General features: G+C 38.6%; 5 protein-coding genes, 2 long non-coding RNA genes and 2 pseudogenes across 10 annotated transcripts; 6 read left to right on the top strand and 3 right to left on the bottom strand.

Annotated features, from left to right (window-relative positions):
* Positions 1-3,137: 3,137 nt before the first annotated feature.
* Positions 3,138-9,014, bottom strand: LOC149109406 (uncharacterized). The gene is made up of 3 exons (XR_016208670.1): positions 8,881-9,014; positions 5,658-5,722; positions 3,138-3,411 (listed from the first exon to the last, which is right to left on the bottom strand). It is a non-coding gene; the product is annotated as an uncharacterized LOC149109406 (long non-coding RNA).
* Positions 3,380-8,885, top strand: LOC149109407 (uncharacterized; annotated as a pseudogene). Its single transcript, XR_016208649.1, has 5 exons — positions 3,380-3,447; positions 3,754-3,978; positions 4,309-5,317; positions 5,640-5,843; positions 6,530-8,885. The product of XR_016208649.1 is annotated as an uncharacterized LOC149109407 (transcript).
* Positions 9,015-15,634: 6,620 nt separating the features above from the next.
* Positions 15,635-17,896, bottom strand: LOC149109405 (uncharacterized). The gene is made up of 2 exons (XM_089294424.1): positions 16,442-17,896; positions 15,635-16,030 (listed from the first exon to the last, which is right to left on the bottom strand). Exons 1-2 carry the CDS (start codon positions 16,583-16,585, stop codon positions 15,698-15,700), a joined length of 477 nt encoding a protein of 158 aa, XP_089150550.1. The 5' UTR covers positions 16,586-17,896; the 3' UTR covers positions 15,635-15,697.
* Positions 17,890-21,340, top strand: LOC149109404 (protein BANP-like). 3 transcript variants are annotated; one of them, XM_089294385.1, is made up of 4 exons: positions 17,898-18,136; positions 18,319-18,571; positions 18,948-19,129; positions 19,733-19,863. In XM_089294385.1, the coding sequence occupies exons 1-3, from the start codon at positions 18,124-18,126 to the stop codon at positions 19,111-19,113; spliced, it is 432 nt and encodes a 143-aa protein (XP_089150511.1). In that variant the 5' UTR covers positions 17,898-18,123; the 3' UTR covers positions 19,114-19,129; positions 19,733-19,863. The 3 variants fall into 3 exon arrangements, with proteins under 3 accessions (XP_089150510.1, XP_089150511.1, XP_089150512.1); XM_089294384.1 differs by having other exon boundaries at positions 17,890-18,571; XM_089294386.1 differs by lacking the exons at positions 17,898-18,136; positions 18,319-18,571 and adding an exon at positions 20,868-21,340 and having other exon boundaries at positions 18,786-19,129; positions 19,733-19,940.
* Positions 21,341-32,664: 11,324 nt separating this feature from the next.
* On the top strand, positions 32,665-33,195 carry LOC149109403 (uncharacterized). The gene is made up of 2 exons (XR_016208677.1): positions 32,665-32,740; positions 33,130-33,195. It is a non-coding gene; the product is annotated as an uncharacterized LOC149109403 (long non-coding RNA).
* Positions 33,196-33,252: 57 nt separating this feature from the next.
* On the top strand, positions 33,253-35,274 carry LOC149109402 (uncharacterized). The gene is given in 4 exon segments (XM_089294623.1): positions 33,253-33,337; positions 33,545-33,749; positions 34,091-34,625; positions 35,107-35,274. Coding segments are annotated over 4 exon segments (993 nt in total).
* Positions 35,275-35,937: 663 nt separating this feature from the next.
* On the top strand, positions 35,938-42,566 carry LOC149109401 (uncharacterized). Its single transcript, XM_089294417.1, has 4 exons — positions 35,938-36,064; positions 36,277-36,383; positions 37,202-37,622; positions 39,589-42,566. Exons 1-3 carry the CDS (start codon positions 36,030-36,032, stop codon positions 37,585-37,587), a joined length of 528 nt encoding a protein of 175 aa, XP_089150543.1. The 5' UTR covers positions 35,938-36,029; the 3' UTR covers positions 37,588-37,622; positions 39,589-42,566.
* A 10,131-nt stretch (positions 42,567-52,697) lies between these two features.
* LOC149109400 (uncharacterized) lies at positions 52,698-53,216 on the bottom strand. The gene has a single exon (XM_089294622.1). The coding sequence runs from the start codon at positions 53,214-53,216 to the stop codon at positions 52,698-52,700; it is 519 nt and encodes a 172-aa protein (XP_089150748.1).
* A 5,782-nt stretch (positions 53,217-58,998) lies between these two features.
* On the top strand, positions 58,999-59,405 carry LOC110059612 (uncharacterized; annotated as a pseudogene).
* The last annotated feature ends 12,328 nt before the right edge of the window (positions 59,406-71,733 follow it).

Below are 71,733 nucleotides of genomic sequence, written 5' to 3'. Positions count from 1 at the left end.
AGAATTATACTATTACACACTTTGGCGAGTTTTTTTTTTTGCCAGATTTCAGCGTGCCGCCATGAAGAAGCAATTGAAAGAAGTGGCCAGCCATTACTAGGGCCTACTCTGAGGAATCCACATCAAAACAACCTATTCAGATCAGACCCGCGTCATCTGAGGTCGATGTGGTGGCTGCAGCTCTGCAACAAGACAGCAGGGTATCGGCCCAAGCGACATCTGAATTGCAGGAAATAATCTTACATCCTGATGTGCTCAGCAAGTTGTCCGACTCAATCTCCACTGCAATTATCTATGGCCTAAATGCCAGTACCAGTGTGGTGGAAACTGCGCAGGTTGTGTCAGTATTAACGCCTCACTCGCTAAATGAGAGTAATTGTGAAATAGAACCTGCAGTCCAGGGGTCGGTGACTGGAGCTCTAACTGTGTTATCAGGTGAGGCTTGCATAAATACTCACCTGGACAAGCCGGAAGTGCTATTCAATTCAGTCTCAGTCCCAATAGGGGCCAAAGTTTCAGCCAACCAAATTTTGGTGCATAAATACATCGATTTTCGCCTTCTGCTTAATAGTAAACCAGATGATCAAAGTTATCAACCACCTTTAAGCAATAACTTAGGCAATAACATTTCCACATTGAGCCCTGAGCCCAAGAATAAGCCAAGGCACATAAATTCACTTAAGCAATGGACCTCTGTATTCCAGGTCTTTGTTGGGGTTTATACAAGTAAATTTCAAACATCTGCACCAGCTTTAATGAAATATGGGGAAATAGTGCAAGATCTGCCTTTGAGAGGAGGGGGCTGTCGTTATTATGACGAGAATTTAAGATACCTGATGCAAAAGCATCATAGCACCCTTGCCTGGGATGCAGTACACTGGGAGTTGTGGCTGCGTGAGCAGATACAGGATAATTCGACCAGTGTTGGGTGCAATCCAACAGCTGCTCAGTCATATCCTAAAGGATTTTGCTGGCGCTATCACAAAGGTCAATTCTGTGGCGGTTGTGCCTTTAAGCATGAATGCTTTAAGTGCGGTGCAAAACAGGTAGCAAGCAGGTGTTCCTTTCGGTCGCATGCAGCCAAGCCAGCCCCCTTAACTTCTCCTTCAGGTTCTCAATCTACCAACCCTGGTACGGTAAATAAGATGATTCTTTATTTTAAGGGGTATAATATTCCAGTTGCACAATTTTTGTTGGAAGGTTTTTCCCAAGGTTTTCCTTTGAATTATCAAGGTCCCAGGCAATCTTTGTTTGCTGCTAACTTAAAGTCACCTATAGATAATCCTACAGCAGTTGATGTGAAGATACCTCAGGAAATTAATTTGGATTGAATTGCAGGTACTTTTGATCAACCACCTTTTGAGAGTTTTTGGGTTTCACCTTTAGGCTTGGTGCCAAAGAAAGTACCAAGGGAATAGAGAATGATTCATCATCTATAATTTCCAAAAGGGCAGTCAGTTAGTGATGAGATTTCAGTAGAATACTCACATGTACAATATGCCAGGATAGATGATGCCATTAAATTGATTAAGGACATTGGCCAAGGTTTTTATCTTGCTAAAACAGATATCAAAAGTGCCTTTTGCATCATTTCAATCAGACCTGAGGATTATCCTTCTCAGGTAAATTAAGGCATGGGCCCAGACTGAAAAATGCATTTTTTAAACATAAATTAGTGTTGTTCAAAGAGGTTTTAATAAAATCGAACGAAATTTGGTCCACTTAACATAATTAACATTGCGACTTCCCTGGTAAAATATCACGTGATTTAGTCACGTGATCGACGTTCAAGGAAAGCCGATAAGAGCTGAAAAATAGACCATTTTCAACAAGAAATGGCAACACTTTTTCTGTAATTCTTGAAAAATGCAGTGGTACCTTTTAAATGTCGGATACTTAAACTGTTAAACTGTGCTTGGCCTTAGACGAAATTGTGGTTTGTGTAGAAGTAGTTTCTAGCCAATATAAAAACATACTATAAAACCATCGTTTCTTGTGAATTTAAATGACAAATAAAGTGATTTTCTAAAAAGGCCAAGCACAGAGATATGGAAGACATCATGATACACAAGTATTTGGAAGTAAAAACAGGATATCGAAGTTTAAAAGTGTTGCCATTTATTAAAATACCCTCCCCACGAGACTGTTGTTCGCCATCTTGAATTTGCCATATTGGCCGAGCAGATCACCGAAAAGATAACCTGGGAACGACAATTTTCGTTGTCCTAGAGACGAAATGGCCAATAAGATCAATGATTTGATATCAGGCCTGGCTCCAAGATTCAAAATGGCGGAAGAAGAAGCATTGATGTGGTCGTGGTTTGACTAATTTTTCCAATGTTTTTACCCGTTTTAATACGAAACATTTAACTGCAGAAGCTGAAAAATCAAAAATGATGCTTCTGCTAATAGGAAGGCAGCCTAAATAATGTATATTTTCGTGTTTCTAGGTGAAAAGGTGAGAATAAATGACCAAATTGTAACGAAATGCTTATTATTGTAGATTGATGTTGTGGTTCGTGAGAAAAAAATTAAGCTTATTGCTCACAGCTTACATGAGCCTTCGTTGACATTTATAATTGACATGCGCGAGATTTTGGCGGAAAATTCAACCGAGCTAATCAGTGAGCAACGATCCGTTTCTGATTTATGTAGATGTTATGCTCTTTCTACAAAGATTGCAATTATATGTCTTAAGGTTTTCTATAGCAAAAATACGGGAGTGACTTGGTCTAAAGGTAATTTTCGACAGAAAAGCCGTGTTCTTTGTATAATTCTGTGAGCAGAAACTGTTAGATTTGGCGCCATAAATGGCCTCTTTCTTTGGATGTGGATTTGCTCGAGTTGCGGTCAAACACAGTTTCGTAAAACCAACTGGCAAAGTTGAGTATGACCACGACAACCGCTTGAGAAACTACCTAGCAGTATTTCAAGGACACCAAGAGCGATATGAGGTAGACAAACATTCTTTTGTCAAACGCTCCAAGAGCCTAGTAAACCATTTTGGAAAATGGAAGCTAAAAACTAACAAGGATGAATACACAGAACATTTCAGCCCCAACAACTGGGAAAAGCTGACCGAATATGAAAAGAAGCAACACACTCGTACAAATTGCGAGGCTTGTGATGTTCATCACTTTCCTTTTCAATCTTTATTTCCTATGTGGAATCAGAAAGAAAACTGTATTACACAACAAGGTTTTCACAAGAACATTAAGAGCTGCATTCTTAAACCATCATGCTGTGGAAATATGAAGGTCACAAAAAAGGCTATAAAAACAGCTACTTCACAGTCCAGAAGATGCAGAACAAAGGGCCAATAAAAGGAAGCGACAGGAAGAAGAAGGCCAACGTAAGAAGAAAAGGCACTCTCCACGGCCAGATGATCTTGACTTTGACAAAGACGGGCTCCTGGAAAAAGTTAATGCAATGAGGGATGGAGATAAGGTTAGTAAAACATACATTGTGTAACCAGACAAAGTAAAAAGGGCAAAAAAGGTAAAGCCACCCTCTAGCCTGTGCATGTATTACAAAATAGTAATAAACTGCAATAAAAATAAGATATTTAATCATTATAATTATAATAGACTTACTAGGGCAGTACTACTAACAACTGAATCTGGGTGAAACTAATGATAAAGTGGTAATAACTGTAATTACCCTGAAGCCAGAATCAATTACACAAAAATCTCAGGCCAGAGAGAAATTTACTTGGCAAAAAAAAAAGTTGAAAGGTGTACCCTTCTTTTCCAGATCAATTACTCAGAACTTGCCCGTCAATATGGTGTGATGGAAAAGACAAAACTGGGAAATATGGTTCTCAAGGAGTTCCTGGAAAGTAAAGGAGTACAGTTATCCAGATTCCAGCAATTCAGACAGGAAAAACCAGCAGCCAGACGAAAAATAATCCGAATGCAAGGTGGAGAGATCTCAGTACCAGTTCCAAGAACAAACAAAGAAATAAGGGAAACTTTAATGGTTAGTACAGTGCAGTAAACTAAATATAAATGAATTCAAAAAGAACTTTTCTTTACTTTTTCAGCCAGGATCCATAAATCTGCATATACTGAATTGTAGACGATGCATGTAATGTATTTTCAAGACTTCTCATGATACATCTATATCTCATAAAGATGTACATGTAGAGCTCTTTGAATTATGGCCAATTGCCAAGAGAGCTCAGCTAATTATTAAATGAGAATATGCAAAGTTTGCTAGGTATTGCATTACAATGTCACATGAGTACACAAAATACTTCAACATGCATAACTCTGGATTCATTAATTTGTGTTGTGTTTCCTTTTTCAGAGCAAAATTGAAAGTGGAGAGTTCATTCTCGGCGAAATGATTGTCCCCCAAACATTCAAAAAGGTGTTGCTGACAAAGGAAGGTACCCTCAAGACTGAAAGATTTACCGTATCTGGCCGTAAGATCCCTCTCCTAGAAATAAGGACACGCATGCTAAAAGAGCAGGAATCCCTGGGTTTACTACAAATTCACAATGATGACTACTACACTGCCATGACAGATACTGAAGTCAGATCCAGACTTATTCAGCTTGGTGAGGATGCCAACACAGGGGATGAAAGTGAAATCGAGTCTAAAGAGAGATTAAAAGCAATGGAAAGAAAACGGCACATCATGGTTTGGGGTGACAACTCAACCCTTCTCAACCATGGTCACCTTCTACTGACAGTTAATTCAGTATATGATGAGGCCCTGTATTACACCAATGAAGAAATGAAAGCAAAAGGCAAAGGAGACATTGATGTACAGTCTGTAGTTGAAAGACCCCAAGTCTACACTCTGGGGAGATGTGGTTCCTCTGAAGTTGATCAGCTAGCCTACATTAACACCAGAAAGGCCTGTTTACAGAGTATGAACATTAAAATCACCACTTCAAATGGAGTTGAGATTACTGATGTAATGCACTTTTTTCATGGAGATGGCCCCGAGCAACAATTTGAGGCTGGAGAACAGAAAGGGGGAAATGCTGGATGTGCAAGTTGCAGTGGTGATGCAAGAAAGTACAAAGACCTCGCAGTTTCTCTTTGCAAACCTCACCTTACTCTCTCAGAATGGTTGAGGAAAGTTCTACAGGGGCCTGCTGGGAAAAATAAAAGGAATGCTGGTTTGAAGCCATTTAAAGATCTTCGCTTAGAAGAGTTCAGAAGTGAATGCAGAGCCCGAGGCCTCGAAACTGATGGACAAAAGAAGGACCTTCAGGAAATTCTCAAAGAAGAGATTGGTGGAATTCAACGGGTGCCAGCAATGATGTTCTTTGACCAAGAGAAAACACTAGCAGACCTTGGTTTAGGTAGGCATTGCATACTGTCTATTACCAATATTGTGAACATCAAGAGACAGATCTAAAAAAAATTTGTACACAGTACAGTATGATTTTTTTCCTTGGCCTGTGTTCTGGGTAGGATGATATATTTGTTGGGAAGTTTACAGCAATGATACATGCACTAGTCAATGTACAGTGTACATGTAACATCTATTTACAAATGTATAAATGTTTACAAATGCATGGTACTTGTTACAAGTTCGGGTATATACAGTAGAATTTTACATAAAAATAATGACAAGTGGGCCATTCATAAGCATAAAAATCTTGAAAATCTTATTTCAAACAGGAAACTATGAAGTCTTACCTACAGAGCCTCTTCATGATGTTAAGGAACACATTGCCAATGTTCTCACTGAGTTACCTTCACACCTTGAAAAAGATGAAAAAATTGCATTTCAGGACATCATTGAGTGTTCATTTGCTGGAAAGGAAAAGCTACATGGCTGTGATTATCAACTTGCAGCTGTCATAGTGGCTTAATACTTAAGAGGTAATGATCAAAACATTTTACAGACTAAAGCAGATCTCACAATAATGATAAACAATTTTTGAGTTCTTTTTTTCTATTTGGTGATGGCCATCCTTTTTGATATTTAGCAGCATATGGTGAGGACACAGAGGCTGTTCATACTATTATGTTGTTTAAGGATATTTGAGAATTTCATTTATATGTTTCTGTTTAGAACTTTCACAGCTATTAATAAAACAAAATAATACAAATGTCAGTTGAGGAACAATATGAAACAATGGAAGTAGAATTATTTTGTTACGATAACTCTTACAGTAGTGAGTGCTAGCCAGACAATTGACTACAGTACAATGTACACGAGCACGTAGTCAGGAAATTATAGTCTGACTAGTCATACAATAATAACTTACAGCACAGATTGTGCTCCAAGATAGAGTCATGTATTTGTTGTAGTTTAAAATGAAGTCCAGGTCAATATTATTTGAAACTAGTTTGATTTGTATTTTCCTTTGCTCCAGAATTTATTACCATAACCCTTAAACAAATGAAAAACAATTCAAACTAGTTTGAAATCATTTTGACCTGAAATTCATTTTAACATGTGCTACAGAACTCTTAAGAATGGACTTGAACTAGGCTACATGTAGCTATTGACAGCACTATTGCCTGACATATTATTATAATTGTGTTTTATCTCTTGTCAACAGGCAAAGTAAGACCTAAAATACAGACACTGCTGGATTCCCTCACAGAGCTCAGTAAACTACTCTACTTGCCAGCCCAATCACGCTCTCCAAAGTTAGTGTTACGTCTTCACAACCAAGCATTCATCCATGCCATGATATGCAAAGACATCATTGGGCAACCAAAGTCCCTAACAAGCAGAAAGTTCTATGGTCGTTACTGGCATTCTCTGACAGCTCATGCTGGAAAGCAGAGTAGGATTATCTCAGCAAAATCCACCAACACCGAGGAGGAAGAAAGGCACTTTAACACTCTACAAGGTGTCACCAGATTGACTAGCAGGAGACCTGGTGATATCATCACTCCAAGCCTGATCCGCCTTCAAGCTGAACAGAAGCTTGCAGAAAGTAAGCAAGGCAATGCTGTTAAAATGCAGGAATCACAGATTTCAAAATACTACAGCACTTTACCACCACTCCCCAACACAAATATACCTAATCGTTACATCGTCAACAATCCCAAGGAGTACCAAGCCCATTTACAAGCCATCAGTGACTTCATTGCCTGTGGTGAAGGTGTCTGGTGGCGTCAGATCTTGTCTGGGGTGGAATTTTTTGATGGCCCTGATGAACCAAGTACCAGACCCCAGGGACCAAACCTTCACCATTTCAGATCAAGTGATCTCAAAAAAGAAGAACAACACCTTCAGCAAAGCTGGGAGAGATGCCTGAATAATGATGCTGTTGTAATCCCCCACAGGATCATCAGATTGTATGACCAGAAAGGTGACTGCACCAGAATCATACACACAAATTTTTTACACAGAGAGAATGATGAAAGTGATGCAGACAGTACACCACTTCAGGAAAGTACGTATGCAGATGATGCAGCAGATATGGAATGCCAGGAATATCCTGACTTGGCTTGTCAAGGTGAATGTGGAGAAGAGGATGAAAATAGAGAAGAGATAAATGTAACAGGACTGGAAGAGGTAGTCACATCTGTAGTGAAAGATCTGTCCATTGACTACACTGACGATGAGGATGAGGATAATTATGAAGTTTCAGAGCTACAACCTCTTGCAGCAGCGAAAAGAAACCAGCAAAATAAGAGCTCTCATTCTCTTGCCAAGTCCAGCAGTCCACAAGTGAAACAAATCAAAACCAAACTCTGTGCAAATATAGTGAAAATAGTTGGGGAGACAGATCGCCTGTACAAACTGGACACTGCAAGACAAAACCTTAAAGAACATCCCACAAATGACTTTTACAAAAGAAATTATGAAAGCCTTCTTGCACCTGTTCAGACTCAAATACTGGCCCATCACACTGCTCTTAAGAAACAACACAAAGAATGGGAAAAACAATACTACCTCAGCCACGATTGTTCTGAACCAAGCTTACAAGTCATAAGAAGAAACAAGGAGCAGTATTCGATTTATAAAAATATGCTCTTGTGTGAAGAACTTTTAAAGTATTGGAAAATAACTGTTCACTTATGAACAAGCATAGCATTATAAGATATGAATCGCCTTCGTCTAGGCAATATACATGTAAGCTCAAGTTGTATGAGCATCGACAATATAAATTATACATTGTAATTATATAACACTTAATTTAAATCAAAATTGTTGATGAAAAACCAAATCATAATAACATTATGCTACGAATATAACAAGGTAATTAAAAAGATTTTGGGACAAGGTTTTTCATTGCACACATACAGCTGTAATAATTTGGGACAAAGGTTTTCCATGGCACACATACAGCTGTAGTAACTTTAAAAGATATATATTTTAGCACACATTTTCAACATAATGATATAGAACTATTTCTTCCATGTGTCAAAAAAAACTCACATAACCTTAACTAAGTGACTGTTAAGTTATAGAGAGCACATGTACAATTAATAGAAAAAAACATGAAAACTCCTATTTATCCACTTTCCACAGTCGTCGTATTTTTTATGAATAAATTCATTAACCAAACAATTTTATTTCCATGTATTAAAAACTAAATTCCTTTCAGATGCGAGCTCCAATACATTATCCGGAGTTTTGGTGTGTTTCTGTTGACCCAAAATAAAATTCTCCCAACCAAACTTCAAATGAACACACATTGCTACTAAGGAGAAGTAACAACCGAATCATATTCAGTCAGCGGTCCAAAACGGGCAAATTTGCCATCTTAAGTTTCGGAAACGAGTAATCTGAATAAAAAAAACGGCCACTTAAACGAATTAAACTAAACGTTAATCATCTGGATTACTGTGGAAGCAAGACTTCGTGTAGCTCGCGGTCGTACATGGTAATAAAGGTTATTTGTGTACGTTTGAAAGCTTATTCGAAAACTTCAAGAAATAAAACAATGCTTACCTTTATTGACTCAAGCCATCTTTGTTTTTCCACTCGATGATCTCAACAAAAACAGGATATAAGAAGTAGAGAGTTCATCTTCCCAAAAAAATACACGAACATGGCTACTTTGTAGATATCGTTCGGCAAACCAGTCGGAGCCTTCGGCCGCCATTTTGTTTCATATTGGTTCGGTTCGCTGCTAGTTCCCAGGACTCTTTGTGTTTCAGAACCCGGCCAAAACAGAACTTGGCCCTTGCCTTAATTTTCCTGAGTTTGTTGGGAATGACATGGGAAGGAAAATTTTACTTTGATAAGTGTATGCCAATGGGTTGCTCAAGTTCTTGAGATGCACCAAAGACAAAACAACTTAAATCTGCTTCAGCACTGCTCAAATTGGTGTGAGGCTTTTAGTATAGCAAAGATATTCTTGTACTAAAGGCACGGAAGACTGAGTTGTTCTGCCATTATTATTTGCAGAGTAATTTAAACAAACATCATTTGTAGGCTAAGTGTTGACTGTCAATTTGACAGAACAATTTGAACTACCTGTAACTCTTCAAAATACCTTCAAGAAATGCAGTTGTAGACTAGAAATAAGATGTGCCACTCTCCTTGACATTTAAGTCAAACTACTGATTTGTTTGTTTAACCAGCATGCCCTCTTATCTTGTCAAAACAGGCTGGTGCCTGTCTGACAAGTGCTCGGCTCCCTTACTATACAAAAATTATTTGCAGGCTAGGTGTTGTCTGTCAAACTAATGTTTAAAAAAATTATGAATAGAGAAAAAATAAATGTATGAATTAAATATTGTTTAAGTAGCTCTGAAATAAGCAAGAATTTTAAATTCCATATATACATATACCAGTAATGCTGACATTCTGATTGACACGGACCTTACTGAATTGGATCAACATGGCCTAAAGTGCAAATGTTCCTTGCCCTTTAACAACATTGATTTTGTGATTATAACATAACCCCAGACCCTGGCCAAGATGCGATATGTTTAATCAGTAAGTTTAGGTAACCTTGTCTATGTGACTGACCCCATGGGATGACTTGTCACTAAAATTTACTATCTCCGCCCCTTACGTCATAAGCACATGCTATCCACCAAATCAAAACAAGATGTAAATGCACCAAGAAATATTGAGTCCGGTGATCTCAGTTCATTTTATAAAAGTCATTTGGAAGAAATTCTTCTTGAAGGACAGGAAAATGTAGTGAAAATAATTAGCCCTTTAAGAACGTTCTGCCAGCCATTTAAGTATAAAAATCGTTTCTTGTGACATATGCCTAACACTCTTCTTGCTTGCAAAGGCTATTGTATTCAATACTTTAGTGGATTAAGCCTAAAACGTGGGCATCAATATTTTAAAAAAATAAATAAAAAAGGGATGAGACCACATCATATACAGTAAATCCTTGAGTTAGTGCCTCCCCTCAAATAAGCACCCCCTTTGAATAAGTGCCCCTCCTATTGGCCAAAATTTAAAAGAGTGCTGAGACAACAAAGGATGTATAGCTTTGATCATAATCAATCACAAGCAAGTGATTATCGACGCATTCAACTACTGCACATTGACCGTCACAACGGATGGTAGTGAAGATCTGCTGATCTTCATTGCCTGAAGCTAAACCAACCTTGTTCAACAGGCCTAGACCGGCTAAAGAGGTTATATTAAGGGGTTAGTTCTTCAAGAGAGACAGGGTTTTTCTGAGAGTTCTGAGGGACTGACACATATTACACCAAAAAAACACCCAATCATATATGACCACGATTTGGAAAAATTCAATAAGCATCCCCCTTGATTGAGCACCTCCCTTGAATAAGCGCCCTGTGTTTTCTTTTAAATTTGAAGCGCCCAGGGAGCTAATTTGAGGATTTACAGCAAATGTACACTAGTTGTTGGCCCCTTTGCTTCTATTATTATTGCTTTGGGTTTTTGCTGTATGCCATGTTGCGTGTTACATTGAAACTACGTAGAGAGTTCCAGCCAGAAATATTTTTCAAAGTTCCTACTGCGCAAGTGACAATACCATAATTCTATCAGTTTAAAGGGAATTTGATGTATTAACGTCTTTCATGTTGTTGGTCCTTAGCAGAGAGAAAGAGCCTTTAATCTCAGATGGAAATCGACCAGAGCCCAGGCAGCAATCTACTATGGGTTTGAAGCGTCTGATAGTGATAATGAAGATCACGACAAACATGGTTTTTGCAGCATCCAAGACAAGAACAAAGAGCAAATAGAAGATAATGAAGATCATCTCCAGTTACACACCCTGACACCATATGTTATGATGTTTGGTCAACCCAATCACGCTGGTTACTGGTCCAGCGATTTCCTCCCATTAGCACAGGCTCATAAATGGACAGTGGATTTGTTTCTTAGAACTGCACGGGTTCATAAATTGGCAGCAGATTCATGTCTCAGAAAAAAAAATGGTGGGAAAAAAGAAGCTTGATCTGGAAGAGACCAAAGGGCAAAACTGAGTGTGATGATAGTTTTTGGAACCGGTTCATTGTTTTATTAAAGTCGACAGTCCAGCCGCAATGGCTAGAAATGGTCCACAACGTAAAACGGAAGCCAAATTATGGAATGTGTGGCTTAAATGGCGATATGGAGGAACAAATGCTCAATAAAATCGAACTAGTTAGTCGCGTTGTCGATTCCCAGGTCGAGTGCGTGGGGAATCTCATTTACAACAAATTAGCACGGTCTGATAGGCTAACACTGGGGTGGGGTAACACTGGGTTGATGTTGCCAATAACGCTATTCATTCTGTGGCCCATTTTTCATCATATCTGCGTTTAAGTGGTTGGGTATGGCAGTGACATGAAGATGACCACCTGTACAATCAAATTAACATTATCCTCTAACAATACCACTAAAAACGTGTTTTTGCAGTTAGGATGAAAGGCACAAACTGTCTTAAGAAATGAGTCTACAAGTCTGTCATGCATAAAGGGAAAAGAGTAAGCCCGTTGAATGGGAGAGCTGCCGTTGTGGTAACAGATAAGTCCCTAATCTTGTGTTGTTATGACAGAAAGAAGGAATGCGCAGTCGTTTCATTTTACGTCCAACAATCCGACGTCAATGATTTTGCCATTGACTTGTCTTTACAGAAACTAATCAGTTGAGCTATGTTATGAACAGAAAGTTTCATTCAGTGGACTTAACAATTTTTTAGAAAAGTTTAGGGCAATTGCATTTTAACCCTCACTCATTTCATATCCCTCCAATTGATGAAGTAAGTCACCACCCTCCCCAAAATAAAAGGCAACTTACCAGTATTTCCTAACCCTTTAGGAGATGCTGCCAGAAAACCCCTCAGAAAATCTTATCCATAGGGTGTGTCTATTTAATTGAATAGCCTTGAAACATATATTTTTGGCAGACAGCTGTTTATTGAAATTGCACATATCAGCTCCTAACGTTTGTTAATTAATAACTCAGATATTTTAATGACCAGAATTAAAACCCTGATGAGGGTTATTGTTTCGATTGTAGCGAAAAACAACTGGTTCCCTTGTTTTGTAAAAACCAAACAAATGAAAAGAATTGCATTTCACTCACTTGACATGTCCATACAACATATGGTTTTGTTTTAAAATGCAATGTCATGCACAAACATGTAAATTTAACGGATCATAAAAGTGTTAAACTACCATATGCAAATGACGTTTAAGAAATGGCCATGGATTTAATTTGTTTGGCAGCTCCCTTAAAGTGCACCTAACCCCCAAAATTTTTTTCACTAAAACGAATCCACTTGTTATTTGAAGCATTTGGGGGGAAAAATTTTTGAATTTGGTTGAATCCTTGATTTGCTATGGCCTTTCAAAGTCACACCTGAAGTGTTACATGACTGCGTTTCAGGGAGTCTGGGGTGGTGGTTGCTGATGACGTCTACCCAGGAACCAAACACAATGGCGCCTCAGTCAGCTCTCTGTATTTGCTCGAAAAAATGGAAAACAAAACTAATTGTTCCAATATATTTTGAGACTGAAACATCCAAGTTTTGTTTCAGAATCATTTGTTTTTCGTCACTGGAGTCAGAGTTAGGTGTCGATTCGGAAGACACCGAAATAAACTTTGATCGAGCACATTCTACAACTGTGAACTCACTGCTTAGCGCTTTGAGAACAATTTGCCATATTTCAAGCAACGATGGGGAAGACTTCTTTGCGGACGAGCTACTTGTATATTAGGAATGGAAAGCTAGATATGAAGGAGCAGGCAAACGAAAAGCAGGAAAGAAAACTCGAGGACTGCTTTGGATGGTAATTTTGTCACCTAAACACAAGATTCCCATGCGTGTTTAAAACCTGTTTACATTTGTCCGTAGCGAGAATGAATTTTTGTCAAGGTATGGTGGTTCAATTAAATCCAGTTTGTGTTTTACTATCTGGAATGCTTCATGTTTATAAGAGCAACATAGGTGTTGCAGTTTTTGAGACCTGATGATCTCCAAAACACTGGCTTCGATCGATTGAAAATCGTAGAATTGTTTGGACCTGTATTTTTGAAGCTACAGGAAGCAAGGCGGAAGGAAGCATTTCATACAATTACCGATTTCACATTGCCACACGTTTTAAGTCAACTCCAAATAGCCAGTGTAATTTTTTTTCAAAGTTTGCAGTGAAATTCATCGGATAAGCGAAAAGGATGTGTTCCCTAAGCGGTCCGCAGATGATGTTATGTGGTCATATTTTCGACACTAATGTATAGAATGTTTGTTGCACTACTGATTTCCAAACCTTCGAAAAACTCTGAGTGTCACAATTTTGTTATCATGTAATTCTAAAGGATTAATCTTCAACTTTAATCTAAATTGAAAGAGAAATAAGTGCTGGTTGGCGGCGTACAGTTGCAACCTATTTACACATCAGTATATTTGGTCATAACGCTTCTTGATTGATCACACAACTTTGCTGGCTATGTTATAAATACTGCGGGACTGGAAGATATAGGTTGTCGGTAGTATTTCAACAAATTGTTGGTTGGCTAAAAGCAGGAAATTTTGAAAATAGTGTTTGAAAGTCTGCGGAACAAATTCCAGTGAGAGTTCTTCAATGGTTTTCACAGACTCAGTTCGCTTGTTTCAGTTCGACAAAATCAACCATCGTTATGTCTTTATTGTACCATTGACCAATCATCGCTAGTAAATTGTATGGTATATCTTTTTTTAGATCTGGGATATTGCTGCAACAGCCGATAGCACTTCCAGAAGGCATTTGTAGGCACTTTTCGAATATGTATTGCACCATCCTGAAGGAAATGAGAGGACGTGAGATATTCGATCTTCCTGGGTAGACGTCACAACAGCCACTGGACCCATTGTCCTCAAACTCGGTCGTGAAGCAAAATGGCGGTGTTTTGGGGCTATTTGCAAAATTTTGTCAGAGCACAGAAAATTGAGGATTTAACTGAATCCAAAAATTTTTTCGCAGAAGTATTTCAAATAACATGTAGATTTGTTTTAGCGAAAAAAAATATTTTGGGGTTAGGTGCACTTTAAAGCAGGTGTTCAAGTCTGTTAACGGTTTTCACTTAAGTTATTTTTAACTTTCCAAGATTTTCATTGTCACATTTAGAATATAAAACAGAACTAAGGGTTTTGAACGGAAGTCAAATGTATAATGGAATTCAATGTTGTAATAAATCCCAACCCAGAGCTACTGTTTTACCTCTTCAATTTTTATGCAGTTATTTTTTGTGCATTTAAATCTTTCCCTTGGAGAGGGGCTATTACCTATAATGGACTAAGCAAGGAGGCTCCAACAGAAATTGGTACATTTAACAGGCTGGAGGTGTATTAAACAATTATTCCATGATTGCACATTGGATATGAGATGGTAGATAGCCAATGAGGTGTGTAGCGCCCAGTTGGCCAGAACTATCTCATATCCAATAAGCAGGATACCCAATGAAATACCTCAAAATTGGCCACAATCATTGAGAAAACAATGCGTACACCTAACATATTTGTGGTCCATGGTATTTGAGGCCATAATACCTTTGCCTGTTTACCAATCAAAAAACCGGGTAAATGAATTCACGAGGCCTAGTGTTCATCTGCTATTGCACCCTCTAGTCTTCTCACAAGAATATCTTTGTTGGCTGTTGTACAAAGTCTCCTTGCACAGAGTTCAGTCCTAAGTTCATCGACTTTCATGTCTTTTGGTGCCTTGTAGACTGCTCTTATCTGTGGTTGGGATCCATGGGAGGCCAAGTGTGATGCCAGTGTTACTTCATCTGCAAACTGGTTCTTGCATACACTACATCTTACAGGCTTCAGAATGTTGAGGATCTTTGGAGAGAGTTGTTTGTTCTGTACACACAGAACAACTTCCAAACTCTCAAGGCAATTGACACGACAATCAATGTTGTCTTCCTTCTTTCTGCCACAACTGCAATAGCACTCGAGGTTACAGTGGGGTGGAACACAGGATTTAAAATGTGAGCTGTAACAGCTGGGCATGGGCTGATGTTCAGGAAGGTAGAAACTATGTATGTAATTTGCTCACATGACCTGCCACCATTTCCCAGTTCCATCTGCTTTGTTAGATCTGTTACTTAAAGCTAGATCAGACTTAATCCCTGAGTGTTTGGCTTCTTTAGCCTGCAGGAAGATTATTCCATACCCTATTCTGTACTTGTCATATATCTTCAATGCTTGATAGGGGACTGCATAAGCTATTGTCCAGGTAGAAACATTGACATAACTGGGAAAAAACAGACAGTACAAATTAAAGTAGAGTTGACAGTATTCCTTGAGCTCTAGTACTTCAGCTTTATTTGTTGACACTTTGTTTAATAATGTACAGGTCTGTCATAGGTAAAGTACAATCCTGCCCAAGGCCAGAGTCCTCAAATGCTGGGCAGGTGACTCATCAGCGCATTCCAAACCATCAATCAACCAATACCCATAACGGCCCAGGGAAATAGCTTGATCACCAATTAGTAGTGTTGGCAGCTGATTGTACCTTTTGTTTTCATCAGCATAATGTTCCTTTATAAAAGGTACAAGGTACCCCAGACCACAGCCTGGCTTACCAGCTTCTGGTGTTTGGTGCCTGTCACAGGTATTTTCCATGTGAGTGACTAGCCTCTTGTTAGCATGTTCTGCAATTTCTAACCTTGAAACTCTTTCCCCAGCACCTAGCTAACAAATGATAACATTAAGAACTTTAGTGAATAGTGTATTTTTTATAGCTATGCAAAACAATCAGGGACATAAAGTTGTTAAGCTCGGATAAATTGAACACATGCAAGTTCAAATTACTGGTAATAACTATTTTACAAAACCAAAGTCTTTGAGAATCTTTACCTGTGGTTTTAGGGGTCAATACTTTAATATTAATAATGCATGACTGTATCTTGCAGTAATACTTAGTAGAGTCTTTTGAAGGTTGTTGTCAATAAGTTCACCATTAAAGACTTCATAAGATAATTAATAATTTTCACATTGAATTCAATATGCCATGTTTTCCATACAAAATTTGTCAAATACAGGAGACATGTTTCCAAAAATGCAAAGTATTTTATTTTTCATATGTAGATAAGCTTGCATTACCTCTGACTTTGAGCCTGCTTTCAAAGTAGATGCATCTTTGGTTTCCTCTTCACTTTGCACACCATGGTCAGTCTGGCTTCTTTTTTCACATGGTCCTTGTTTCTGTATTGTGTGGTGGATCATCTCCAGCCAGTGTGGCTTCATTTCCTGTGGACTACCCAGATTAGAGTAAACTATCAGTCAATTGAATAATAGTGACAGAATAACATAGTAAATGGTTTGAACTCAGGTGTATCAGTAGTTTGTATCGTGTGATCGTCCAGAATTTCAGTTTGGTGAGTTGTTGTGTGTTATCAATTTACCTCCATCCAGTTTTAGATTCTTGGGCCCCAGAAAACAAATTTTCTAAGAGAATGAAGACCATACTGAAACTCTGGCTTTACAAGTAAGCGTTCTCCTTCATGTTTGTTGAATAAAAGTGGTTATTTCTCCATCGTTTTTGCTCCATGATAAAACTTTTGAAAATAATTTTGTTGCTTGAGCTCCTGTCAAGGGAGGTCTAAGTCAAACTAGTAGATCCAGTACTACTTTACCCTCCCCTCCTAAATAAAAATACTTTTTGCTCATTGATGATTCGGCAGGAAATCATTTTTTCCCGAGACTTTGCCATTGAAAGGCAGCCATCCTGAATAACATGCACTCACTATTGAACTACAACTATAAATTTTATTATCTAGAATAGTTTATTCAACAACCTGTTAAAAAATGTTTGTTTAAACCATCCCAAACTTGTCCTAATTCAGCCATCAAATCATAGAATATTCTCAGGCAAATCGTCTCTAGGGCCACAATTGAGCATGGGTCATGTGACCATACCATAGCAATGGGAGGAAATGCCATGGTAACGAACCAACGTAAATCAGTTGCCAGAAAACAATCCTGATGCAATTGAAAGCAAGGATTTAAGGAAGCATGCAAGGTATCTCCCTTGCTGGAAGGATGTAATGTGGACCTGATGGTCCAAGGAGTACATAAGGAGCCTTTGAGAAAGGCATAACCTCAACCACCAGAAAGGAGAACCGCTGATTAAGACTGGAGACGTCATTCTGATTCAAGGTCACGAACAGAACAGAGGAAAGTAAAACCTCGCGATTGTAGTCAAGCTTATCCAGGGCAGAGACGGTGTTGTCAGGGCCGCAAGACTGAGGGCAGGGAAATCGTTCCTTAAAGTGCCCCTAAAACGGAAAATCATGTTTCTTTTCCAATAGTTTTCAACTCAATATGGCTATTTGGGTTCACTAGTGGATCGTAGGCTGGAAAAAACTTCAAACCAAGCATTCTATGGTACGGTATTTTTGCTATGAAATTGCTGGAAATCTGTCCGCCATTACTGAAATCATGTTCCAGTTGAGTCCGTGGAATGGCAGTGGAATGCATCAATCATGATGTCAGACTCTAAACCCTAGTTGTTGATTTCAGTGTTGTTTAGTAGGTTTTTGAGTAAAAGTTTCAGGAAATGTCCAACGTTTCTGACGAAGATTTCTCCAAAACTTCTTCAATCAGTGGATCAGAGTCTTCGGCTGAATCTTCTGAAAGTTTTTATTCGACAGCTGAGGATGTAGAACCATATGACAACAGTTTAGAGCCGATTGCAACCAAAGAGATAGCCAGCTACGCAGAGCAGCTTGCTATCGAAGAAGAGGAAGAGGAGATGCTCTGGAGCAGATTTTCTGGTGAAGTTGATGTTGGAACTTGGTCTGTACTACTTTTCTCTTTGCTTCTTTTGACTATTGCGAGCATTTATCTAAACTTACTCACTTTACAAGTCAGATCGCGAGAGGCTATTGCTGGATGTTCAGTCACTCTCTTACCTATGGTATTGCTATCTACAGTTGTGAAACTTATTTGCGGGCCATTGGAATGTTGCAATCTTTCAGGTGCAAATGCTCTAACTGTTCATTGGAGTTTGTTGTCAAGCCTGATGAGTGCAGATGCTGTTTGGAAGTTGATCGCTGTTCGGAAAAAAATGGAGGAAATAGATATGGAAGGTGCCTGTATTACAACACATTCAGGTTTTGATACTGTTTGCCTAAACATGTGGGTACTGCAGACTGCTGGAGTGGGACTTAAAACAAGACAGAACAAGTCTTATTCAACCACGATGACTCAACTAGGAGCAGCTGAAAATGAGTGAGTCTGTTTTCGTGTAGCTAAAATGATTCTTCAAAATGTGAAGTCCCAGTAACTTACTCTTTTTATGTTAGTTATGTTCTGTTGGCAACACTTGTGGCATTTCAGTTGTTCTTACTACTTACGAAAGTACTAGATGGATATTGTATATCAATTATCTAGAACTCACCAGTAGATTTTCATAACCCTGCCTCCATTTTATCATTTTAGTGATCTTTTGTAATTATTTTAATTTTCATAAATCAATATCACAATTTGCAGAAAATTATGCTATTTGGTCCATGTACATCTAAAGCATTTTCCTTGAAATTGGGATGATTCATTAGTTTGCATGTAAAAATTACTTACCATGGCATTGTTCTTTTTCAATATCTAGATTCCATAGATCTGTTGCCTACTGGCAATTTGTGCGATTTGTTTGGGAATGTGTTGGATCCTCCAACAGAGTTCCCCTCCCAAGTTGTGTCTACTCTGCTATAAGGAAAGCTTTCCCCAATAATGCAGAACAATATTGGGGCTATGAGGAGGAAATTGAAGACTGACTACATGTATTTGCAGGTATCAGTTGGGAAACATTTTACATACAGTACCTCAAAGGGAATGAACCAATGTGTACACATGCCAACTATTTCATTCACATTGACGTTTAACCTCTGAGACAATGAAGTTAGGTAAAAGCATGAAAACATGTATTTCAGTCTGAATTGGCAATAACCATGCATCAGCATTTTTATGACATCAAAATGTAATTTATAGTATCGGAATACAGAGAAATCATAAGTTAAGGTGTTGATGGCAAAAATCAATGTTCCTGTTTTTGGACTCAACTTGGATGTTTCCTTCAAACTGTTTATATCAACCAAGTATTAATTAGCCTTCTACTTTTGTCAATTATTTTAGAAGGATTTGATAATTGTCATATAAGACCCTGATTGGAAAACTGCTAATATGGATGCCTGTTTATACATACATGTACATGTGATACTAGCCTTTACTCCTTTTTGAAATTGATTAAGGCCATATTTGATTCCAGTTTAGTTAATTTCCAAGACTTTCATTTAGCTGATACTCATCAGACAGGGCTGTGCATTGGGTGAAATTATAAATATTCTTTAAAGTAATTTTAAATGTCTAACCGTCTGATTCTTTCAATCTCTTTAGATGATTGAAGTCTGTCCAGGAAGCAATGTCTACTGGTATCTGGGTAACCGGAACACAGCCCTGAACAACACCAAGACTGCTAGGGAGCTTACAGCCTTCTTGATGGATACCTTTTTCAGTAAAGAAGTCATGCCTGTCTCAAATATGAACGGGGGAGGGAAAAAGGGATACCAAAAGCTTAACCCAACTATATTAAATGCAATGAGAGGTAAATATATGCAATATTCCAGAAAATTACTTATTAATGTTCCAATAGAATGACAAACTGAAACATTTGTCTGACCTCTTCCTAGAAACTTTCATCTATTTTCATGTATGTTTATACCTGTATGAATATACATACAAATTTATTGTTTTGTAAAAGTGTTCACTTATTCTAGCTAGTGTCTCTCCAACGGTCGCATGTGTATTTCAAATCAGTGTAAACAATGTACAGTAAATTCACATTTGGCAATTTTATCAGAGTGCTGCACACAAGTTGTGCATGCAGTACAAAACAAAACAGTAATAAAATGCAAAGTCAAATCTAAAGTTGATCAGTTTGTCATCTATTACAATCATGCCATTATAATCACACTCTAGTTTACAATTGACATCACTATTGAGCACACCAAAAACAGTTCTGCAAATCAACTCCTGTATATACACACAGGTACATTACAAATCTTCTTGATTCACTGGACACACAGTTCCATGAATGATTACAAAATGAAACACTTGCAACATACACTGGCCACGTGTGAAGTCAAGATGGCTGAATACTAATTGACCAAGACCTTGTTTTTGCATGTCTACAACCGGATACATGTGTGGTTAAGGTCCCTAAATATGAAATATCCAACCATTGTGATGCAATTAGCATATTCAGTGAAGGATTTGTTATATGCCAAGGAACATCGTTCTCTTGTAGAACAAGGCAGTCAATCTCAAGTGGACAAGATAACCCCATCTTGCCCTCTCAGGTTGCTTATGGTGCTTTACAGACATTAAGAATAGTTAAAGGCAAGCAGCTGCACTACTATTAGCTGGAACCAATTCTGTATGTGTATGTATATTACTGGTAGTGAGAGACTTAATATGAGCTGTAAATCTGCTTTTTTAAAAGTCTTTACTGATAGAAATATTTGTCCTTCAGGGTTTGTCCAAGACGAAAACCAATATGGGAAACAGGCAGCCATAGCTTTCAGCAAGACTGTACAGGACAAGTGCTGTGGGGCCCGCAGAGGTGTATCAAATGGAATAACTGTTTAAATGGCAACGGTCGTCAAATGTACTTACATTTCATTTTTATTGCCAGTTTTGAAAATTTCATTTAGAGCACGCAGTTGCCACTAAGTTCTGTTTGGTGCATTTTTAGAAAAAGGTGTATTACTGTTGCAAAAAAGTTAATCTGACAATTTGAAACAATGACTGAACATGTTTTTGACATCTTATTGTTATTATTTCAAGCTGAGACCATGTGTAAAACCTTTGTGATAAATTAATATCAGGGAGAACAAGTTTTTCCACTTAGTTTATGTAGTGTATACTCAGACATGGTTTTTCTGTTATTTCATATCCTTATAAGAGTTTTTAAGAGTATATTTAAATAAATGATTGATTGTCAGACACATCAGACTGGTCTCTTTATAGATTATGAGTGCCCCTGTAGCATAATTATTAGCTCAAAAGGCAGGGTGAATAAAGGTGCCGAGCTCTACCCTGTTCAACCTGTGGAGGTAGTCATGCTAATTATTCAACCCACATATCTGTAGCAGACATTATTTTGACAGATCTGCATCATATGGCTTTATTCCATATCTGTTCCATATCTGCGACAGATATGGAAATGAGGCCAAATTCCTATCTGTTGCAGATACGTTGCAGATATTTTGTTACAGATATTTTACAGATATTCCACAGAACTGATATGTATATATGCAGCATATCTGTCAGTCTGGTAAGGGACACTGCAGAAGTGGAAAGACCGCTTCATTGTTTTGTTAATCAAAAAGTATGTTGAATATAAGCACCTATTCAGAAAACCCAAGAGCAGAAAAATGAGGTATTAAAAAAGATTGCAATTAAGCGCACTTAGCAAGGCTGCAGATGTTGTTGTATCCGGAGAGCAATGCATATGGAAATGGCTTATGTTACAAGCCAAATATAAAGAGGTGGAGGACAACAAACACACTGGGAGAGCTAACCAAACATGGAAATTTGACGAGCAAATAGCAGGGTGCATAGGTGTTAGCCAAAGAATCAACCCAGCTTACACATTTGATACTGAAATTGATTCTTCCTCATCAAGTACCAGTGCAAGCTGCAATGATGACGGTGGGAAAAGCAGTGAGGTGAATTGAGGTGATGATGGTTGGGATGTTGATGACAGTGATTGCAATGGAAAGCATTCAAAGACTCTTAAAAATAGGAGTTGGAAGCAAAAAAGCTATTCCTCTGCTGCTGAAATGTTAGGTTTTCTGCAGTCTTATACAGTGAGGGAGAAAAAGGCAGAGGAACAGAAAATCAAATTGTTAAGAGAAATGCAACAAAAAAGATGAATTTTTCAGTCAATTTCTGGATGTCGTAAAAAAAAGTAAATCATATTAAAAGGAGACTGTTAAAAATATTTCTATTGATATAGTTATCATTAATAAGACCCTTTTGGTCTACGTTATTGTATGTTCTGCCCCTTTGCCCTTTTGGTACTGGGCTTGTTGTGTAAAATGTACAAAGATTTATCAACACCTATAAAACAAAGGTACAGTATTGTGCTAAAGTAATAAGAGCAAAATGCACGAATTTCATTCTTTGTCTCTGGGAACTTTCGAAGAAAGTTCTCACAAAAATTCAAGTGTCTTTTTGCAATGTATTGAGCATTATTTCTTTCAAACAAAGGACAAAAATTCATGGCATTTTCAAGACCAGAACGACAATTCCTTACCAGAGGGATAATTCCGCTTGCAGTATGCAAAATATCGCAGTGCAGTGCGCTGACCAGTATCGAGTCAACGATGTATTGTCCTCTTGTGAACAATCGCAGTCAAGTTGACGCTTTACTCCTATAAAATTCACTGTTGTTAATGTGTTAATATGTCTTTCATGGCAAAGAACGTAGAGAATTTGAATCCTCTCATTGTTTTCAGTGACACAAACTCGCTAACTTAAGCTTTGTCACATCACCGTGCCAGCAAGGCAGGTACAAAAGTCAGACCATTAGTCCAGGTAAACTTGGACGAAAGTAAAATTCTTAACAAGGTCTTTTTGAAGGCCTACTTCACCTCAAAATTCATCCAAAGTGACATCAAATTCAGTGATCGATGGACAAGCAGACATGTTGATTATCTAGTGCCAGGTCTCCACGTGCTCAGTCCCATCAGCTGTTATCACATTCGCATGTTCCTGTCCGCCTGCCATGATGAATAGTATATTATTCGCGACAATCCCTTTTTATTTCACACTCGTAATAAGAGATGAGACATGCGACCCTGCTTGAGAATGTTGGAAGTGCAAAGAAACGGGATTAGGGAAGGAAAAGTGAAGAGATGTTCGGATCGCAAGTGCAAAAGGGAAAGACACGGTATCCGGTTGTTTCGCCAATGAGTTGTTTCACCAACATTTCATTTGCCAACGTCTTACGTGGATTTGCCAATGTCCTAAGTCGCTTCGCCAACATCCTACTGGTCAATTTGCCAACATCTAAATAAAAGCTTACCTTCACTTGTGTGTGTTGTTATTTATTTCAATACCTCACCTAGAATTATTTTCCATGCAAGAGCACCTCATTATTTACAATGACAGTTCTCTGCTACGTTACCCCTCCCGCTAAGATTTCTTTTTTGTAACGGGGGGAGGAAGCGTAACTGATTTATAACAATCAATACAGCTTGAATATTACTAAAACTACGAGTTGAAAAGTCTTAAGCCGAGTTAAACCGATCTGTAAGACTGGCCTGAATAGTTCAATAATAGCTTCGAACCTTCGACGGTAATATCACAAGGTCACACAGAGCCTGGGTTCATTGTGGCTGCACTGTGAGTACTTTCGCGAGTAGCATTTCTTGTTCAATGAAAGCAGGTTGGCAAACAGACCATTTGAGCTTGCGAGCTTTAAGACTGTAACAAACAAAGTTATATCAGCTTTCTCTGGACATAAGCAAGGTAAGTTTGTGAGAAAAGGCTTTGAGATATTACTATCAATCACGATGATATTAACATTTTTATCGAGCACATTCTTGTTTTGCTCTGGCTTAACTCATCTTACTACTGGGAATTGATGGGAAACTTAAGGAACAGAGCAAATTTCTGCTAGAAAGTTCAAAGGAAAATTCGAGGAGAGCGAATTTTCACTCAAAAAATTGGACCAAATTATCAGTAGACACGAATTACTGCTCGAAAATTTGTGTCGACTAAAACAATGGGCAGCGGGAAAATTCGTTGAATTTTCTTCAAACTTTCGAGGTGAACAAAACTTTGCCATTTTTCATCGAAAAGCCCCGAAATTCGCGAATTTCATCGAATTATGCTCTCGTTACTTTTGCACAATACTGTATTTATTGATATTTATTTACCGAAATATGAATGTTCAATGTTTTGAAACAAACACAGGTGATATTGCTATCTCTTGAATTGTACAATACTGCTTTTCCGTAGTTTCCTAGAAGATGCAAAGCTTTTTGAAAATGGGAAAAGTTAAACGTTTTAAAAGTAACAGAAAATGATTAAATCAGATATTGTAGTGTATTGAGCCAGCGGTTGACATTATGAGCATGCGCACTTATGCGCATTCTGTTTCATGTGCTTCGATTGCAATAAGCCAAATACATGACAGTGGCGACGAGGATGAAGTCGTAGGAAAACGTCAAAAATATGACTGCTGTCGGGAAGATAGAGAGTTTTGATGAGACACAAGAGAAATAAGAAACTTATGCGGAACGCGTAGAACAGTTTTTCTTAGCAAACAACATCGATGAGGACCGCCAAGTGCCAACCTTGTTAAGCTTGATCGGCAGCAAAACGTACACATTGTTGAGGGACCTTCTTTCACCGGATAAACCAGCCACGAAGAGCTTCCAAGAGATCGTCACGACCCTTCAGCAACACTTAAGTCCTAAACCATTGGAAATAGCAGAACGCTTTCGTTTTTACAAACGAAATCAGCAAGAAGGAGAAACCGTGTTGGCCTACGTAGCAGAACTGAAGAAACTAGCGACTCACTGCAATTTTGGCGCGAACCTTAACGAAGCTTTACGGGATAAATTGGTATGTGGCCTTCAAAATATGCAGATACAAAGGCGTTTGCTTTCAGAAGCAAAACTGAAATATTCCAAGGCTTTGGAGATAGCCGTAGCGATGGAAACTGCCGTTCGTGATGCTTCGGAATTGCACAGTGAGCTGCACGCAGAACCTCGAGTTGACAAGATCTCAGATAACAGCAAACCACCGCCAACGCCACCCCGCCGAACCTCACGCCTAAAGGTTGCTATCGATGCGGAGGAGACTCGCACGCATCACACAATTGCAGATTCAAGGACCAGACATGTTATCATTGTGGGAAGGTGGGCCATATTTCCAGAGTTTGTAACTCGAGACGACAAGGTAAGCCGAAGCAACCACCCAAAACACCACAAAACACTCAAGTCCATACTGTTCAGTACAGTGAAAGTGATGAATTTGAAGATGTGTTAGGAAGCATGAAGATACACAATGTGAGGAAACCGAGCAGTAATGTAATCTGGGTAGATCTGAAAGTAGAAGGGAAACCGTTGAAAATGGAACTGGACACAGGCTCGGCTGTGTCGATCATTCCACATGATTTGTACAAGGAGAAATTTAACGACAAACCCTTGCATAAAACGGAACTAATGTTGAAAACCTACACGGGGGAAAGCATTGTTCCACTGGGAGTGCTTAAGGCAAATGTTGAGTACAAAGGTCAGCAACCCTTACTGTTGGATCTGTATGTGGTTAAGAATAAGGGCCCGGTGTTGATGGGAAGGGATTGGCTCTACAAGATACGCCTGGATTGGTATGCTATTAAATCTCTGAAAGCTTCACAAACCCCACCAATTGCTAACGAGCATCTGCAGACCATGCTAGACAAATACTCTGATGTTTTTGAAGATAAACTTGGAACATTCAAATCAGCTAAGGCAAGGCTAACCCTCAAAGATAGCCAAGCTCATTTCTGCAAAGCTCGTGCCGTACCTTATGCCTTGAGGCCCAAGGTTGAAGAAGAACTGAGAAGACTTCAGAATGAAGGTATTCTCACGAAAGTTGAGTGGAGCGACTGGGCAACGCCCATTGTACCCGTTCCAAAGAAAGATGGGTCTGTCAGAATTTGTGGTGATTACAAGGGCACAGTGAACCCAGAACTACAAGCTGAGCAGTATCCTTTACCCCGCATTGAAGATATCTCTGCAAAGCTTAGTGGTGGGCAGAAATTCTCAAAGATTGACCTTCGTCAGGCATACCACCAACTAGAGATGGAAGAAGGTTCCAAGAAATACCTCACCATCAACACACACATGGGTCTGTTTCAGTACAACAGACTGGTGTTTGGCATCACATCAGCACCTGCAATCTGGCAGCGCACCATTGATCAAGTGCTGGAAGGAACATCTGGCACAAGCTGTATCCTTGATATGATCATTACTGGCAAGGATGATGCAGAACACCTGGCTAACTTAGAAGAAGTTCTACGACGGCTTCAGCTTCATGGGTTGAGAGCAAACAAGGCAAAATGTGAGTTTTTCAAGGAGAAGATAACTTATTGTGGACATGACATCGACAAAGATGGCCTACACAAGTCAGCAGAGAAGGTAGAAGCAGTATTGAATGCGCCACGTCCAAACGATGTAGTTGAAGTGAGATCTTTTCTCGGGCTAATCAATTACTATCACAGGTTGCTGCCTAACCTATCGACAGTAGTGCATCCCCTGACACAACTTTTGGAGAAGAATCATCAGTGGAAATGGACAGAACAGTGCGAGATAGCATTCCGCAAAGTGAAAGAAATGATCACGTCAGAGCAAGTTTTAACGCATTATGATCCCAGCCTACCACTAAGGCTTGCTTGTGATGCATCCCCTGTCGGTATTGGAGCGGTGCTGTCTCACGTGATGCACGACGGTACCGAGCGACCCATAGCTTTTGCTTCAAGGACACTCACCAAAACTGAGCAAAAGTATACACAGATTGACAAAGAAGCCCTGTCAATAATCTGGGGGGTAAAGAAGTTCCATATGTATTTGTTCGGCTGCTCTTTCACATTGTACACAGATCATCAGCCCTTAACGTCAATCTTTCATCCACGGAAAAGCATCCCTGTGGTCACTGCAACTCGACTGCAACGTTATGCCTTGTTCCTGGCAGGCTATGATTACACCATTGAATACAAGAACACTAAAGTTCACAGTAATGCCGATGGTCTTTCCCGCCTTCCACTCGTAAAGGAATCCAGAGATGAAGAAGTTGTCGACCCTGTGGGTGTATTTAATTTGATGCAGTTTGATCCACTGCCAGTCACAGTGGATAACGTTAGGCGAGAAACACAGAGAGATCCTGTTTTGGCTCAAGTGTATGAGATGACCAGTAAAGGTTGGCCACACAACACTGCTCCTGCACTCAACCCCTATTTTGTTCGCAAAGATGAGATCACATTATAATCAGGCTGTCTGATGTGGGGAATAAGAGTCGTAGTACCTCCAAAGTTGCGCCCTCAAGTTCTCGAAGAACTGCATCAGGGACATATGGGGGTCGTGAAGATGAAGGCCCTCGCCTGAAGTTACATCTGGTGGCCTGGAATCGACAAGGAAATTGAACTGACAGTTAAGTCCTGCTCAGGTTGCCAACTAACACAGAGAGAGCCCAGTACATTACCGGTACACGCATGGGAGTGGCCTTCATCCCCCTGGCAACGAATTCACATTGATTTTGCCGGTCCGTTCCTCAACAGCATGTTCTTGGTGGTAGTGGATGCACATTCAAGATGGCTAGAGATAGAGAGAATGACTAGTACAACCTCCGAGAAGACCATTGAAGTCCTTCAGAAGTTATTTGCCAGATATGGAATACCAGCCCAGTTGGTAAGCGACAACGGGTCGCAATTCACATCAGAAGAGTTTCAGCAATTCCTTAAGAGAAACGGAATCAAACACATCACGTCAGCACCTTACCACCCTGCCACCAACGGGCTGGCGGAACGCTGTGTGGGGAGCTTCAAAAGTGCGATGAAGAGTGAAACTGAAATGAAATCCTTGAATCTTAAGTTGGCAAGATTTTTGCTAGCTTATCGGAACACTCCCCACTCAACCACTGGAGAGCCACCATCCCGGTTGTTCTTGGGAAGAAGATTACGCACTCAACTGGACCTTTTGAAACCAGATCTCAGCGTCCAGATAAACAACCGTCAGATAGACCAGTCTGTCGCCAAGGGTGGCTCTGTAACGCGGCATTTTACCATTGGCCAGAGAGTAATAGCACGAAATTACAATGGAAAATCAAAGTGGGTACCAGGTACTGTGCGTGCACAACTAGGACCCCTGTCTTATGAAGTGGAGATTGGGCCTAACCTTGTTTGGCGTCGACACAGACCAAATCAAAGATTCCAATGTCCCTGTTGCAGACAACCGTACACCAGTTATCCAGCCGTTGCTGTTTCCGCCCCCCATTGAGTACCACGGTGACCAGGTAGCTGAGCCGCCTGAGCAGACAGAAGCCGTCCCATGGGAAACGGGCTTTCAGCCATCCAATCCAGCGGCTAAACCTTCAGTTAGCAGCCCGCCGAGCCAGATTGAACATGTTCCTGTTAGAAGATATCCTACCAGAGAGAGGAAGCCCCCAGCCCGACTGGACCTTTGAACATTGAACTGCCCATTTCTAGGGCTCTGACTTTATTTTTAAGCATGTTGTGTTGAACTTTTGGGGTATGAGACTGGCTTAAGGGGGAGGAGTTGTAGTGTATTGAGCCAGCGGTTGACATTATGAGCATGCGCACTTATGCGCATTCTGTTTCATGTGCTTTGATTGCAATAAACCAAATACATGACAGATACATTAAAGTTATTATGTTGATGGGAAAATTTGTTCTCCGTCATCTATATTTAAAGTTATGGGGCCAAACCACAGACAATGTTCATTAGATGGGCTCTTTTCTGTTCAGCTCTAGCATCTGGGTATTGCTGCTTGGTATCATTATCCTCATTGTCCCCATGAAGGAAGTAGCCATCATCAAAATCATCATTAAGTAGACAGAAATTGTGCAAACCACAAGCAACAATTATAATGTTAACATCCAGTTCAAGATCAAGATGATCCAGAAATAAAAGCTTTCTCCATTGCTTTTTGAGAAGGGATATTGCCCTCTCTATTTTCTGGCGACCAGAAGGACCGTGGTTGAACCTTAATTGATGCAGACAGTTAGATGGCCATTATATCTGTAGGGTGTTATGAGTCACCTGAAGGAGGATAATACCAAACATGTTAGCTCTATATAATGTCAAATCTAATATATAGATTTAGCCAAGCCTAAAAGCGGAGCTCCTGGGCCTGGTTTTTCAAAGCCCGATTAAGCTAGCCCAGGATAAGAGAGAATTTTGATTTGAGTTTTGTAACTTTACGCTGAGGTTTTCTGTTTATATTGTTTGGCCTTCCATTTTGAGTTTGAATAACCTCCATGTCCTCAAAATACACAAAACAAAAGCAGTGAAAACATTGCATACGGCTGGCACCCCTGAAATTTAAATCGGCCAATCAGGATAGGGCAATTGGAAAAAACTTTATTGTCCTGATGTCAATGTACTAAGTTAACAGGAAAGGCATAGAAATCAGGGACCCTTTCTCACTGGATATGGCATTAAATATTCACATAAAGGGATTCACAATTCTAAAAACCATATCAGATGGTAAAAGTGAAAAAGTGAAAAATGTAAAAAAATTTTTGTCTGCGAAGAAAACGGCTATAATATCATGTCGTCTCGGTAGAACAGCTCAGTTTTGACTGCCGCTCGTACTGGGCAAAGCGGCCGTATGCAAGGAAACATTTGCATGCAAAAACATTATACTTCAGTTAAATTTTATAATCCTGGGTCAGCTTTAACCACCTTCCAAACAATCTGGCCCTGATTACAAGTTAACCTGACAAAAGCCCGCAATTCAATCGAAAACCTGCATTTTGTCAGCGATCAATTTAAAAAAATAAAACCCATGACCTTGATGAGCTCAAAACTCTAGCCCACGATATGGTCACATGATACTTGTCAGCTGATACCATGTTTTGCCAGGTGTCAGTTGACTGTAACATGTCCAATATCAAAGTAGGACGCTATAAACCAAGGCTGCATGTCTCTCTCAACTTATTAGCTGGAGTATGGCCACCATTTTGCACAACTCTGTTATCGTCATTTTCATGCGTACAGGCCCACAAGCAATACTGCTAGCCATGGTAACCACGAGAAAATCAATTCTTGGGTTTTCTTTACTTTCCTATATGGGTATGGGGCTCCGCTTGACAGTCCGTCAGGCTGTCAGAACTCTGCTATAAAGATTACCATTATTGATCAATTGGTTCTTATTCTCTCTTTATCACATTAGTTGAGCCCTTGTATTTTATTCAATAATACCATTCTTGTTATGAGCGCTAACTAGTTCTCATTTAGCCTAATTTTGATGTGAGTTACCTCAAGAGGTATGTGAAATGTATTAATTGAGAACACCCACAAAATTGCAGTTAAGGCAATATATCCAAAATGTTTTTTTTTAACGTTTTCTAAAAACTTTTCGGTTGGAAGATAGAAGGAGGAAATGGGAAACAAAATATTTTATGGCAATGTTGACAGCTTTCAATAGCATACAATATTGACCATTGCTCAAACAGCGGTGATAAACATTGTATTCCAATGCATTTCAATACAGAACTTGACATTTCGTATGCTAGTCTGCAAACATTTTGAAAAGTGACCATTACAATTTTTTGAAAACTATGTATATCGTAAAAATGAGGGGTCTGGAACTGAAACTAAGAAAAATGATGTGCAGGAGTACGTTAACCTGTCTAGACATCAGGAGGAGTAACAGCTAACAAAGCAAAAACTTCTCACTACTGACATTGGCATTAAGGGAAGGCTTAAGCTCTTGAATGAGTCTCTAATTTTGCAATTAATGTCAGTTTTGCTGGATGCTAAAATGTCAAAATGAACCCATTTCATAGAAAAATCCATCCTGGACATCAAAACTCACTACAAGCCGACCGAAACCTTTCAATATAACCATTTTACCTCTTGCCACCCCCCGGGGATAAGAAGACGCTTTATCAAACGTGAAGCAATAAGACTGCTTAGAACAAACTCTTCAAAAACAACATTTGAAGAGTGCCTTGCAAACTTCAAATGACGCCTCGAAGCACGTGGGTATCCGAGAAAATATATAGAAAGGTCCCTGTCAGAGGTCATCTTTGACTCAAGACAATCGGCTCTTAAACCGCAAAAACAAAAAAAACAGCAGAGACCATTGCCTTTTGTCACTACATACCACCCTGCAGTAAAGAAAGTTAACGAAATCATGATGGAAAACTGAAATTCCATAGAAAATCAGCCTCTGCTGAAAACAATTTTCTCTGATCATATCTTACAAAAGAGGTAAATCTCTAAAAGACACGCTTGTAAGAGCAAAACTATAATCTGAAGGCTTTTGATAATACGACGCAACCACAAAATCACATTGGGAGTCCGTGCAGGCCTGTCTCTGTTTTATCCTGCCTTGTCAATGGTGTCTATTCCACTGAAGTTCTGAATACGTTTTGTCATGACTGCAAAGAAATGTCACGTTGAATAAGAATAATCAATTTGCATACAGAAGGTAGATTCTTTTGTTGACTGCCAGCTTTAAGATGATGCAAAGTGTTGTAAAATGTTACTGTAAATGCAGTAAAAACAATATAACAAAAGATATTGTCTATATAGTTTGCATGCTTCTTTTGATAAATGTAGATCCTTGTGATATTAAAAGTATACGTTGATGATAGACTAGTAGTTTGTATAATAATTTCTTGATAGAAGAGTGCATCCATGTTTGTTTCTGGATTCAATATTAACCTTCAAGTGGCTGTTAGCATACAGATGTATAAAGAGTTGCGTAATAGAGCTTCCAATGACTCGCGTGAAAAGTATACAGTACAGATTTATCAGCTGGAGTGCTGCTATTATTTTATTTCTTCACTGTGTTCAGGTTATATTCCCTGTGCACTAATTGCAACTTGTTTTAGCTAGGAAATCTTACAAATCTTAGTATACCTTTGTTTGCTTTGCCACAGGGCTAGATAATTGTGCGTCTTATAGTTCAGAGAGTTGCTCGCATCTTGCATTCCTTGGATTCTTGTCGCTTACGTGCGATTTCTGTGTTTTGCTGACCAATGCTATATATTTGATTTTGCAGATTTTGAAAGAAATTCGTGAAGAACACGATAGACATAGTGATCACAGCACTGCTTTGACCCTGGTACAATTGGAAACACTTGCATCCAGCACAGGTGTACAGACTGAGCCTGAATTAATGCAGGTAAAGTGTACATCTATGTTTTTTTCTTTTTTCACCTCAGTCACTCTGTACCCTTATTTTGTTCCTCAGGTGGACAAACTGCTTACTGATGAGTCGCTGTAACAACCTCATCTTCAGTTGACACTGCTGGAACAACAAGAGCTGGCATCACCAATGGTAAGAGGAAACGTATTCTTAGAAAAAAAGGCTTCGTAAGTTTCCTTGTTCTTTTATTTTCAATTTTCCCCTTTTTCAGGTTGACCAATTCCTCGCTGATGACGCTCCAGATCAAAATAAAAATGATGATCCATCAGTGCAAGATAGAGAACCGGAATTTGAACCAACTTACTCATCAATACTAATAAATTGTAATTGTAAACTAACTAGATTTTTGCAAAGTTTAATTTTTTTTATTTGCAGGCTGGTCCTTCGACTTCAACACCTCTAACAACCTTATCATCTGCAGAGCGTGAATCAACTCCATTGAACCAAACAGTAAGAATTTGTTTTTGTCCTACAAACATTATTTTTAGAAGAATAAATTGCCTGACAAAGATAAGGTTATCTCTATTAAGATTGTTAGTTTCTCCCCTGGCGCAATGTGTGGTTCTAGAAAATATCCACACTCCCCCAACAGAAGAGACTGGAGTTTCCTCAGGGGTGGGGGGTTCTATGAGACCAAAAAATTTAAAGAAATGTATGAAGCTTACCCGGAATTTCCAGAGGGGTGGGGAGGTGTTAGAGAAAATCCCGTTTGTGGGGGAGGTATGGATATTTTATGGAACTACACAATACCAAAATATGCAGGTATTAAGTAGCCATGAAAAAAAAAACTATAAGTACAAAGAGAAATAAATTAAACCTGTATCAATTTTTTTCATTAGACTGATCAGTGCGACCAAACTCCGGAAGACTGCAAGACGTGTGATAATTTGCAGAAAGAAAACAAAGATCTGAAGGCGGAAGTCAAATTACTAAAAGCCAAAGTTACCAGGCTAAAGAACAGGATGGCACATAACCAGAAACAGTGGGTTGAAACTTTTCAGAATCAAACTGAACAGGATCAACAGGACTTCACTCCCACACATTTTGGTAAGCTCCCATACTTTTTAAAATTTTATTACAAATTTTACCTAACTTGAGATTGATTTGCTCGTGTCATTTCCTTTATAACATTCTTTACATTTTTCACTTGTAGAGTAAGGTTGGTGTTATCTATGACCATTTTTTAACTTATTCCCACCTAAAATGTTACTTTGTATTTTTAAGGACTGACACTGCATGTATTCCTTGTTTAAGGTACTCCCACAGAGAGTGAAGTTGATGAAACCATGCCCATTAAAGAGGAATCTGATCCTTTGGATGATTACAAAGACACAGAGGAAAGTGATCAAGGTGCCCCAATCTATGATGAGGATCCTACCTGGACCCCTGAAGATGTTGATAAAGCCTACATAAAATTAGGAGATGATTGTGATGACAAGAAACAAACATCAAATCTTGGGTATTACTCTAGTCTGCTATCATACTGAAATTGATGTCAGGATTATCTACTGGGGAAGACCAAATGAGGGCAATCCTTAGGTTTTCTTGGTGTAGCTCATTACTAAGTATAATAGTAATACATAAGCACTGAGGAAAAAATCAACAGAGTAGTAATCCTGTATGAGGAACAATTGAAGATGTTAAACTTTAACAGACAAAACAAGGGTTTCCAATGCAATTAAGTTTAATAAAATCAACTCCAGTCTGTGGGCTACTCAAGGGCTTGAGTGTCATGATAGATATTGGAAATGTACCAGTAATAAATTTACTAGTACTTATTAATTCTTTTTTTTATAGTAGGGTGCGCATTGCAGAGAAGGATGAACGAGAGGAGCCTAAAGGATTTGTATTTCTTTCCAAACTCTTACTCCTTCTCCAAGGCTGTCATATATGCTTCACTCCCAACCCTGAAGTCATGTCCTCACAAACTGGAACCTCGCTGACAATTGAAACAAAATGTAGGAAATGTAAAGAGATCTTTACATGGAAAAGTGAGCCTTTCTTTCTTGGGAAATTCCTAGCTGGTAATCTCCTACTCAGTTTTGCAGTTCTTTGTGCGGGTGCCTCTATAAAGAAGGTACTATTGGTGTTTTGCCACATGGGAGTTCTGGTATATAATGAACCCACTTATTATTACCACCAGAGACACCTCATCCCAACGGTAATATAATTCTGGCGTAAATAGCAGAAAAAAAATTTAGACACTTTGAAAGGAAAAGAGGTTGTGTTAGCTGCAGATGGGCACCATGATAGCATGGACCATTCTGTGAAGTATGGAACTTATACAATCTTCCGCTGTACAGTGGGCCTTATCATTCAAATTGTTCTTGTAGAGGTAAGTGATATAACTTTGGTTAATCTTCATTAGAATGTAATTCAAATACTGTAGCTTAAAATATTATTAGTGACTACTTTTGATAAGCAATAGTAATTATAGCAAGGTGAGTATGATTCCCCAAGTAATCAAGTGGTCCAATTACTAATGAATAGTATCAAGGCTGAGAGGATCTCTTTTTTTTGTGAAAATCAAATTAAATATGTAATCACACATTAGAGTGGCAGATCCAGACTACCATAAAAGAAAGGGGCCTTGGATTGAATAAGGTGGTGGCCTGGATTAAAAACTACCTGAAAGGCATAAGTTTTGGAAATGCAGTTGAAGGTGGGGCACAGAACCCTCCCTGGATCTGCCACTGCCTTGCTTATCATGAACACATGTACACAGAAACCTGCTTAGTGGAAAATACAAGACACAAACATAGACACATATACGTTGAGGGTCAATAATGAAACCTGTACCTTACATTACTTTCTAGGCTAACCAGGCAGGAGGCAGTTCAGGAATTGAGTTCATGGCCTTCAAGGAACCATTTACCTATCTGTTGACCACTAGCATGATTGTCAAGTCCTTTATATCTGATAGACACATTTCTATTGCTAAATGGACAAGAGAGAGGGGTGTAGCAAGAAATGCAACAAACTAGGAAAGCCAGTTGTTAATCACTTCTTTCATCTCTGGCACTTTGGGAAAAGTATGTAAACAGTGACATATTCAAAAAGTATAATTGCTGGGATAAATAAACAACTAAATCAGTAAATGACTCTGATCACAAGAGTCAGTGGCTTCTCACATTGAATGGAATCAGCTTGGTTTAAACATGTAAGTTGCACTTTGAATAATCTGATTGCTATCAATGGTTTGTATCTTTCTGTAGAAATCCAAAAAATTCTGACCAAACTGAGCAAGGAGAAGAACTGTGAAATCATTGGACGGTAGAGAAAAGCATGTGTGGGACACTTTTACTGGGCAGTAACATCAACCCAAGAAAGCCTTGGGCTAGTTAAGCTCGCCAAATTTCAAGCCTTCCTTAGTCATGTTACTAACAAGCACAAGGACCTTCCAAATAGGTTGTTCAATGCCTGTGCCCATGGAAATATTATCACTCCGAAATTGTGGATGTCCAAAGGTGCATAAATTTAGCAAAAATGTTCAAGTAAATTGCATATGATACTGCAACAACTACACATATAACTGTATCTGTCTTTTGACACTGGTGTAACATAACTTTCTAATCAAGTTTCAATCCACTGTATTGCTTGAGTTTCATTAGCCTACGAAAAGTTGTGTTTAGTCGTTAATAAGAGCACTCTCACAAAAGCAATAGAGAAAGCATCGTCAGTGGAACAAACAAGTTGTCTTGAGGGTTACCACTCAGTGGTCAACCATTTTGCACCAAAAATGCTGGCCTTTTCCTACTTGGGTATGCTTTGCAGGTAAACAGTTTTTTTTTTTTTCATTTGCTCAGAACTTGGAGGTCAGCAGACGGTGTAACAGGGTCAATAATGCCTATTAAAGAATTGAAAATGCTAAGAACTTGGTTTCCGCATTGAGGGTGAACGTATATTGATGTGATGAACCATGGTTCCCACATCATTACATGCATGATATAATGTGTAAGTCAATGATCTCTACATTATATTTCAAGGTCAATATTAGCTGCACTACACTTCAATTACAACCTAAGACGGGAAGCAAAACAAGATAGTCAAGGACAACCACGGCTGTCTGTCACTTATCAGAAGTGTAAAGAAGGTGAGGCAACAGTAAGGGAAGCAAGGGTACCTGCAAGTTATGGTAACCATGTAACCATTTGTACATGCCAACTCCAGATATGAACATTGCAGACTATTAAAGTACCATGTCTAGTGAACGGCTATTATCCAATCCTTGATTTTACATTCCATTTGAAATCAGCTACTTCTTTGCTGGTTTACCAGGCATTTGACTATAAAACAGACTTGATTATTTTATTTCTGTAAAGTGGAGATTTGATCCTAGGGTATTGAATGACATAATTATGTTTAAAAAGTTTGTTTACCCGTTTTAGAATATGTCACTGAAATCTACCATCTACATAGCTTTTCGAACCACGTCTTTGGCAATTTTTTGTTCTTTTTAGGCAAGTTAAGGAAAGTCACTCCTCTTTCCCTATCCTTTTCGGTTCCGGTTTTAAAGCCCGGGCCGAATTTTTTAGCTCACAACTGAATTTAGAACAGAAAAGAAGAGCTTTAGCCTTTGAGTTTTGCACCAATTCAGACGGAATGATGTCACAGATATGTGGCCTGGCCTTCAAGATCCTTTCAAAATGGCGGCTCCCAGTGTCGAACTTTTCACTTCTTTTTCATTGGGATCACATCCACTTCAGAAGCTAAAACAGCGGTGAGTAACTCAACTCAATGTGAACTTTTTATTGGTGATAGAAAAAATACACGGTTTTTGGAGTGACCTACTCCTTTAAGATGAGTTTTTTCGCAATTCTTTATAGCCAAATGTTAAAAGAATCATTGAGAGAAGAATCTAGTTTTAGAGTGACTGGTGAGCTTTTGTCATTCACTTCCACTGATTTCCAGGTATCTCGCTGGCGATGCCGGTGACAGTGACTCAGGAGAAGAAGACGCTGCTTGTTGATGAGCCAGAAGAGAATTCAAATAGGAAATCTGAAAGTCAAGAGGACGAGAAGTTTGAGGAATCCAAGTACTGGAAAAAGGTTGATGTTCTCAATGCAAAGTTTACAGAGCACCTCCAAATTTTAAAGGAAATGAATCTAGAGATCCTTCCAGTGTACCCAAATCCAAAACAGAAACCAGTGCACAAAACAGGCGGAGTAGCCCAAGCATGCGGCAGAATTTACATGTCAAGAACCTTGATGTGGAAAGATCTGTTCATTATCAGGAAGTTAAAGAATCACGCCAGAAAACATCGTCGTGGTGGTCAGCAAACAACTGCAATCCATTAATTTCATACTGTTACTCAAGAACCCAATCTTTCTTTGTAAGTCCTTGTTAATAAAACTGCAAATATACTAATAAATTGGCTAAGCACAAAGCAGCAACTTGTGGTGACAAAGTTCAAACAACTGTTCAATGGGCTCCCTATTTCGCTCTTTTTAGCACTTTCAATCCCCACAGTAGGTCAGCGGTCAATGTTCTGCACAAGCATCCTTTAAAAAAGTCCTCAGCTAATCGGCGGTTATTAAGACATGTCGACATTGTTTGAATAATCAGGTGAGTGGCCGCAATGCTTTTTTCAGATTTTACACTACCTTTCTTTCTCATATAACCAGGCACAGCTTTCACTGAATGTGCCAAAGTATTTTTCTGGAAAAATCTTGCGGGATTTTGAGCAGTTTCCGACAGGTTTTGATTGGAAATACCATTGTTAAGTGCCTTGAAAGTGTCCATCAAGCAAATAAATGCACATTCTCAAATTGATATTTATATCATTTTCTCACACTACTCAGAATTAGATGTAAATGTTTGTTTCAATATTAATACTTGTTTCAATTAAAAAGGAAATTGAAATATTCACCTAAGTCAGGATTCCTTGACAGGATCATAAAAAGAGCTGCTGGCAAAAAGCCATCTGAAGTCTACAATTTTTTTTTGTACCATTGTGGTTATTCACATCCAGAAATCACATGTCCTGTCAGAGGGCTTTTGTTCTTTTCGTTTTCATTTTACTTCAGGATATGTGTGTGTGAGTATCCTTCCATGTGCTGACTACCTTGCAATTTTCCTAGTGTTGGTTTAGATTATTCCCAGATGTTTTATATCCTAAACAAAGTGTTTAATGTGGTTGGTTTACGTAACAGATATGTTTCTAATGCCATCCTGAATTGCTTGTTGTTTGCTTACTGGTCATTACATTAACATGTTGTACTTGTATGTGGAGACACGGTCAGAATAAGACTTGACATATTAATGCTTTCATCACAATTTGAGAACATCAATCTTTGTTCTTTCTCAAACAGGAACAGGTCTTCCTGTATTTATATTTGACCTAATAAATTATTCCGACATTTGTGATGCCTTGTTTACAGTGGTTAAGTCCAGGACTTTGTGGATGGGTTTCAAAAGAATTTTGACTTTGATGATCAGCTGAGGAATCAAAGTCTTTAGCATAATATACTTCCGTGTGATAAAGGCGTTGTTTTTCACGTTACATGGAAATTTTCTAGTGGGAATGTAAGATACATCTCAACCAAGTTAAGTGCAGTTTATAATAGTCTTTTTATTGAAACATTTCTTTGATTAATTTGAAGTGGTTTTCTCTGTCAAAATTAAAGAAATTACCAGTAAAAATGTAAACACTGCAAATATTTGAAATTTAATTTTGTTGCCAAGTGATAAAAGAAGATTTTTACAATTTTTTGTAGCAAATGCTAACCCAACTCTTTTGTTTTCTGGGCACAATGAATCAATTCTTAAACTGGCAAATCAGTATTAACTTTTTCCCAAGTAAACAACAAGCTTACATCAAAGCAACATGTCCAAAATGGTTGGATGTCACTGTGTTCCCAGTGGCATTTTAATATCTTCTATGAATGGCAATATAATTAGAATGGAACTTTTTAACACAGATTTTCTAAAGGGTTTGTGGTATGAAAACTCTGCAAATATCACATAAAACTCCACATGGCAGCAAGTTAAACCACAAAATGATTTGATTAGACTTTCAGACAACACATGCAATGGTTTGTTTTTGTAATTAATAAAATTTAAATCTGTTTTGCTGTACATCGTAACCAATCAAACCTGTTGGATTGACTTAATCATAACAGTTAAGAGTCCACTAAGTGGTCCGACTTTCAGAGGCTTGTACTTCACAAAACATAACTCTTACACACCTTGCATGCCTACATTATTTTCTAAGGATAGAGATCTCACTATGCTAGGTTAAAATTATTAATAATTAATAATTTTAATAATTATTATTAGTAATTTTACTGATTTTGCAGATCTGAGGAGAAGAGGCGGAGGCCGCGGCCAAGGCGGGGGCCACATTCAAGTATGGGAAACAGAAAGTTTGAACACATAGGGCTAGCAGCAAGGAGTCTGAGATGGTTTAAATCGTATCTTGCAGACAGACAGCAATGCGTGTGTATAAACGGGGAGGTATCAGAGACTCACCCTATTGACCTGGGTGTGCCACAAGGAAGTATCCTAGGCCCGCTTCTATTTAATGTTTACATGAACAGCTTGTCAGCTGCTGTAACGAAGAGTGAACTCATATTGTATGCAGATGATGCTGTTTTAATAGTTGCTGCGTCGACACCCCAAGAGCTCAATGATGCCCTTCGACACAACTTCACCCTAATCTCCGACTGGTACACCAACAACAAATTAGCGTTTAATGTGAAGAAGACTAAACTGATGCTTTCGGGTAGCAAGACAATGTTGTCTCCATTTAATGACTTTCAGTTTTCTACTGACGAAGGGCAAATAAATCATGTTTCATCTTTTAAGTATCTAGGCATATTATTGGATGAGAAATGGAAATGGAAGATGCACGTCAATAGCCTCTTACAAAAATTAGGACATCGCCTGTCAGTCTTCAATCAAATCTATCATATGCTGGATCAGAAAAGTCTCACATCATATTTTAATGGCCTTGTCCTACCACACCTAGATTATGCAGATATTGTCTGGGGTAACCAGCCTGGTCTTACAACACAGATGAAACAATTACAATCTTTTCAAATCGCTTTGCGAAGAAGATCGTTAAGTTGAAAATGTCATCAACAGAGACTCTGACGTCAGTGCGGTGAGTGTCTTTACATGCGAGGCGGTTCGGTCATCGGTGTTGTGTTGTGCAAGATGCAATGAAAGGTAGCATCCCCGAACATTTCAGTGTATTCAGATCTACCATGAACCAACAACACGGTTATAATACCCGAAATGGTTACATGCCCAAAGTCAGTAGGTCAAGAACAGAATGGGGAAAAAGCAAAACATATTATAAAGCCATTAACGACTGGGCCACACTACCAAGTGCTTTAAAGAAACTGATGCCAAAAACTATTTTTAAATACAAACTGAAACAGTTTTTATTGAGCCATTTTAACCTTAGTTAGTAGTATTTTAATTCTTGTTTTAGTTTTTTAATCGTAGTTAGCTTACCGCATAGGTTTTTGTCCTTTGTATTGTATTTTAGATTTTAATGTATTTTAAAGGTTTAACATATATTTTCTCAGAGGACCCTCCTGAAAACCACCTTATGGTGATTGGAGGTCTCCTCTTAAAATATTATGTATTATTATATTATTATTATATATAAAGAGTAATGTACACATTCTTTTATGTCATACTTAATAATTTATTCATGCTTAGCGCACATATATCGAGTTATGTGTGTACGCGGGACGTTTAGAGAGCACGAAAGAAGCGTCAGAGTTGCTTGAGGCAATAGCCAAGAGCAACTCTAGCTTCTCTAGTTAATAAAGCTAATATTGTAAATGCCTGTTGTTTCCTCAACTGAAAAGACTAAATCACACCTTCTGCCAAAGCAATAACAGTGGACAAGCAACTCCAGTCTTTTTTATCACAATTTATGCACAGCTGTGTAATTTTTGTCTCTTTATGTTTAATTTCTCTTTGGAGCAGCCCAGAAGTATTTTTTTCCTCTTATGAAAACCAGTAAAACTTGCTTAAAATAGCTAAGAAAAATTCACACATTTTATCGCATTTATCGCACCCTATCAGAAGGCCTGATAAGAGGCCAGTGAATCAATAGTGGGCAACTAATAAGGGATTTGGTTGTGCATTGAATTATTATAGAATAAGGTTATCTTCAAGCAAATTGTGCTAAAATCTGTGAAAAATCCTCTTTGATATCAATGGTCAATACACCTCAATCCTTGTTTGGGCTTTAGAGGTATTCTCCTGCATATATGGATGTTTCCAGTTTTGTAGTGTTTTGGTAGCTTTCTCCCTAGCAGACTAAGGGGAATCACATCTACTGTTTAACATCCACATTTAATAATTATGCCTCATGTGTAAATTGCCTAAGGTATTTTCTGACTGCCCAGTTTATGATAACAACCCAAGAATCACATGCTGTTTTAAGCCAAAAATGAACAAGCACAGATGTTGCTCTGTCTTTTCAACCCCTCCCCTGGCCCTTCCAATCGATGCTTAGTACAGTTTTTTATTTAACATAATTTGGAGAGGATGCTACTCTTTTACCACAGGGTGCAAATAAAACAATGTTTCAAGCTTTTTGGTCAGCTTTAATTTACTGGGCCAAAAAAAATTCTGACTAGCCCCCCAAAAGTTTATGTGTTTCAGTACTTCTGTAATTAGAATTTCTGGAAAAATTCCACAAGAATTGCAGACTCTTTCCTTGCCTATCAGCCAAATGTAATACAGAATCCACAAGCCTGACTGGAAAATGTACTAGATTTGGACTTGAAAATAAATACTGATATATTTGTTGACATCTTTCATGTCTGTTATTTCGTTTCAGAGAAATCCTTTGCTTGTGGGGGAAAGGGGTACACCTTCAAGGAGTGCCCTTCACAGAAAAGGCAGTAGGGCCCAGGAGCTCTTCCCAGGGTCTCTGCTGCTGTAAACATGCAGTTTTTTATTTAAAATGTTGATTTTGTATATTATTTTCCTTGCCATCTTGAATTTCTTTGCTTTTAATGATTCTTTAATTGTATTTTGTTGAACCATTTGTTAAAACAGTAAAATGATTGCTCTAAACAATGTGTAAACTCTTGTTTGATATAACAAATGAAGAACGGTTAACTACCAGATGCTCTGTTCTGTTGTATAAAAGGATCCAGGAGTTGGTAGAGCAGGAAAGGGGGGGAATAATGACATGTTATGTATAGTAGCCTAGGTAGCCTTGGTACTAGAGTGCATGTAAGCCTCATTATGATGTATATATAAGGAAGAATGACTTTCAAAATAAACGGTTATTTTGCTCTTGTGGTACGCTGCTGTCTATTTGTTGAAACATGGTGTCAGAAGTGATCGTACGGACCCAATAAGAATGCCTACCACTGAAGGATCAGCAGAAGAAGGACAGCAGAGGAGATAAAATAACTCAGCTAAAACTGCCAGTGCCACTTGATTTCGAAGCTATAAATTTGGCTGACAGTTGGAAGAGATGGAGGCAAGAAGAATTGTACATGGATTTAGCAGTGTATGGCAGAGAGGAGTCAACGAAGGTGAAGCTGTTTTTGTATTTAGTCAGGAGTCAGGGACGAGAAATTTACCGTACGATGATATTCGAAGCACCTGGACACAGACTAAATTTAAAGCAGGTTATGGATGCATTCGACTAGCACTGTAATCCGCAAAAAAAAACGAAACTGTTGAGAGGTACAAGTTCTTTTCACATTTTCAAAACCCAGGCAAATTGCTAGAAAAGTTTATAACAGATCTGAAGCTTTTAGCAACTGCTTGTAACTTTGGTGACCTCAAAGATTCACTGGTAAGAGACCGAATTATCTGCGGAATTCAGGACAAGCAGCTCCATGAAAAACCTCCTCAAGGATCCATGTGTTGATCTGCAACAATGTCTTGATGCCTGTAGAGCAGCCGAATTATCAAAAGAACGAAGTAAAACCTTGGAAGGAGGCGAAAATGTAAGTAAATTCATTGAGAGATCAAATGAAGCGTGGAAAAGCATTTGACGACAAAAGGCGGAGAAGGCGGATAAAAGGTGAGAAAGTGTTGAAAGGCAGGAAATGTCGAAGAACGAGAGGCCTGAAAATGAAAGTCCTGTGCATGACATGTATTGTAAGGACACAAAGAGATGCAAATATTACAGTGGAAAACATCGTATTGGCAAGCGAAATTGTCCTACATTTGGCAAGAGATGCTCGGCCTGTAGAATTATGAATCATTTTGCATCTCCGTGTATGGCTAAGGCAAACGTAAATGTGGTCAAGAGAGATAGCGGAAGCGATGAATACTGCCTCACACTCGAGTCATTGCTTGAACATGAAATACTCTGTGTCCATTCTGCAAGTGATCATGAATATGAGAGAAAGCTGTTTGCTACAATAAGCCTTGGAAATTCAATATTGAAGTTTCAGCTGGATAGTGGAGCAACTTGTAACCTGCTACCCGCAAAGTACCTTGAGGATAGAAACAAACTAAAACCGACCAGGAAATGGCTCACAATGTACAATGATACAATGATAAAGCCTTTGGGTACGTGCACGATGGAGGTACTCAACCCAAAAAACTCCAGGTCTTATCATGTGGAGTTTGCAGTTGTCGACAGTGACAGGGCCCTACTGATCCTGGGAAACCAAACCATGCAGCAGATGGACCTGATTAGGGTGTAACAACACAATGTGATGTCAGTCAACACCAGTCAAGCTTGCTTCATTGCTGAACAACTCTTAAAGGATTACCCTGATGTCTTTAAAGGTACTGGAAAGTTAGAGGGTCAGTACAAGCTTGAAGTTGAAGACCGTTCTACGCCAGTGGTTCATCCACCAAGGAGAGTTCCTGTAGTGCTCAAGGGTAAACTGAAGGAAGAATTGGAGCATCTTCAGAGCCTTGGTATCACAGAGTAAGTCACTGAGCCTACCCCATGGGTTTAAGTCTTGTAACTATACAGAAACCTAATGGACAAATTTGAGTGTCCATTGACCCAAAAGACCTTAATTGAGTGTTGAGAAGCCACTACCCGACCCCCACCATACACAAGGTACTTCCGGAGCTTTCAAGGGGGAAAGCATTCTCAACCGTAGACGCTAAGAATGGATTCTGGCATGTTGAACTCGACGATGACAGCTCACACCCTACAACTTTCAATTCTCCCTTTGGATGATTCCATTGGCGTCGCCTTCCCTTCAGGCTTTGCAAAGCTCCAGGAGTTTCAACGGAGACTGAATCACACCCTAACCCTACTCACCCTACTCGTAACAACGTTCAAATAAATGCTTGATATATTATTGTTCATTTATTTCTTATTATGGGACAAAAAAAGCTGTTTGCATGCAACAAAGGTTTGGAAAATTACAATTCAAAAGAGATTTATTTGGCTTTACCTTTCAAACTTAACTTCATATCTCTTATTACTTTAAAACATCCATGACTGACATTTGCACTCTCCACTATCTGAATGTTCCATGTCAATCAAGACAATCATACATAAGTTACTTAAGAGGCTGTCCGCCTAAGAATTGACCACTTAATTCGGATCAAAGTTTCGATTTCCTTCAAAATTTCTCCACGAAACTAGGTTTATATAAGGTAAAAGAAAATACATTTCTTTGGTTTTTATTCTTGATAATAGTCGAGATTTTGAGGAGAATGTGATCGATACCCGAAACCCTCAAATTGGGCCTTTCATGAAGCCGAAATTAGCCCTCATTGATATGCTTGCTGCCGAGCGTATATTTAGCGTACGAAGATAAGAATTACACCACCATTAGATACATCATTGCACTTAAAACAAATGGTAAAATCAAACCTGAGTATAGAAAATTACTAACATTGTAATCAGTTAAACAGGACAATGTCAACGCCATTTTCAAGAAGCAGGCCAAGTGGCGCAGCGAAAAGCGAAATTTCTCATAATTCTGACTTATTCGGAGAACCTATTGTATTTTTCTGAAAAGTATTAAGATAGGCCCTTGAAACCATAGAATAAAATTTATTGGCACTGGAGTATATGAAAGGATAGCTACGGAGTAAATTGTCTTAAATTCAGCAACTGGTCATCTACGCAAATAGCACGACCACTACGCTAAGTACATAAATTTCAAATTTCTTGTCTTAATCAGAAACGAAGATGACCTGGTACCACAGCTAAGGAAGAAAATTCAAAATGTCACCTTTAAATTTCCACCACTTTACATTCATGGCATCATGACATGATTTCCACTTTTTCGGCTATCAGTCCATTGTTACGACCAGCACAGGAAGCAGGGTTTGATTCCTCAATCTTGTGTGACTGTCATCTCAAAATATTCAATGTTTCTAATTAGTTCCGTGAAATGAGTGTAGGTAATCGAATCAACAATTTCTCCAGTTGACAAATGCACCAGTAGCGTCAAAAGTAAAAAGAAAATTGAGTAATTACGTTTGAAATACCAGTTGCCATGTTTCTTCGCTTCAAGAACTGCCGCTGACCGTATCAACAAACTATGTAACTGAGCAAATCAATGGATAATCGATAAACAAAGTGCTTGTGAAGAAGTTATGCTAGCAAGATTATGTCAGTGGAGAAAATGTGCTCTTTTTCTGTGATCTTAAACAAGCATTGCGGGCCAAATAGAGGCGAAGAAAATATAATTTTTCTCCACGAATGTGTGAGGGAAATTAGTAATCACCTTTGTAGATGTCACTTGTCACGTGAGAATGTCACTGAGATTGACCTAATTCTTGCTCGGGCTGGCTTGTAATCAACTTGAAGACCTCGAAGGAGATTTACACTTTGTTTGGCGAAAAGACACAAGTAGGGTCCCGTAAGTATAAAATATACTAGTTTTTAAACAATTATTAAGACTTGAAGGTGTACCACTGTAGAAATTTGACTGGCAAAATATAGTCCTAACATACATTCATTGTTATTCATCTCATTTTCTTGTGTTTGGTTAGCAATCTGTACAACATGCCGAAAAAGTCACGAGGAGAAACTAGAGGGGGCGAAGTGACTCCAAAGTTTTTCTGAAGATAAGCCTCTGATTGGTGAAAGTTGCAACAGGTACTATATAAGTACAGTGAAAAGTCTTATATTTAAGCAATTGAGCAATTTTTTTCGTATATACATAGCCTCGTCTAAACACAATGAGGGTTGGGAGAATTCAAGACAGTTATGCAAACGCTCGACTATGTCTCGGGTTTGCATAACTTTCGAGAATTCTGCAAGCCCCCTGAGTGTTTAGATGAGGCTTTGTAAAAATAGAAAAGTATCCTATGCTTTTATAAAATAATTCTAAAAAATATGCACAGATCTTAAAATGTCACAACAGTGTTTACATATTCTCACCTAAACACACCTATCAACCAATGAGAGTGCGTGTAGTAGCTCAGTTATTTTATAAACACAAAATCAATGTAATTTACCCGTTTTTTTTCACTTATTAAACTTGAAATATTTGCCTTTGCCCTGTCATTTATGAAGAAATGTAACTGTTTACCAGGATTGCCAAGCAACAAGCCAAGCTGACTCTGAGCACTGTTTTATCTTCGACGCTGTGCTAGGAAGTACCAACGCCTACAAAGACACTGGACGAAACTTACGTCAATTGCAGCCCGGCAGGTGATTGTGTAATACTTAAATGTACTGTACTCTTTTATCAGATAACACACCTTTACTGTAATGTCCGTAATGGTTTCCCATACGAAAATCCTCGGTGAGACACAGGCCAAATTGAGGCCATAAAAAAAGATGCTAACCAACGAGACTCGAACGTGACAAGTCATGGCGATAATTTAGCTGACACAAGCGAGACAAAACAAGCGAGAATTGAGCGAGACGTGACATTTGGATCGCCAGACTTAGCGATAATCAGGCCATTTTCAAGCCATAAAAAAATCACCTCAATAAACGATAAAATAACTCCTGACAATAAATCCACTGGCAAACGATTGGAAAACAAAAGACAATATAACGAGATTAGAGCGAGACATTTGTCTCATGCTTTTCCATTCCAGAAATGTTCTTTGTTTGTCAAACAATGCTTCATATAAAGACAATTAGGGGAATGCATAACAAAGAGACATATAAGCACGTATTGACATACGCCTATACACAAAATACGCACATATAATACACCTATGCATAGTTTGCTTATATCTGAGCTGCACTGTGACTGCCAGCCTGTGCAGGTATTACTACAGGTAGTACCATGGCATTTATATTCCAGCCAGTGTCTTCTGATATTGTCACAAGCATTGGGACTACCCATGAAAAGCAAAACACAAGGATGTTCAACATTTCAGGAAAACTGACTTGGCTCAGAGCAGAGGCCATTATTCAAGATGAGGAGGGAAGGGAGAAGAGTGTATGATGCCAGAATAATGGACACCACAGGACAAATTGACCCAATAAGGATGAACAATTTCACTCTCACTAATCATCAGCTAAGCACAATTATAAAAACAAAGCTTTCAGCTACTGAGCAGATTATTATCAGAACTGCTGAGAAACAAGAAATTGTCAATAAAAACACCTGAAAAACCCAAAAAACAATATTAATTTTGTTGTCCTGATATTTTAAGTGCAATTGTTTACACAGATCTGGTATGCAGCAACAAGTGCAGAAAAAATTGCTACAATTCCAGGTTCCAAATATAGCAGTGTGATGGCTGCAACAGATCCATGTTACTGAAAAATTCTTGCATTGAAGTAAATGCAACATTTCAACAGGAGAAGAAAAACACAGTAGAATGTAACTGCAATAAATTGCTTAAGTACTAAGAATGTTTTCAAATGAGGATGTGTATAAGAACAACAACAAGGAGGACATATTAACAGAGAAACTCTTCTTACTAGAGAATGTGTACTGGCCATACGCACAGTGTTGGTGCACAGTCGCTAATCATTGACAAATGTCCGACTTTAACTCAAATATTTTTTGTTATGGACTGAATGTAAACGAAAATAATCGTAGTCATAGATTCTCTGTTATATCAGCTTGTGGTGTTGTTTGAATCTCCTCTCTTTTGGGTTAGCAAGTAACAAGGAGAAAAATTTACACGACTCACTGAAGTTCTCATAGGCGGCATTACATTTTCAATCTCAAACAGGGCAGAGTTTGCAGCATTTAGGTGTCTAACATTCGTTTGGTTTCCCGGTGTTAAATCATGTCAAATGTTCTGTTTCTATCATTTGTTTTCCTTCTATTGTTCCTTTCGTTTCAAACGTTTACATTTGCTCACCTCAAGTTTATATATTCAAAGAACTACATGATTGGTTGACATAGCGAGGGATTTCCAGGGACCCTTCACAAAAAAAAAAAGGATTGCAATAAATAGCATTATTTTCTGGTAGAAATATAAGTAATGTGAATCATTAAGTCGTTATGAATTATATGAAAGTGTGCACCAGCATTATGTAACAGCATGTGGTAACTAGTAAAGAAAAAAATATATATTGTAATAAATAGCATTATTTTTTGGGTGGAAATATAAGTAATGTGAAATTATCAGCGTTTGTTTGTTGTTGTTTTTTTGAAAGTAAGGTAAAAACCCAAAAGGTTATTGTAAAAACTATAAAAGGGGTTAATTGTGCCTAAATAATATCATATGCATACAATAGGGGGAGGGGAAAAAGTTTTCTGGAATGTAAGTACTGTAACTATAACCAAGTAAGTAGTAGTTAAACATTGTACTGTAGCATTGTATTGTAAGTATTTTTCATTGTAAGTAGTGTTTTTTTTTGGTCTGTTAGTGTGGAAATAAAGTTAATTGAAAAAAAAAATTTTTGTGTGAACAACTTTTTTCACCCACCACAATTTTCATCACCAAGTGCCATTAAACTTCAAAGATGCCGTCAGCTAATTTGGAGCCTGTGAATTTTTTGTCAGGCGAGATCCTTTCCTCCTTAAAATTCACCCTGCATTGGGTCATCACATTCTGCAATGAATTATGTGCAGCATGTGTGACAGAATTATTTTCCCGCCTTTTATCTGAGCTATATTACAAGATATGGATCCCCTAGGAAACAAGATTGATCTGTGGTATTTGAATGATTATGGCTCTCAGCGTCATAAGGATCAGCATCAGCGCAATCAACCATATTACAAGTACCAGTTCAATTTGCAATAGGCTATCTTTTAGTTTTGAGTCAACTGTAGCCCTGTTCTTCATACCCATAACAAACTTGTTACCTTTTGAGTGAATTGTATCAACTCTAGGCAAGTTCGTACGTAACATCAAGGAACCATCAAACATACTCAGCCATAGCAGCTGTTACGGGTTACGGACCTTATTGACAGCCCTAAGCAGTACTTGTTTCATTTTTGACCACAGCAAACTGAAGCAGTTCCTCAAAGTCCACATCACACAGAAGATCTAGCGACTGCTGAAAGTGCAGAAAATGACACCGCAATGAAAACAGCAGCAAAAAGGCCAAAGAATAAGTACAAAACATTTCCTCATAAAAAAACCAGTAATACTTAGTGAATTTGTGGAAAGAGAACTTTGAACAACTGATATCTAGACTCTGATAATCGACACATCTGTTACACAAAAAATTTTGGATGCTTGAGTGCAAACAGGATTACAAAAGTGGGAGTTTGAGACCCACCTGCAGAGCGGACGAACGTAATTTTTTGATGTCTGCAAGTCTTTCGCTCAAAATAGCCTAATAACTTCTCCACATGCCAAAAGCACTAATTATGGCAGACCAAATGGGAAACGAAGTTCCAGAGACAGGTCAAAAGAGAGCCAAGAGAAAAGAATCAGGCTCACAAACTGAAGATAATGAAGTCAATGAAAGCTGCAGTGGTTGTCGCAATATGGCCGACACTATAATTGAGGTGAACCATAAACTTGACCTGGTTCTGGCACGGATGGAAGAAATTAATGAAATTAAAGAAAAACAAAAGCAGTTGGAAAAAGTAAATGCTGATCTGGAAAAAAGCCTCGAGTTCGCTCTCGAGTCTATCAAATTTCTGACTGCACGAGTTGATGTTCAAGCACAGACGATCTCTGAGCTGGAGAAAGCTGCACAAAAAGTGCCAGCTTTGAGAGAGAATGTGCAATTAAATTAGAAAGCCACAGTCTGAGAAATAATTTGATATTTTATCGTATTCCTGAGGAAGTGAATGAAACTAGCGCCAAGACCGAATCACTGCTTTACTCCTCTCTAAGAGATGAATTGAAGTTAAAAGAAGACGACATCGACCAAATTTCAATAAAACGTGCACACTGACTTAGTAAACGAAATGCATATGGTGAGAAGCTGTGCCCGATAATGGCAAAGTTTAGTTTCTACAAGAATACAGAACTCATACTATCTAAGGCTCGTATTCTCGCTGGAACAGTCTTAAGAATTTCACAAGATTTCCCCTGAGAGATTGTAGAAATACAAAGAGGCCTGGTGAAAGTCTTAAAAGAAGCAAAGAACGAAGGGCCCGACGCCAAATTGGTCAATGACAAACTATATATCAATGGTCAGAGATATATACCATGATTATGAACAGACAGCTCTAACAATAACAAGAGGCTCCACATAGCCCATACTCATGCGCAGGAGGTTACAACTTGTATAAAATAGGTTCGCAATGTGTACATGTCAGACAAACAATTTGAAAACCTTTGCCATCTGCCAACTAGAAATAATACGGGAGAAATGCTAATTCAAAAAAAGGGCATCATAGATTTAGAATATAGATAATGAAGATACAGAAGAGAAGATAAGTGCTGTAACGCAATATATCATCTTTAATACAAGGATATCATCAGGCAAATAACAAAGCAAGCCGAGTTGAAAAATTATACATAGAGAATTCACAAAGGATCAAAATTGCGAATTGGATGAAATATCATTTTTTGTAGGAATTCTGGACTAAATCTATTTACGCATTTTCTGTTTAAGTGTTAAACTTGTTTATCTTGGCTGTTAGGAATATATTCCAGTACTGGGCCATCGTATCAAATATCAACTTTACATTATTTCCATTATATTTGTAATTTGATCTTAAAGTATACTTGAAACTTGATTAAATAACATTAGTCCTCAGTAGGCACCTGGTGTTTTGTATATGTTGTTTCATGCAATGCCATATTTTCAAAAAACATTATTATATATATCCTTACACATGTTGCTGAAAACTTAATAGGTCTCAATAATTGATACAAAATACAAGGTGTACTAGACTAACCAAGAAGCAGAAAAAGAAAAAGGAAAACAAATTAAACACTCAAGCGGGCTCTATTCGGGCAAAAGTGTTTAACTAGCTGACATTGTTCCTCACATTCTTCTCGACTCCTTCAGACGAAATCCGATAGGAAATCAAGCAATTTCAGTTTTTAATGGACAAAAAACTTGTACCAGAATAACTTTAAGTATATTACAATCCTGTTTGCATTTTTTAAAAGCTAAAGATATAAACAGTTGTCTGAAATAACACCAAAAACACTTTCTCATTGGAACTTGAGAATGTATAAATTTCAAAGTTTAGAGAAATTGTCAGGTAAAACACAGGTAAAATTTCATCATCACTTTCATTTCACCAGTTATTTCAAGTGTTTCATATATTACTTCAAAATTTGTTTTCAACATTTGGTGTTGTTAGAAATGATTTCTTTTGAGAAGATATTTAAAACAGTTGCACAGAAGTTTCCAATACAATCTAAATAATCTCGGTAAAACGTTTTTGTCCACTTGTTACTCAAACTTTTGGTTGATTCCTTCTTAACACCTACTACTACTAATTCCTAGCTCTCCTCTGGGAGAATAGGGCCATTGACTTGTTTCCTCCATTCTAATCTGTTTCTCGCCGCAGTGACAGCTTCCATCCAGGTGGCAAAACCCATCTTCTGTCTTTCTACCTCCACAGTTCTCCTCCATGTCTCTTTAGGTCGCCCTCTGCTCCTCTTTCCCTCTGGTGCCCAGGTTAAAGCAATATGCGGATTCTGATGGTGGTCCATGCGCAGTACATGCCCTATCCAGCGTCACCTTCACCTCCTTATCTGTTCACTGATGGTGCAAGTCCTAGCCCGTCTCCTAACCTCTTCATTTGACACCCTCATTGGCCAGTATATTCTAAGTATCCTCCGTAGACATTTGTGTAGAAATGTGTCCAGTTTTGCCTCGTCCCTCTTGATCATTCTCCAGGTTTCACACCCGCAGAGAAGCATTGCTATGACGTTGGACTTGAAGATTCTTGTCTTGGTGTTTTTGCTCAATTGCCCACTCCTCCAGATCTTAACCAGCTTGTTGAATGCTCCTCTAGCTTTACCTAGGCGGCTCTTGATGTCGTCCTCAGCCCCTCCGTGCTTGGTTATTTTTGCTCCTAGGTAGACAAAGCTGTCCACATCCTCTACCAGCTGTCCATCAACTACGACTGCATTGTTGTTGTTTGCATTTATCCTCATGAGTTTGGTTTTCGTGGTGCTGATTTTCAAGCCTATTCCCTTCCCATTCCTATTCAGGTGGTTGATCTTCTTCTGAATCTGTGTGTGTGCTTGAGATGAGAGCCAGGTCGTCTACGAAGTCTAAGTCCTCTAGCATAGTTGTCATCTTCCACCTAATGCCTGTCCCTGCATGGGCAACTGTTCTCCTCATCACCCAGTCTATCACCGAGAGGAACAAAAACCCAGACATATTGCATCCCTGTTTGACACCCAACTTCACCTCGAACCATTCTGTCCTTCCGTCACCATCAACCACTGCACTTGTGCAGTTAGTGTACATCACCTGCACCATTCTCACGATCTTGGGTGGTATTCTGTAGCACCTCATGATCTTCCAGAGAGTACTTCTGTGTATGCTATCAAAAGCCTTCTCATAGTCCACGAAGCACAGGTAACGGTTAGAGTTCCATTCAACTACCTTTCTCAATTCTGCATCTGTCCTGGCAGTAATCCTCATGATCAGCATTCTACCCATCACCTTGGCTGTAGTAGACATGAGGGTGATACCTCTCCAGTTTCCGCAGGTCATTAGATCCTCTTTCTAAGTTAGTATATATCTGAACTGAACGACTTTAATACGCATTTGATAATGGTGACAAAATAATGCCAAAAAGCCATGTTATAGCATTTATTTTTCTTTTAAAATGTTTTCTTTGTAATCGAGTCTCTTTTGGGAATTGAGGGACAAAAGAAACTTGAAAATTTTGCAATTTTTGCCTCGGAGCCCCACTAGAATATTGATACATTGAACGTGGCTTATTACCTGCCCGTTTCATTGAACATGTCCATTAGCACAAACAGGAAGCATTGTTTTGAATAAAAGCTAAAGTATACAGAGCACGTTCTTGGTAAACAAGAAGATCTTTTAAATCTTATAACCGCGCTTTTAAAATTTGACTGTTTTGTTAATACTACAGTCACAACGCAGTGTACATTCCAAAGCAGTCCTTGATGATTCATTGATTACTGTAAACACATCACTTGATCAACACAAACTGTCCTATAACTTATTGCACCATCACTCTTAGCCTTTGTGAAATCTATGATGACATAATGGTCTTAATCTGGAAGTTCACTTGGGATGTGCCCATGAATGATACAAAAGGAAACGTGTCACGCTATTAATAACGCTTTTAATAAACAACTTTCTTCCTGAAAAGTCAAAGTTTAATTTGTTTGTGCTTTGAAGTAGTCACGCAAGTCACACAATCAGAGGGTTTACGCTATCCACAGCTAATTTTAGAATGGTTGTGTTTTTTCCCCTAGCACTTGACTTAAACGTTGCAAGTTCTGGCAAGTTCTTGTTTACCTCAGCAAATATTCAATTTTTCCTCAAATCTTTTAACTTGCTGCAATGAAACAGCCAAAGAATTCGCTTCATTTGCCGAAACCCACAAGAAATACTCACAAAGTTGCAAATAAATTAATGACCATCGCTTCTGCGAAATAAACATGCAAAGTAAACACGGTTTTATTTGTCACATAGCGAAAATGAAAGCTGCAACGTCAGCGCATTCCATGGCTGATGTAATACCTTTTTTTAGCGTTTTTAGCGTATTTACTATTTCCCTTTGAATCCAACACTGATAAAACTAAAAGAAAACATATTTTACATGCAAATAATGAAGAAAATATCCATAACATTGTCCTTGTATTAATGTTTCAACAGCTTTTGGCGAATAAACATCACAGGTTGTGTGATTCAAAATTTGGCCGAGAGAAAGTTTGGGTCTGGTCACCGACCAAAAAAAATAATAATAAATAATAAACCGTGGTTAATGATTCTTTGTAATATATCCTTGAATCTCCAAAACCCAAATAGATTTGAGACTTGTCATATTGTGAAATGGCGATTAACCTAAGCAATGGCTCACCTCTCAAGAAACACTTTCTTGCTGTTCATGCATGCTCACAGGCCAGTTCAAAATCTTAAGAAGGGACTAAAGTACTGATAGGTACTTTCACACCCTATCAAATTGGGGAAAAAGCACAACGTTTGCAAAAAAATGGCACCTTCTTGAAGAATCCAATATGGCAGACGGAGCTCCAAAGAGCGTGATAAATGTATGCACGCATAAATTTGCATGCACAAATGTGACACCAAAACGGAGAAACAGAGCCCATTTTACAACTCATGAGCCATACTGTGCATGAGTAACAAGAATAATCTTCTGACAAGAGACTCAACATTTCTTCACTGCAAGACGTGCTTTGACTTGTTGGAGACCTTCTCAAACGAAGTATGACTTTTAGGGTTAATGTAATTGTTGCTATAGATGTATGTTTGTTTAGTCATGTTTATTTTTTTTTTTGCCCCTATTTTGGTGTACAGTTTATCTGTGGGAAAATCTATTATGTATGAAACCCAACTAATTTATTTAAGTTTCAGTAGAGCTTTCAATGTCTAACATAACTATTTCATCCCTAAGCATATGAGGCTTGGGCAACAATGAAAAAGAAGAGAAATTTTTCAGTAGCTAAGAAAAAGTTTTCTATTTGCATGCTGCTGCAACCGGTTTATTGTACTGAAAGGTCCTTTGAGACTTGGGTTGCTGAATGGGGCTATATGGCTTTTTTCAGTGGCATTGCAAGTAACAAAGCAGGTGTCGCTATCCTGTTAAATAAAAACTTTACCTTTAAGGTTTTGAGGCAAATAAGGAAGGAAGGTGCATTATTATTGATTTAGAAGTCGGTGAGCTAATCTTAACGATCTGTAATGTTTATGCTCCTAACAAAGACAACCCCATTTTTTTCCAAAGTGTACATGAACAAATGATAATGTTTAGCAGGGCTCGAAAAAACCCCCATCCGGTCGTCCGGGACAAGTACATTTACCCTTCGGGCTAGTAACTTTCTCTCCTTACTTGCCCCACGGGCAAGGAGCCAGGCAAGCCGTTCGCCGACTAAATTTTTGATAACGATTTTGAGAAGGAAAGGTAAATTTTCGGCTCAAGGGTAATCAATTGTTTAGATGAAGCTTGACGAAAATTACAATTTATAGCGTTGTTTTGTTGATTGCGTGACACAGCTCAGAAGTGGTTGCCTAGCACGTGATCAAAATCTGCCCTGATCAAATTTCTTGCCAGGATTAAAAATAACCGCGTTGGGCACGAAAACACTGTGTTTATTTCTTAAAATTTTAGCAATTTTGAGAGCATTTTCCAGTTTGTCTGTACAAAACTTAACTCAACAACGATATATTATATTTGTAGAAATTGTACGCGAAAAGAAGCCGCATATATCTACCACGAAAACGAAGCCAGCATTTTTTATACGAAAATCCAGGTAAATCTCTGTTTTCGGCGAAACATGCTAGTTTGCTAGTGATAACATACTTGGGCGCCACCGCGCGAAATGAAAAGTATATTATTAAAAAGGAATGGATGAGTAAGTCATCAAAATACTTTCAGAGTTCCTGGAAGATGACTTAAAATAGTGTTTCTTTCTAACAAAGACGTTTTCCCTCGATTGAAACTATTTTTCATTCACCCAAATGAAAAACTATGCCCTCGCCGACTTTCCAAATTCGACACTGTGCCTGTGTCAAAACTGAAGTGGGAAGCCAACTTGTTGCTAATTCTGCGTGTTATAAATTTCTCGCGCTTCTCTTCAAAATGATTTCGTGGAGCTAGACAAGATGCAGGTGAACATTCAAGGAGTCGAACGCGATCTTCAACAAATTGAACAAATTGATTCAAGGCTGTGTCATAACAAAGATACCCAGCATGTAATACAGGAACTAGGAAGCAAGTACACGAAGGAACAACAACAACTTCGCAAACTTTGTTTCTTCAACTGGGAGGCGCTGGCAAAGGATGTTGTTAGACAAAATTTAATCCCTGATGACATTTTTTTATCACGTTCGAAAATTCCAGGGAAAGTTGAATTTAACACTATAAAAACATCTGGTGATGGTAACTGCCTCTATCGCTCTGCTTCCTTTATACTTGTTGGGAACGAAGATCTCCATTTGTTGTTAAGGCTTCTCACTGCAATCGAGCTGTTTTTACACGCATCTTACTACACAAGGCATCCAAAATTTCTCTCTTGTGTGAAATCACCCTCTGCTGATGTTCCAGAAGATATCATGTTTACACTGTGCCTCTCTGACACTGGAATGCAGATGTGGGAAAGTACAAAATGCAGAGAAGATGCTATTAAAAGGGAAGCAGCAACAGGCTGTAGAGTATCCAAATGGAGTGTTATGGTACACCTGATGGCACTCGCAACCGTGATAGGAAGATCAATTCTTTCAGCGTTTCCCAAAGATAGCTCAAAAACAAGGCCATTTTTCCATGACGAAATCATCCCCCGGGAATGTTCTTTCCATGCCAATCCAGCCATTATACTTTGGTCCAGGGATGGGAGCCCTAACACTCACCCAGCTGGTTGGTATCAGCCTAATCACTTCATCCCCCTTGTTGAAAGCCGCTCAAGCTCAACCGATTCAGAAACGACTACATCATCGTCATTGTCAGATAACAAGAAAATTCACAAGGATGAAGTGAAGAAAAAGCCCAAAAGGAACATTAGTGATTTTTTCCGTGGCTCAGTACCTAAGAAGCCTTGCCAAGAACCACAGGGAAGAAGTTCAACAGAACCTAAGTTTGGAAATTCTGACGAACAGTCCTTTGTAAAAAGCAAATCCTCAACAGCCACACCCAGCAAAAGCCAGCCCTTGAATGGTCACCCGTCTAAAAGCCGACCTGAAGCAACTCTTCCCAAAGAAGAAAATACAGAAAGAACCACAGAAAAGAATTCCAAAAAAAAAGAGGAAAAGAGAGTTCAAAGGCCACTGGAAAGAGATGTATCCCTGACTTGAACATGATACTTCTAATGATGTAATGTATTGCATGGTTTGCCGAAATTATCCAAAACTGGCGGACATTACAAGCCCCCTTTACAGAGGTACTGGTGGCATTGGCAAGTACAGACTTGAAACGTTGAAGTCCCACAATGGATCAGCAAACCACCTTAAGTGTGTCAACAGAAGTCAAATGGATCAATGAAAAGCTGATGAGCCACTCCCCAAACTATTTAAAGCTGCTTTCAGTAAACATGATCAAGAAACGGAAGCCAGATTGCACAAGCTGTTTAATACTGCCTTCTATATTGCCAGTGAGAACTTAGCCTTTAGCAAGTTCAAAGGACTCTGCGATTTGCAGGAAAAGAATGGTCTTGATTTTGGAAGCCAGTACAAGAACGATAAGGCATGCAGGGACTTTGTGGAAAACATCGCAGCTGTTGAGAAGGAGCGATCCCAGGAGGAAATTGAGAATGCTAGATTCTTGTGTGTTCTGGCAGATGGCTTGACTGACAAGATTATTACTGAGCAGGAGTCGGTTTATGTTCGCTGTACAGGATCCAATGGGCGCCCCTCCACTCACTTTGCAGACCTTGTTCCTGTTACATCTGCTGATGCCCCTGGGGTTACTGCTGCTATCCAGAAAGGTCTTCAAACTTTAAGTATAGATGAAACTGTCTTGAAGAAAAAATTGGCCTGCTGTAACTTTGATGGAGCTAGTGTCATGATGGGGAAGAAAAGTGGTGTTGCAAAACAGCTTCAAGGTATAGCCCAGCATCCAGTTTGCATCATACACTGTGTGGCACACAATCTGGAGTTGGCTGTGCTAGATGCAATAAAGCAAACGCCCTATTTGGCCATATTTGAAGAAACTGTAAAGTCAGTATTCAAATTCTACTTCTACTCTCCAAAACGTCGCCGTGAAGTTAATGAAAGTGCAGCCATTCTCGACCAAGATCATGTTTACTACAGTGGATTACAGAAGACAAGGTGGGTAGCCAGCCGATTTAGGGCCATAAACGCTTTAGAAAGGCACTTCTTGACAACCATCACACACCTGCAACATAAATCACAGACCAAGGGAGATGACGAAGCAAAGGCCAAAGGAATTCTTCAGAATCTACAGAGTGAGAAGTTTGTGAAATTCCTGTACTTTCTGCTTGACGTAATGAAAGTGTTGTCGGACTTAAGCAAGTCCTTCCAGAGAGATGAGTTCTGTATAACCGACCTTCTTGTGCACCTGGGAGCTGGTCTTTCACAGCTGGATGTTTTGAGGCTTCAAATAGGTCCTAAGTATCAAGCTTTTGAGAAGAGGTACAATGGGCAAACTGGGGTATTCAAGAGTGGCGTCAAAAACAACCACGAATTGAAGCTGTCAAAACCAGGCACCACGGTAGAGGATGGCTTTCCTTCTTTCATCTCAGAAGTGATAGCCTACATCAACCAGCGGTTCTCAAGCCTTCCTGAAGAGCCATACAGTTATTTCGCAGTCTTTGATCCTAGGGAGATGCCTCAAGATCAGGCAGACCTCGCTACCTATGGCAATAAAGAAGTCCATTCTCTGGTAGATTACTTTCACCATTTCCTCTCAGATGATGAGAAGCAAAGGATCATCGAGCAATGGCCCATTCTACGTCAACAACTTGTAAGGCAGAAGATGCACAAGACCCTAGATGTCTTCTCCAATATGCTAATGTCACCTTCTGATGATGTTAAAGATTGCCTCGTTTTGATTGATCGTGCTGTTGCCGAGCACAGCAAAGTGTGAACGTGGATTCTCAACCATGAATCAGTTGAAGAATTCAATGCGCACATTGATGAATCAAGATACCTTGACGGCCTTAATGAGAGTCCGATCTTCAAATCTCAATGTGACCAACTTTTGTGCTACTTCCGCAATTCAGCGCTGGATGAGTGGAGCAAAAACCAAGAGACACGTGCACCTTTAAACTCTGTTAACCATCGTTAGCATGCAACGTGCTGAGTGACTATCATTATGGAATTCGTATTACTGTAAAAGGTCACATGATGACGTCATTGTGCCATATGCTCTTGTGCAAAAGAATGTGTACTTGTTGAGTTTTTTAGTTTGCTTTATAACTGTAAGCCGATTTAAGTTAGGCTTTTTCGTAAAACGCCAAGTGCATCAGTATAATCATACTCCTCATTTTTCTTCAAGGTTGTAGAGAATTATGGAACAAAAACATTAGGGTGCCATAAGGCATATGAAAGCAGTCAGTTAAAAAGCTAATGATCGTGATAGAGTATCTGACAATGTAGGGTACACACTACTTCAATGTGATTATAACAGTGTTCATCCATGTTAATTATTACAAACCGTACAACTTCATAAAAGTGGAATGAAGAAGTAAAAAATTGTGGAAGTATTACAATATAACGTATAATGGCGTAAACATGAAAGTGATCAGCAGTAAGAGGACTACAGTCAAGATGGGTTTGTTACATTAAAACATGCCTGTAGTTTGACATCCATTTTTGGGTGTATGAATAATTAATGAGTTTGAAAACTTGGGCAAGTGGGAAAGGGCCCCGGGCAAGCAAAATTTGACAGTTACTTGCCCAACGGGGAAGGTGGAATTCAAATATTTTTCGAGCCCTGGTTTAGGTGTGAGGAAATTCTTCTTGGGGGAGATTTTAATCTTGTTAGGGATGTCACGAAGGACAAAAAGGGCGGGAAATCAACAACGCACCGAAACTCCTTGAGAGTGATTCAAAATATTTCGGATAATCTTGATCTGACCAATATATAGCGGGACTTATACCCAGAGTGGAGAAGATACACATGAACACAAAACAAGCCTGAAATACATTGTCGATTGGATTTTTTCCTTGTAAATGTAAGTCTCGCCAGAAGAATTTTGAAAGCCGACATCCCTCCCAGCTATAAAACAGACCATTCTTTGTGCAACATTGCTATTAATTACCAGATCCATCCCAGAGGACCAGACCTTTGGAAATTAAACTCATTACTTTTGGGGAAAATGGATTACATAAACGATATTAAATCTACAATTCTTGAAACAGTCAACCAGTATGAAAGTGACGAAACAGTAGACAAAGTGTTGTTATGGGAAATGATTAAGCTTCACATTAGAGACACTTCAATCAAATAGTCAAAGGTGAAAACAAAGAAAAGACCAAGGAAGCTGATATTGAAAATGATATAGCCGCTCTTGAAAGGCAACTTGAGAGCTGTATAAACGACGACAAAGAAGTTCGTGCTGAACAATTGAGGGTGAAGAAAAGGGAATTAGAGAACATTAAATAGAAATCAAAAGGAGCCATAATCAGATCCAAAGCGAGGAGGAGGACCAATAGGAAAGCTACAACTTCAATCCTAACCACAGACTATCCTGGTATAAAAAGATCACCAAACAACTATTAGAGCAGGAATGGAATTGAGAAACTTCTCTACCTTTCCCTGAGTAACATTGAATTTACAGTTGTCTTGCCTCAGACAGTAGCTGAAGAGATTCGTGAAGAATCGAAACAGAGTGGTCCTGCTGAAGCAACTATGATGTCAGACAACAAATTACTGCTATATCTCGGACCAAGTGCATCTGGTGACGAGGATCCTGATTACACAGCCCCAAAAACACCTTCTTACTGTCCTCCAACGGACACTGAAGAACACATGGCAGAGGACAAATAAAATGATGCTTACGGAAAAGCATCTATACTAAACCTCCAATTATCTCATATAAGAGAGGCAAATCTCTAAAAGATATGCTCGTTAGAGCGAAAATTTAATTGAAGGCTAAAATGCATTGCTATCGCAATTCATGAGGGGAGTCCGTGTAGGCCTGTCATATCTTTTGCTTCAACAGTGAAATTTTCCATTCAGCGTCCCATCCCTGCGTGAAACCACTCAAATGTACATAATTTGTACACATGTACAAAACAAGAGTATAGTACGCAAATTACAGCGCTTAAAAACACCCGAGGCCTTGTCCTTGACTGAGTATAATACACAACACAGCGTAAGAGTATATTATAGTACTCTTGAGCGATCTCACTTCCATTTGGGAAGCCCAAGCTTAAAAATAGCCTTACAAAGAAACACTCTCTAACTTCTCGATCGACCGGATCCAAAATCCCTTACACCTCATTGGCCCTCTTGCTTCAGGGAGGACCAATTGGAAAGCTACAACTTTGATCCTAACCACAGACTATCCTGGTATAAAAAGATCACCAAACAACTATTCGAGCAGGAACAGAATTGAGAAACTTCTCTACCTTTCCCTGAGTAACATTGAATTTAAAGTTGTCACACCTCAAACAGCAGCTGAAGAGATTTGTGAAGAATCAAAACCAAGCAGTCCTGCTGAAGCAACTATGACGTCAGACAATGAATTACTGCTATATCTCGTACCAAGTACATCTGGTGACAAGGATGTCGATTACACAGCCCCAAAAACACCTTCTTACTGTCCTCCAACGAACACCGAAGAACACATGGAGGAGCACAAACAAAATGATGCTTACGGAAAAGCATCTATACTAAACCTCTGATTATATCATATAAGAGAGGCAAATCTCTAAAAGATATGCTCATTAGAGCAAAAATTTAATTGAAGGCTGAAATGCATTGCTATTGCAATTCACAAGGGGAGTCCGTGTAGGCCTGTCATATCTTTTGTTTTCAACAGTATGATGGAATAACTCATTAGTCTGAATTGTTAATGGGCCTTTTTTCTACAAGCACTGGGCCGCAGCTGGTGTAAAAAATATCAAAGATCTTGTTAACGATGATTTTACGGTCATAACTTAGAGTCTTTAGAGAGAAATATGGCTTATCTGCCTCTTTCCCTGGATTTTACGGAGTGACCTCAGCCATAAGGAGCGCTATGAAATCTTTCAAATTGAAGACGCAAGATGAAAAAGATCAGGCTATATTTTACTCTCCTTATCCTGATCTTAAGACTCTAAAAATCAAGGTTGCTAAAAGCTGTACCTTTAGGTTCCTTGTCAAGCTTTTGCTCTTATCTATCCCACTCATAATTTAGCTACTTTGTCTTTTGTAATTGTTAATATTTTCTGAGTAAGTTTATAAATTTTTTTGCAAATGATGTGATATGTGTCTGTTTGTAGTATCACATTGCAAGTAGTGTAAGCAAAACAATGTAAGTTGCATAAATATTAATTGTTAATATTGTAACGCAATGTACATAGAGAGTATCCTTAATGAAGTTAATGTAAGTATGATATTGTAAGTAGTCTCCTTTCTGTGTGGTTATAATAAAAAACAAAAAAAGGATTACAAATGTGGAAAATTGGTGGTAACAAAATTTTCATTTTTTTTTGCAAGCACTAAATGCTATTTTTCATCATAGTGCGAACAGGCCCTTACCAAGTGTGAAGTATTTGAATTTTTTTATAAAACACTTCAACAAAATAGGACAAAACTGAGACTTAGGCCATTAGGAGTTTACCCTTCATGAACCCATTAACATTCCATGCAAAGAAACATCATAGATGTTACAGGAAAATCAACCACTGTTAGTAATGTCTTCATAACCAAAAATTTCTAAGAATTTTTAACATTCTAGAGGACTCTATAAGCCACATTTATAAGTAACAAAAGTGTGCATTGTTAATTTAACCTTGAACCATTATTTCTCACTGAATTAATGAGGAAACAAATTGCAGTGCAGATGTCACATCCCTATGTCAAAGATGCTTCACAGTGCCAGCAGTAAAACCAAATATTGCCTTATAACCGTCATGAGAAATAGCTTTAAAAAGCTAAAACGATGGACAATTCAAGACCAAGACATCATTCTAGTGCCTTGCAACATTGATACCAGCAAGCATTGATTTCTTCTTGAAGTTGAACCCAGAGAGAAGTGCACTGTAGCCTATGAGAGCATGCCAACCAGCTTCTTGAAATAAGGTTGCACACAGCTACCAAAAAATGATCTTCCTGATAACAAAAAAAAGTTCACAACCCCACTGACACTCCCTGCCAAACAAATGACTGACCATATTTGCATGCATAAACGCAAGAAGCCTTCAGAACCAAGGCCACAAGGTTGCTCCCAGAGGAGATTCCATCCTTGGCATTAGATGTCACATGCTGCTAGAGCTACACAGCAATTCCCTATTTCCATTCCTTTCAAGGTCGTGTAGATTGATGAGTACTACAGTGCCTAAAATCAACCACTTTTACATTGGCAGGGTCTGCATTGAAATCTGATGGTTACGTTACTTTTAAGATTTTGCCCAAGAATGACTGGGGGCACTTTCCACTGGACAAACAGGAATAACATTAACAATCTTCATGCCAGCTGTATTTTCTTTGATCCAGTTGAACTGTGAGGCATGCCCCCTTAACATTGTGGAACATGACATTATCAAGAAAGTGCCCATTAATTAATTAATTCATTGTTTTGGGGTTGTCTCTTTTATGCAGAGCTGCACTGAAGTTTTGATTTACTAAAGTTATCTTACAATACCAGATTTTTTTAGTTTTATAGCTTTTTACTGAAAGATAATATATTGCTGAGATCTTCAGAATGTTGGCTATATCAACACCTATAGTGTGTAATACACTCTGAATTTTCTCTCAAAACTTTGTAGATAACATCTACTCTCAAAATAAATAATGTACTTTCAAATAACAAAACTGTTTATCAGTTAACATTCGCCCCATTTATCACCAGTGAATCGTTATTGTAACAGTAGGTTGGTTTTGATAGACGTTACAGATGGCACAACAGCACGGCTATTTTGTCACTCACCTAATGAACGTAACTTCCACCACAAAATTTTGCAACGTATGACACACTTTTCTTAAATAAAGGGGCTGTGGATATTTGTTACCCATTTTCTTGTTCCCTTTCACTAACAAACAGAAGATACATGTAACAGAGGGGATTATTCTCTGATTATTATTTTGTTAAGTACTGACATAAAAATGATCAAACCAGGACTTTAAAAGTGTAGTATGTTTATACTCGCTACAAAGAATTGTTGCTAAATCAAGTCCACTTAGAGTTTCTGTAAAACACTCAAAGCAGTTAATTATGACTTTGGGATAAAGTTTCCTAAAACAGAATGGAAGGGTTTTCTTGGCTTCTTTCTAGCAAGGCCACACAATTGAAACAGAGAGTTTCTTAGACATAAGCTTAACCCACATAATTAAACCACTACCAACAGTGCTAGCAGACCCTTGGAAACTGGATTGCAAGTAAACAGTACTAAGAGCTACCCTAAGTTTTGAAAGAGTCCACAGCAATTCCAATTCAAGTCAAAGCTTTCTTTCTGGACCAGGTCTCCCATTAACATAACCAGCAACTGACTCAAAAGGAGAGGGATGTTGAGAGGCCTCCTTTGCTGTTTGTTTTCCCCTCTCCAATATTGCATAACCCAAGCTTTTGGACTTAAATAATCAAATATAAACTAAAATGCTTTGGGCAATGACAATTCTTGACTTCCATTTCTTGAATGAGCTGCTCAAACTACATTGGAACTGAAATCTGAGAGTCTTTATATAAACACTCTCCATCACAACAACCACCTCCTCTAGAATCTTGTTGTGACTCTTTACTCCTGGGAAAAAAAGACTCCTTGAAGAAAAGGCTTCTAACTTGTTTATTTTCTGCTTCTTGAGTGTTTTCTTTGAAAATAGTTGGAAACTGTCATAGATACTAATGCATGACAAGACTCCTGAGACTCTGAAATTCCCAGCAGGACATGGGTTTCCAGTGACATCATGGCATTTCTGCTAATCAGATTACAAATCTATCGTTACTACACAATTCGTGGGCATTTGCGGTTTATGAGCCAAATAGCAATTAACAGAATAATTTAATGGTGTAAACCAGATCACCAGCCATGTATGGCTGGTTAAAAAAGTAAAGTATGGCTGGTTAAAACAGTTTATACTACAAAAAGAGAGCCTTCACTGTATGCATTGCACAAAATTGAATCAAAAATTCATGCACAAAATTTGATCAAAAGTACACATGGCACAAACTAGAGCATGACGGCAAATCCATGTTCCCTTCGCCTCCACTGATCAAATTTGCAGACAGTCACTCGATCCAAGCAAAATTTGGTGGTACCACAAGAATTCAACACAAGTGATTCCTTTCAGTTTTTCAAAGCTGGGATCGCAGAATTTTATTTCTTTTACCTTTCTGATACAAATGGCAGGATTGTGGATCCATCATGATTTGGATTTTCAAGAAAAAAAGATACAGATATTGTCACCACTCTCTATGAAATACTTGAGAGAGCATTACAAAAAAAGACCCTACACGCCAATGGAATAGTTACTATTACAGAATTTCACGTAATCAAGGATTTATTGAATTTGAAAAAATTAAAATCAAAGCTTGATCCTTCCATGGGACTGCAGCTGTTTGTGAGACTCACTGGAGCTATCGCCATGAGCTGTATAGATTCCTTGAGGCAAGACCAAACTATTGGTTTGGATACTGGAAGGCGTTTTGGCTCTGGGCTCTGGTATGGTGCAGATGAAGCCCATAAAAAGTTTGTAAAAGTTTTGTTATCTACTGCATTGTATACAGTTATCAAGAAGGTCATTAGAGAAACATCCAACACATCACAATGTTATAATTTGACCACCATCTGAGAGTCTCTGACTGGATTCAGCTGTATGTAAAGCTGGCAATGTAATTGCAACATAATTACAGTTCTCAGCAAACTTTCTTGAAGTTTCTTAACATTGCTTGCAGCGGGGTAAGTTAATATACCTTTTTAAAAATATATCAAAATAGAAATCTGATCTGTATTTTTCATCAAGAGCTTGCAGGTAGCTGTCTGACCCACAAAGAGGGGGGAGTGTTATTGGCACCCTATTCTAGGTCTACTGTGGTTCTTGTTGCTGATTCATTTCCATTTTAATATGATCAATATTACTTTTGTAAACAGGATTCTTCACTTAGAGCAACTTTCCACTGGATAAGTGACACAAAATAAGTGAAAATGTTCTTCTTGTACATTGCTACAGCCTTGGGCTGGGGGAAAGGTCACATGATTTGAAAGGCCAACCGTCATTTTTGTTCCTCTCTGCCACCGTTTGACCTTCCTGAAGTTATTTGGCCGTGTGCAATGTTTTACATCCACTTACAAGTGACTGGATTTTAAATCTACGCTGAGACATGCAAAAAGAGTCTTCACACCCTAAGAGGAATGTGCATATCACATAAGTTGATCAGAACAAGAAACTTTAGAAGCTGAGCATGATTTAAAGCAAGCATCAACCACAAAGGAACTGCCAAGCTGGTGTAAAGAGCTATTGCACCAGCACAAACAGTATTCCAAGGAATTGAAGAGGTATTAAAGTAAGCTGGATAAAGCCAAGTATCTCAAACAAAGCAGACATCAACCAACGCACTGCTAATTACTGAAACTTCTATCTAGGCAATTGCTTGCTAAAAATAACCTTCACAGAGAGTATTAAGCAGCTCAGACTAAGCAGCAGCAACTGACAAAAGAAGTGGTTCAGAATGATTTGCTCAAGAAGGAACTGGATACCACAGTTTCCCAACTCCAGAACATGAGGTGTAAACAAGATGAATTGGAACAATATTTGCTTAAAAACTCTTTGGAACTGCATGGAATTCCATGCCGAGCATATTCTTGAACAGAAGAGGCGGGGCTCAAGGTGACAAATGCTCTAAATGTCAGTGTTCACCCTGAAGATATCAAAAATCTCATCCCATGTGGGTCAAGCACAGTGAGATGATTATGGTAAAATTTGTTAGCCATGAAGGAAATCCTTAGTTTATAAAACAAAATCCAGGTTAAAGAATGTTTAACTGGTATTTCTCCAGACTTTCCAGCATCTTCTTGAACCAAGTGAAGCCATATCCATAATTTATGTGTGAAAATCTCATGGCCTACAGACATCATCTCATAAACATGGCCAACACAAACTGAGGAACAATGAATTGCTCAGCATTTAGATGATGGATGGCAAAATTTTTATCACCACATCTCTGGAAGGCTTGCAAATTAAAATCTCCAGCAAAGAAGACTTGCACAATCTTTACACTATTCAGTCATTGAGTGAAGTACAAAGATTACAAGGTTCTCAATGGAAATTGGAACCCAGCGATTGATCACTGCCTACTTCGGGATTAAAGCCACTTACTTTACTTTCTGCCTACTTCTCTCGTCTTAGTTCGTGATAGTGTCTTCTACTTCTCTTCTTTCATTTGCTGTTGAGTTTTTCTTGTCATATCTTGTATAAGATAACCCAAAAAAAACTACTAAACTTGCTAGTACTTCTGTATTTGACAACCGTCATGTTTTCAATGACAGAAACATCAGGAAAGACTCCAATCAAAAATGTCAAAGCTGATTTGGACCCTGTTCAGGAAAGACTGAAACTCATCTCTCGCAGGCAACAAGGCGCAAGCAACCATACTACACGCACTTCATGTTGTGACAATGCTAAGAGATCAGTTATACAGAAGATGTCACAGCACAGACCACTGGTGATTAGCCCAGAACAGAGAGGGAATTTTTAGCAGTTATCCAATATGTCACAAGCTTAATACCTAATGTCGGTAACCAATTCCATGAACATAGGCCAGTTCTCAGTTCCCTGACAGTGGATGTGTCTCTGACTTCTATTCAGACCCTGAATTTGACTAACGTAACTCATCCAACACAGTGCAGCAACATTAGGGGTTTACTTCGCTTATCAATCAAAGAGACACATTGCATAGCAGAGTATACTTAATTGTAAAAGGAGTACTTTTTTCTCAGCATTAGGATGGAATTATGGTATACATAGTTTTAGTGCATATAAAATTGTTTTCCTTTGTCATGATCTTTCAGACTTTGCCTTAGAAGAACCTTTGATAAGTATCAGTTCATTTTTCTAACCAGTTTTGAGTATGGACACCATTTTATCACAAGATTACTTTCTTTGAAAGTTTTGTAAGTTGTGTACAGTTTTTTAAATAACAGACCATGGAAAGCATGGAAAAAACAAATGACCTTCCTCTCAATACAGATTTTCAAACAAGATGACAAAACTTGATGATGTAGTTGTAAGAAAAATAATCATAGATATTTTACAATTTGATGTTCAGAAGGTTGGAAATTGCATTTCTAAACTTCCATATTTCAAAGCTTTCTGAGGAAGCATGCCATACCCCAGACACCCTAGGTGTAGTGGCCTCAATTTCTCATAACCCTGACATTAGATCCTGATAATGGTCTGCTTTGTTCACCTTTTTACATTGTTAAGGGGGAGTTAAAGTTCTTTGCTTTCATAAGCCTCTTCTAGCAGAACCCAGACTAAATATAGCTCTCGATATATATTTGCAATTTTTTGTTTCTTGTTTTTAACAAATCTTGTTTATTTCACTCTAAGGAAGTTTGTTATATCCTTTAATTTATTCTCAATCCAACAGCATACAAATTCCTATTAATAAATGTACACATAAACACTGTTAAGTTATGAGTAGGTAAGCAAATAAATGAATAAATGTTTAAAAAAGGAAAAAGCAGTTCTGGGAAGAGAAATAGTACACAAATACAGAAAAGTACAAGCAGAGGGAGTTGCCAATACAGCAAGGAAATAACAACAAGAACTTGTAACATGTTCACTGTACCTTACAGTAGAATCACTTAACAACACAGAGGGCCACAAAACAAGTAGTCCTCACTTGTTTATTCACCTTTAGTACAAATAAGTATTATTTTCTGGCAGTAACTAACGGGATGATATAATGTTTTCATGGAAGAAAAACAGGATTTTATCCTTGCGTCACAATTTGAGTAACTTGGGAAAGCCCTTTTGCATCTGCTGCTTTCTGCAACAATATTCAACATTTGTGGCTTATTATTTTATCAAATTCTACCTTACAGAGTTGGAATGTTGCCAAAGGATTGGGACATAAGAGAAGGGTTATTGTTTAAACATTTGATACGGTAACAACAGTGAACAATTTTTTGGTCTATAGCTTTAGTGATAATAACTTTAAGTGCCTATGAAGAGTATTTGTGAAATATAACGTTTGAAATACACAATTCCAAAGTTTGAAAAGTTTAGGGTTAACACTGACAACTTTACAAGCCTTCAAATTTGTGCCATTTTAGCCTTAAAAATGGTAGTTTAATTGCATGGCCAAAATACCACGTGACAAGAGCCACTGACATCATTTGGGTGCCACAAGATCAATTCAGTGAGGCGGAAAGAAAGGAAAGCAAGACACAACAAGGCCGATACTGCATTGCTGATGTCAAAACAGTTCATTCACGCCCGGCTTCCACATGTTTAAGTTCCCCAAGCATCCAGTTGAGAGAGGTAAATGGGTTCAATTCGTCCACAGACAGACAAAATTTTAAGGATCCTACTTCTAAGTACACGTCACTTTGTTCTGCCCATTTCGAAGAATCCTGCTAACAGAGAAACTTGGCCACACTCAGCAGCATGGAGGCCCAGGGTCTTAAGTTGAATTGGTGCTTAAAAAGATGCTGTGACGACCAGGGACATCATTGTCCCGCCAGCTGCAGAGGAGCTCCGCAATCCCAGTAAAAGACAAGTAAGATTTCCACATGTTTTTTGACATAATATTTTCAGGAAAAGATCCACGAAATTTTGTTACTTTTAGCATGACATTAAAATGTCACATAAGCTCTGAGGTGAAGAAGAGAAGGTACATGTAGCACTGCATCGGCCATGTCAGATTTCACCATGTCCAGGTGAACGCATTTCCTTGAGGATTGTAAGAGAAGAAAGCAAAAGAAAGGCAACAGTGGCAGTCTCTCATAATGGCCTTATGCGCCCAAAGGCACCAAGAGGATTGAGTAAGTGAGTGAGTGAGTGTTAAAATGACACTGTCCGTTTTATTATGTGTGTAAATTTGCAAAACAGGCTCTACTAGTAGCAGGTTCAATACATTTCAAACACAACAGAATAGTTTTGATATTGGGGGACATCTATGGCCTGGCTATTGAATTTTAAGGGACAAATGTCCTGTGAAAGAGAGAAAATGTTGTATGTTTGCACTCTGGCTCAAACCCTGCTGCAGCTAATGAAATTGCTGCTGTTCTTGCCCAAGATTCTGTTCATCAACGAAACTTACAGAGGACAAGGTTGGTAACCAGCCAATTTAGGGCCATTCACACTTTAGAAAGCTACTTCATAACTATCATCATGCTCCTGCACCATAAATCACAGACCAAAGGAGATGATGGAAAAAAGGATAAAGGAGTTCTTCAGCATCTACAGAGTAAGAAGTTTGTCGAATTTAGGTACTTTCCAATTGATGTAATGAAGGTGTTGTCAGACCTCAATAAGTCCTTCCAAAGAGACCAATTCTGCATAACAAACCTTCTTGTGTGCCTGGAAGCTGGTATTTCACAGTTTGATGCTCTAAGGCCTCAAAGGGGCCGAAGGTATCAAGATGGGGCACTCCAGTGTGGTACCAAAAAGAACCCAAAATTGAAATTGACAAAAACAGGCACCATTGTAGAGCATGGGTTTTTTTCTTCCATCTTAGGCCTTCATGAGTCCTACAGCTTATTTGCTGTCTGTGATTCCAGAGAGATGCCTCAAGATTGAAAGAATGAGAAGCAAAGAATCATAGAGCAATGGCCTAATCTACATGCTGAACTTGCAAGGCAGAAGATTAACAAGATCCTACAAGTAGATGTCTTTTCCAATATATTTATATCACCTCCCAATGATGTTAAAAGATTGTCTTGATTGATCTCCTTGTCACTCTGTCACCAAGCACAGCAAAAAAGAGATTAAAAATCTAAGATTTACAGTTCAGGATTTAATTGTTTACTCAAGAATGAACAACCTGACCATCTCGACATGACATGACCAGTCAACATGACTGGTGAGTGAAGTTTTTGTCTGGTAAAGTCGCCATTCTGGCTGGACATTGCCTGTTGACCGGCCGTTACTTTGATCCCTGCGATGTGACCATTTTTTGAGCCACTTCTGCAGTTCAACACTGAATAACAGGAAAAAAAACAGAGACATGTCGATATTTAAACTCTGGTAACCATCATTATCACAGTGCTGACTAACTATAAAATTCTTAGTAGTACTGCAATTTATGTAAGTCAGACAATGACATGTCATTGTGCCATATGCTCTTGTTTAAATGAAGTTTGAGTTGGACAGTTTATTTGTTTGCATTAAAATTGCCTAGTTTAATTTAGACCTTGCTAAGCACCAAGTGCATCAGTATAAAATAATCACGCTCCTCATTTTTCTTCA

The sequence above is a fragment of the Orbicella faveolata genome, unplaced genomic scaffold (genome assembly GCF_042242905.1).
Source record: "Orbicella faveolata isolate gen_17 unplaced genomic scaffold, um_ofav_v1 contig_25, whole genome shotgun sequence".
Lineage (NCBI taxonomy): Eukaryota > Metazoa > Cnidaria > Anthozoa > Scleractinia > Merulinidae > Orbicella > Orbicella faveolata.
The sequence above is the reverse complement of the archived record's forward strand: the minus strand, read 5'-3'. Positions and strand labels throughout refer to the sequence as shown.

Excerpts from the sequence above, each read along its gene's own strand:
- LOC149109400 (XM_089294622.1), bottom strand. The coding sequence starts at position 53,216 with ATGACCTGCGGAAACTGGAGAGGTATCACCCTCATGTCTACTACAGCC.
- LOC149109401 (XM_089294417.1), top strand. The coding sequence starts at position 36,030 with ATGCTGGCCTTTTCCTACTTGGGTATGCTTTGCAG. Across the intron at positions 36,065-36,276 it reads TACTTGGGTATGCTTTGCAG|GTCAATATTAGCTGCACTAC; the intron begins GTAAACAGTTTT and ends TTATATTTCAAG. Across the intron at positions 36,384-37,201 it reads TTATCAGAAGTGTAAAGAAG|GTATCTCGCTGGCGATGCCG; the intron begins GTGAGGCAACAG and ends ACTGATTTCCAG.
- LOC149109405 (XM_089294424.1), bottom strand. The coding sequence starts at position 16,585 with ATGAAGCCACACTGGCTGGAGATGATCCACCACACAATACAGAAACAA. Across the intron at positions 16,031-16,441 it reads AAGCAGGCTCAAAGTCAGAG|CTAGGTGCTGGGGAAAGAGT; the intron begins GTAATGCAAGCT and ends ATCATTTGTTAG.
- LOC149109404 (XM_089294384.1), top strand. The coding sequence starts at position 17,898 with ATGTCCAACGTTTCTGACGAAGATTTCTCCAAAACTTCTTCAATCAGT. Across the intron at positions 18,572-18,947 it reads CTAGGAGCAGCTGAAAATGA|ATTCCATAGATCTGTTGCCT; the intron begins GTGAGTCTGTTT and ends TTCAATATCTAG.